This window comes from Bidens hawaiensis, unplaced genomic scaffold (genome assembly GCF_021521415.1).
Source record: "Bidens hawaiensis isolate Kalapana, Puna unplaced genomic scaffold, B.hawaiensis_p1.1 tig00014093_1, whole genome shotgun sequence".
In the NCBI taxonomy this organism is placed as follows: domain Eukaryota; kingdom Viridiplantae; phylum Streptophyta; class Magnoliopsida; order Asterales; family Asteraceae; genus Bidens; species Bidens hawaiensis.
This window is the reverse complement of record NW_027492211.1, coordinates 32,328-104,416: the sequence shown is the minus strand read 5'-3', so window position 1 is coordinate 104,416 and position 72,089 is coordinate 32,328. Positions and strand designations below refer to the sequence as shown.

The 72,089-nt window shown below is 39.5% G+C and overlaps 1 protein-coding gene and 2 pseudogenes across 2 annotated transcripts; 1 reads left to right on the top strand and 2 right to left on the bottom strand.

The window, feature by feature from the left end:
• Window positions 1-24,586: 24,586 nt before the first annotated feature.
• On the bottom strand, window positions 24,587-27,477 carry LOC143545856 (xanthotoxin 5-hydroxylase CYP82C4 pseudogene; annotated as a pseudogene).
• A 23,430-nt stretch (window positions 27,478-50,907) lies between these two features.
• LOC143545852 (uncharacterized) lies at window positions 50,908-56,250 on the top strand. The gene is made up of 7 exons (XM_077037660.1): window positions 50,908-50,996; window positions 51,478-51,547; window positions 51,678-51,737; window positions 53,211-53,325; window positions 53,414-53,529; window positions 55,726-55,850; window positions 55,932-56,250. The coding sequence occupies exons 1-7, from the start codon at window positions 50,920-50,922 to the stop codon at window positions 56,074-56,076; spliced, it is 708 nt and encodes a 235-aa protein (XP_076893775.1). The 5' UTR covers window positions 50,908-50,919; the 3' UTR covers window positions 56,077-56,250.
• Window positions 56,251-57,413: 1,163 nt separating this feature from the next.
• On the bottom strand, window positions 57,414-64,381 carry LOC143545855 (B3 domain-containing protein LOC_Os12g40080-like; annotated as a pseudogene). The gene is made up of 6 exons (XR_013137510.1): window positions 64,142-64,381; window positions 60,457-60,954; window positions 59,873-60,009; window positions 58,835-59,309; window positions 58,204-58,364; window positions 57,414-57,745 (listed from the first exon to the last, which is right to left on the bottom strand). The product of XR_013137510.1 is annotated as a B3 domain-containing protein LOC_Os12g40080-like (transcript).
• Window positions 64,382-72,089: the final 7,708 nt, after the last annotated feature.

Below are 72,089 nucleotides of genomic sequence, written 5' to 3'. Positions count from 1 at the left end.
ATGGGCAATGGAGCAAAGGTTGACGTCCAAGCCCGAGGAGATTATGTTTTAAAGCTTCCAAATGGTTTGGAGATTGTTTTGAAAAACATTTTATATTCCCCTAGTTTGACTAGGAATATTATCTCTGTTTCTGTATTAAGACAATCTGGTTATAACTTTAAGTTTGTTGATAATGGTATTTATGTTTTCATGGATAATGTCTTTTATTTTAAAGCGATGCCGTTTTATGGCATTTATGAATTAATTCATGATGACTCATACATTGATAACTCGTTGTACCAAGCTAACACCAAAAGACTCAAAATGGATTTGAGTAATACTTTTCTTTGGCATTGTCATCTTGGTCACATAAACAAGAATCGTATTCATACACTTCGAAAGAATGGTCTTTTGAAATCAAATGTTGATTCATTTGATGAATGTGAATCTTGTTTATTGGGAAAGATGACCAAAGAACCCTTTAATGGAACAAATGAAAGGGCGAAAGACTTATTAGGTATCATACACTCAGATGTATGTGGACCTTTTAGGACAATGACAAGAAATGGTGAAAGATACTTCATTACCTTTACCGACGATTATAGTCGCTATGGGTATGTGTTCTTGTTAAGACACAAAAATGAGGCCTTTGAAATGTTCAAAGTCTTCCAAAATGAAATACAAAATCAACTCAACAAAACAATCAAAGTACTACGTTCCGATAGAGGAGGTGAATACCTCAATGATGCGTTTCTAGAACATCTTAGGAGTTGTGGGATTGTCTCACAACTTACTCCACCTGGAACACCACAACATAATGGTGTGTCCGAAGGAGGAATCGAACTTTATTGGACATGGTTCGATCCATGATGGCTAGAAACTCATTACCTCTATCATTTTGGGGTTTCGCTGTGATCTCTGCTGCCCGTATTTTAAATATGGCACCAACCAAGAAAGTGGATAGGACACCTTTTGAAATATTGCATGGAAAGGCTCCAAAATTTTCATAATTAAAGGTATGGGGTTGTGAGGCTTATGTTAAGATCTACACCCCTGACAAACTTGAATGTCGATCCACTAAGTGTATATTTGTAGGATATCCCACGGATTCGATGGGATATTATTTGTACAATCCAAGCGAGCATAAAGTGTTTATAGCTCGAAAGGCTAAGTTCTTGGAAAGAAGGTTCCTTATGGAAGGAACTGATAGAACTGTAGAACTCGAAGTGGATCGAGAACTACAAGCCGATACACGTTTGGTTGACACTAGCAATCAACAAGAGGTTGTTGAGGATGATCAAATGGTTGATCAAAACACACAAAACATTCGCAAATCTGGTAGAGTTAGCACCCCACCTGAGAGATATGGATTTTTCATGGATGGATGCTACGTGGTTGATTCGGATGAACCCACCACATACCGAGATGCAATGTCGCAATCTGATTGTGACAAATGGCTAGAAGCCATGAATGTTGAGATGCAATCCATGCATGACAATCAAGTATGGGACTTGGTTGCTCCACCTCTAAATTCCAAGCTGGTTGGAAGTAAGGGGGTTTTCAAGAAGAAAACTGATATGCATGGAAACTTGGATACTTATAAAGCTAAAATTGTAGCAAAGGGTTTCACTCAAACTCAAGGGGTTGATTATGATGAAACTTTCTCGCCCGTGGCGATGCTAAAGTCTATAAGGATATTGTTTGCCATAGCCGCATATTATGACTATGAGATATGGCAAATGGATGTCAAAACTGCTTTTCTAAATGGGCATCTTAATGAAGATGTTTATATGGTTCAGCCTGAAGGTTTTGTCGATCCACAACATCCTAACAAAGTATGCAAGTTGAAGAAATCAATCTATGGATTGAAACAAGCATCCAGAAGTTGGAATCACCGTTTTGATGATGAAGTTAAGAAATTTGGATTCATCAAAAACGCTGATGAAGCTTGTGTGTATAAGAAAGCTAGTGGGAGCATCATAGCCTTTCTGGTATTATATGTCGATGACATATTACTGTTTGGAAATAACATTCTAACCTTGGAAGGTGTGAAAGCCTGGCTTGGAAGCTGTTTTTCCATAAAGGATCTTGGTGAAGCCTCCTATATTCTGGGAATAAGAATCTATAGGGATAGATCAAGGCGGTTGATAGGGTTGAATCAAAGTGCATACATTGACAAGATCTTGAAAAGGTTCAAGATGGAAAACTCTAAAAAAGGTTTGGTACCTATTCAAAGAGGAACGATGTTGAGTGCTTCTCAATGTCCAAGCTCAAAGGATAAGCAAGACAAAATGAGTGGTATCCCATATGCATCTGCTATATGATCCATCATGTATGCCATGATTTGCACTAGACCGGATGTGTCATGCGCCTTGAGCATGACAAGTCGATACCAACAAAATCCTGGAACTAGCCATTGGATGGCTGTTAAGAGCATACTGAAATACCTTAGAAGGACTAAGGATATGTTTCTAATATATGGCTCTGGTGAGGAGGAACTCGTTGTAAAGGGTTACACTGATGCGAGTTTCCAAACTGATCGAGATGATTCTCGATCACAATCGGGATACGTTTTCGTTCTCAATGGTGGTGCTGTCTCATGGAAGAGTGCAAAACAAGACGTGGTAGCTTTATCCACCACTGAATCTGAATACATCGCCGCCTCCCTGGCAGCTCAAGAAGCTGCATGGATTAGAAAGTTCATTGCCGATCTAGGAGTGGTTCGTACCATTCAGGACCCTCTAGAGATCTTTTGTGACAACGAGGGTGCGATTGCTCAAATCAAGGAACCCCGCGCACATCAAAAGACTAGGCACATTGAGCGGAGATTCAACTACATAAGGGATGAAGTTGAAAAGGGAAATATATGTATTCGCAAAGTTCACACTGATCAAAACATTGCGAACCCACTCACGAAACTCCTTGAAAGGCCGAAGCATGAGAGTCATACTTGCGCCTTACGACTTCGATATTCTAGTGATTGGATTTGATCAAAATTTGTATTTGGATATTGGAACAATTTTATTTTAACTCAATCATATGGTTTTGGTTATGGTCATGTTCTTGAGTTATGTTCCATTTTAGTATGTTTAAATCCGTGAATAATTTGAATTATTCTAAACGTCCATAGTCGTTCATATTTGTGGGAACAAATGTGAAAGTAAGACTATTATGAACTTGGATTGGTAGATATTCATGAGGTATGAATATAGCAAAGGGTTGCTGCCAAGGTTCATAGATATTTATGGGATAAATATTGGACTGACCCGCTCTCAATTTTACTGCATGGAATCCTTGGGATTTGTGATCATAAGTAAATTTGAGTAAAGGCGAACTTCATAGTATCCTCCGACCTGAGATACATATTGGGTCTTGATATTCATCTACTATTATGCTTTGACTTAGTTCCGCTGCTCTGAAATATGTCAGTACATAAGGCGAAGCTCAAGTATAGTACAAGGTGATAGTGAGAGACGTATGTAGTCAATATGGGATTTGTCCCTCTTATTCGTTGAGAGTTAAATGTCTACGGCCTGACAAGTTAAATCAACAGAGAATGATCACTCTGTGTCTCTGGATTTAACATGACATTTGTGGCAAAAGGATAAATGATAGTTTCACCTAAATCATTTTCAAGTATGGGACTTGAAAGGGATGATGTTATTGAATGGCACTTCGTCATACGTATTAGGGGTAGTAAACCGTAGTTAGGCGGTATTTGCTACTTGCATCAATCTTCTATGTATCTTGTGCAAGTGGGAGATTGTTGGACTCGGTCTGCCCAAGAGACATATTAAATTTATGTGGCTAGTACGTTATGATCCAAGTCGGGTCATACCCAATAACAAGCTAGACAAACACCGATAATATTCGTTCATATATGATGTGATCATAACAAATGAATATTAACACTTGAGTTATTTGGAAATGGGTTTCTAAATAAAATGTACTTGTGTAATAAACAAATCATATGGATGATTTATGTTTTATGAAAGAACATTACATAGTGTTATTTAAGTTGGTTAAATAACAATATGTGAATAATAATAACCAAGCATGTCTCTTAACATATAATAGGTTTTATAAGTTATAAGTTATAAGTTATAAACTTATAAAAGTATATATGTATGGATATATATATATATGTGTGTAAAGTTTTATAAAAGAAAAAGATAATAACTCTTTCAAATGTAATATTATTATATGTTTGAGTGGAGACATGCAAGGTGAGTGGAGACATGCAATGGTTATTATTGGTGGAGAGAAAGATGCCTTTAAATAAAACCAAGTCTTTCTCTTTCATTCTTTCATAACACACATAATTTCCAAGTAAACTTTTCTCTCTTCCTCTCTTGGGTATTTTCATCCAACATAAGAAAAGAAGAAGAAAATTTCAAGTGCAAATCCTAGCTAGAAGTGGTGTGTTGTTGAAGCTTGGGGTATGCTAGCTTGAGGAGCTTCCATATTCAAGTTCTTACCTTTCAATCATCATCTCTTTCACCCGGTTTTGTCATATTGAAAGGTAGTAGTAACATGCATGGACTTATAGTGACATGCATGTATCTGATAGTGTGTAATTCGTATTTGGATCCGGGTTAGGGTTTTGCATGTTTAAAAATTGGTTTTATACATATCATATTAACAAGATTTAAAACTTTTATATCCGCTGCGTTTTTGGTAAAATAGGGATTTTATCACTTTGATAATCTTGTGAAAAACCCAACAAAACATATATAAAAGAAGCAAAAACAAACAAGCATATACACTTACCAAATTGGCATCGGTTAGCTTCGACCATCTGGCGAAAGATATCCGAGTGGAAGTCCTGGAAAATCCCTATGTCACCACCAGAGAAGTTTGTGTAATTTCCACAAACACAACCAACTGGATGACACCGATCTTCAAATTTTTATCCTCTGACATTTTTCCGGATGCCAAGGATGAGACAATGAAGATATGCCACAAAGCACTGAACTATCAATTAAAAGATGAAATTTTGAATAGGCGATCTTACATAAGACCACTCCTCTGATGCACGGATCCACAAGATGCAAATTACTTGCTGAGAGAAATACATGAAGGCATTTGTGGGATTCATACAGGCCCAAGAATGGTGATAGCCAAGATTAATGAAGGATACTATTGGCCTGGTATGCACATGGATGCGGAGAAGCAGATACACATATACAACATATGCCAGCGCCATGCGCCAAACACCCTCCGGACAAAAAACATGATGATACCAGTGACATCCACGTAGCCATTTCAAAAATGGGCGATTAATATAACTGGTCCATTTCCCGAAGCGCCAGAAAGGGTCAAATTTTTATTAGTCGCCATAAATTACTTCACCAACTGGATCGAGGCAAAGCCTGTAGCCACAATTAACACCGCCAACATCAAAAAATTCATCTTGGATATCATCATCTGCCGTTCCGGGCTACCAATGAACATAGTCAGCGATAATGGAACACAATTCGGGGATCAGCGTATTAGATCTTGGCTCTTAGAGTTAAACATAAGCCAAACGATCACTTCTGTGGCACACCCACAAGATAATGGAGAAGTAGAACGCGCTAATAGCAGCATCGTTGACGACATAAAACGAAGGCTGGATGGATATAGATCGGGATGGATAGATCAAGTCGCGCACGTACTTTGGGTTATCCGCACCCAAAAGAACACATGCAACGCGGAAACACTGTTCAGCCTAACCTCCGAAACGGAAGCGATGGTTCCGGCAGAAATTGGCCTACCATTGCCAAGGGTTTTGTTACCAAGTGAGAATAATGAAACTCAAAGGTGCATGGACTTAATGCTTTTGAAAGAAAGAAGAGAGTTAGCCGCAATGCGCGAGCAAAACTATTAACGCCAACTTCAGAAGTATTATGATGAAAAGGAAATTTGTGAGTTCAACGCAGGAGATTATGTCATTCGCAACAACGAGGCATCAAGAACGCATGCGCAAGGGAAACTATCGCCAAATTGGGAAGGGCATTATCAAATAGAAATGGTTCTGGGCAAAGGCGTATATGCGCTGATTCAACTTGATGGCTCAGCAGTCCCAAGAACTTGGAACACGGCGCAGCTACGAAGGTTTTACAGGTAAATCGATTTTATTAACTTATAAAAGCAGGCCAAGGGCCATGTTCAATTAATGAAACACGATACCCTGCATTTAGCAAATTTTGGCAATATGGAAAGAAAACAAATTTATAACAGAACACAATTTAACAAAGTCACTTTCCACTAATACAAAAAAAATATTTACAAAAGTGGATACCAACATCCGCTCAATGAAGTACAAAATGCCTAGGATATAACTATCCTAGAAAAATGTACAAAAAATTTAATCCATGCAAGGAGAGGCTTCATAGTCAACAATAACTTCTAAGTTCTCCTCCGTTGGATTCTGCGGCGTTGCAACGTCATCACCAGTTGTAGAAGAGGGACCTGCCCAAAACGGCTCCAATAACTCCCTCAATATCTTCACGCCATTCTCTTCCTTGGCATATTGAGCAATGATAAAAAAGATGGGGAACGAAAGCGCGTCGTATTCAACCTTAGCAGCTAGATACTCTGCGTCCACATCGATGCCATGAAGCACATAGTCTTCAGGAGGAAGTTTGTCTCGCAAGTGCGTCACCGCCTCTTGGAACCCAGCCTTGTGCCCCAGTTGCTGCGCAGCCGTTATAAGGCGCCCAACGCTCTTGGTCATGTCATCATCTGTTATAATGCGCTGGGAAACATGAAAAAATAAGCATTAATACAAATAACGAAGAAAAACATAATACACAAAGGAAAATACATACCTTGCGGATAGCGCATATGCGCCTTCCCCAACGTTGCTTCAGCCTCTATTTCATCAATCGGCTTACGGATATGGATGTTCTCCTGCTCGTGCTTGGCAGTGGCATCCTTTGCAACAAGAGCTCGGTTGCGCGCATCAGCAAGGTCTTTGTTAGAATTCTTGCACGCAGCCTGAAACTCTTTATAGCGCTCAGCGCGCTCACGGACAGACTCTGCCAAGTCTACCTCAACCTTGGAAAACTTTCCTTCAACTGCAGCCATAGCCTGGCGGCTCTCTGCTGCTTCACGACCCGCCTTCCAAGCGGCATCCTCACCATTCTTCACAGCAAGTTCCATTTCTCTCATTGAGGCGGAAGCCTCATTCTTTTCAGCATGGAGAGCCCGGTTGTTAATAAGCTCCGCCACACTTGAAAGACTCCGGACATGATAAAAAATGGAAATAGATGCCAAACTGTCGCGGGTTAAAACTTGCGAGCAATGCATTTCCCGGGCGGGAACACATGCTCCAGAAACTCAGAACAAACAGTGGGATCTTCAAAATTGGCGCCGCGGGTAATCTTCCACTCAGGCTGAAAAGCCTGATTGGCCTCGATAGAATCGCAGGGGTTCATATCTACATTCCCCGTTACACCGCCGGCACCACCGCTGCTACCACCACTAAAACAAAAAATTTACCGCCAATAACCGCCCACTGTCAAAAGGAGGCGACCGAACATCCTCATCACCGTCAAGGACAAAAGCCTTGCTCTGCGAAGACTCCTTGGAGTTCAGGAAGTCAGCAAATGTTATGGGGCCAAATGCCCCGCCCAATGACTTCCCGAGTGGAACCTCAGGCTACTTATCCAAGGTTGCCTTCATTGGTTCAAAAATTGACGTCGAAGTCTGGGCCTCAGACGGAACAAATACCTCTGTCGTCACAGGCGCCGACGTCACTATGGTCTCGGCCTCAGACGGGCCAACCACACCCGTTGTCATCGGCAAAGTCACCGATTGAAGAATGGGCATCACCTTAGAAAAGTTGCCCACACTTGTCATCATAGGCAAGCTAATCATTGCGCTTGCCGCCAAAGAGGTGGCGGTAGATGACACTCCAACAGATTTCCCTTCCGTCGCCATAGGCGTCTTCCAAGTCTCTAAAAAAGCAATTTAGTTAAGAATGGAGATTAAAAAAGTAATGTTGAACATAATGAGTTTAAGTACCTGGAGACTTAACCAAACCACTTAGCTTCACAAATCCGTCGAGGCGGGGCTTCTTGAAGAGAGGAACTTCCTCCTCTTCCTTATCATCGTCCACCACCATGAACCCCACATGGTGTGGGACAGTAAACAACCCGGTGTTCACATCGGGACCGTACGAGGAACCATGGGATACATTGGTATCCAAAATGGTTCTAGGCTGAAATACTGAAGGCATCACAAGACCTTCAGTAACCTGGGTGCAGGCGGCTGGGAGTGAACCTGTGTCCACAACAGTTCCTGACGAATCCGGTAACTTCGCCGACGACACAACAGGCAGTCCAAACGTACGTCCGACATGATGACAACATGTTGGTACATAAATATCAGTAGTTCATAGTCTAGCGTTTGTAATCGAGTATGTAATGTAATTATGTTTAAGTTTATATTTATGTATGTAAGCGATGTTATCAACAAGTTCGCTTAGGCGAACTTGTTGAACAAGCGAAGTTGTCGACAAGTTCGCCTAGGCGAACTTGTTCAACGAGCGAAGTTACAGACAACTTCGCCTGAGGCGAAGTTGTCGTGTATTTAAGTAACCTACGGGTTTACGGTTTAAGAGTTAGTTTTTTGGTTATTCACGTGTAATTCAGTAGTTCAGTGAACGTGTCGAGAGTCTGTAATAGACGTGTTTCAAGTTATATTACATAACGTGTTCGTTTGTATCGCGTGTGATTGTTATTCGTATTCTACGCTCGTAACTACCTACGCAGGGATTCCGCACCTACGTAGATAGCGATATCCCGTGTAAGATCCGTCCGGGAACCTACAATTGGTATCAGAGCTTTGGCTCGATTGTGTGGTTCGGGATTTCACGCGGGTGTAGAAAACGTCTCGTTTGACCTATTCACGGGACGCGTTTTCGTTGATATTGTGTTATACTCACCTTTTACAGTCATATTCAAGCCGTTACACCGACCGGAATCTGCTAAATCGTCGAAAACAGATCTGAATATTTTCAGTGTTCTTCGGGCGAAGTTGTTGTTCTTCAGGCGAAGTTGCCGTCGCTGGAAGTAGGGTTTCGGCGAAGATATAAGGTTGAGCGAAGTTATCCACAACTTCGCCTACCTCATAAGTTCGCCTAAGCGAAATTATCCTCAACTTCGCTTACCTCCTAAGTTCGCTTATCTTAAGCGAAGTTATTCTCAACTTCGCCAAGTCACGCGAATTTAAGGATTTTCCAGCGAAGTTAACACTTAAGCGAAGTTATCCTTAACTTCGCCTATAGTACTGTTTGGAAGAATTTTTGTTTTTTTTTTTCGGGTTTTCGTGTTTTCGAGAAGATGTCGCCGATTAACATCTCAGAGTTAGTCAAAATGGAAGTTGAAGCGGGGTCGGCTACTAAGGCCCCAAGGTTGATGAAAGGAACAGACTTTGTAGCGTGGAAAGATAGGTTCATTCAGTATATTAAGTACCAGGATGCAAAGATGTGGGTGTGCATCCAGGATGGATATATTCCACCGACAATGGAATACGAAGGTCGGGATGTGATAAAGAAGTACAGCAAGATGGAGGAAGAAGAGAAGAAGATGTATGAGGCCGAGAGCAAGGCCCATGCTGCAATTACTATTGCTCTTCCTCAAGAGATTCTCCATACATTCCGGAAGTACACTTCTGCACGAGAGCTTTGGGATGCTCTTGAGAATAGATTCGAAGGGAACGTGGGTATTCGTGCCTCTAAGATTAAGCTGTTAAAGACCCAGTTCTCAGTCTTCAAGTATTTGAAGAACGAATCGCTCGATGATATTATCACCCGATATTATCATCTAATGACAGAGCTGAACAACTATTCTATTGCTTACAGAGAGGAGGAAATAGTTGAGAAGCTTCTCGATGCTCTCCCACCAAAGTGGGAAATGTACACTGTTCTAATGAGGGAAGACAAAGACTTTCCTAATTTTGACTTGGAGACAGCAGTAAACAAGCTCAGAACCTTTGAGCTTAATATGGTTCGTAAAGAGACACCAACGGATCAGGTTCAAGACCCTGGTATGTATGGTGCCAAAGTTAACTCAGGCTCAAGTTCAAAGTTTGAATCTGCTGCTTACTACTCCAAAGGAGAGTCAGGTTCTAACTCTTCTCTTGAAGGAAATGTGTCAGTAAACATGAACGGTGATGTTTGCTTTGTTGCTGGAGGATCAAGTGCTTTTCGAAACCTCAAGCATCCAAGAGTAGTTTCTCTCCCAGTGCTTCAAGCAATAACTACACTAAGATGCCAATGAGTGTCAAATCTGCTGAAGAGCAGTTTGCACTCTATGCATCTTTTATTGCTTCTTACGAGAACTACATACAAGGGAAGATTGTGGACCCTGCTGTTTTGGAAGAAGACTATGACCAGATCGATCCTGATGATCTGGAGGAGATGGATCTGCAGTGGCAGATGGCGATGATAGTCAGAAGGGTGAAGCGTTTCATGAAGAAGACTGGCAGAAAGTTCGTAGGTGGAAAGCCAGGATTTGATAAGTCAAGGGTGAGGTGTTACAATTGTCAACAAAATGGACACTTTGCAAAGGAGTGCACTAATGCACGTGTAGAACGTAGTCAGGGGAGGACTACACAGCAAAGTGGGAATAACAATGGGAATAATGCCATGATGTCTGATGCTGGTGAATACAACTGGAACATGTTCTCTGGAGAACTCTTTGAGCAGGCACACATGGCGAAGGTTGCAGCTGAAGAATGTATGAAAGCTGCTGAAAATGAAAAAGCTTTCATGGCTGATGACCGGAACTCTGAGGTATGTACTAAACCTATCTGTACTAAATGTGAGAACTTGTCTGAACAGCTTGCTACAATTACTGATCAGTATGTTAAGTTGGATGCCGAATTTAAAACCTTGAAAGAAGATCATCACTTCACAAAGACAAGAGAAAATAATTATAAAATAAAAATTAAAGCTTGTGAAAAAGACGTTAAAAGTTTAAAAACAAAATTAGCTGAGAAAATTGATGTGATCGATCTAAGCTACGAGGTTTTAGAAGAGAAAACCAAGTTAATCGCTGAGAAAGAAAAACAGATTGCTGATCACCAGGTAAAAGTGGTGGAACTAAATAGGAAACTGGAGCAATTCCGGAATTCCTCTGCTATTCTTGATCACCTCGTTAGTGATCAAGGTTCCTCACCTAAAAGGGGAGGAATTGGTTACCATGAGGTTCCACCACCTTATAACCATAATTATACTTTCAATCCTAGTGTTCATGAATCTGTTAATTTTGTAGCTGATCAGACAGGTCCTGCTAAGGAAACTGGTAAAGTACCGGAAGTTAGTAAAGGCGAAACAAGTTCGCCTGTCTCAAAAGTTAAAATTTCTATTTCGAGCCCAGTCTCATCTGATTCGGATAAGTCATCCGAGTCGGGTAAGACAAAAGAGAAGGAAGTATTACCCACTAGTGGAGAAAAAGTTAAATCAACTAAAAGGAGTACTCCACTCAACCCATATGTCCCACCTTATGTGAGATGTACGGTTGGTAATACTGCCTCCACATCTAAAACATCTGCTGAAAAGAAAGCTGAACATAGGTGTTGTTTTAGATGTAATCAAACAGGGCACCTTGTTGCTGATTGCCCTCTGAAGCAGCGTTTCAGAGAGGTGAGGCCCTCGAAAACTGAGACTAAGGTTTTTGGTAATCGTTTAAATGTTAAAAATGAAAACCATTCAAATTTGAGAGATAATACAGGTTTTCAAAGAAACACATCTCGTTTTTACACTACTAATAACCAAACCAAATGCTATAATTCTTTTGATTCTCTTGATTCTCTTAATGTACGTCGGTTTGGTTGGCCTCACTATCAGTCTCCAAGGAGTTATCCTGTTGGGACTCGTGGAAATTGTTCTAATGCTAACTTTGGTCAGCCAAGGTGTGTGAGTTCTGTTAAGAAGGTTAATCAACCCAAGACCAAGAGGTCTTGGGTCCCCAAATTTTAATAATCTCTTTTGTTTGTGTAGGAACAGTTGAACAGGGCTTCCAATAATCTTTGGGTTGTGGACAGCGGCTGTTCCCGGCACATGACTGGTAACAAGGATTTGTTACAAGATTTAAAACCTGTTCAAGGAGCAAGAGTCAGTTTTGCCGGTGAGAGTGGAGGCAAAATAACTGGAAGGGGTACGGTAACTAACGGGAAGATGACGTTAGAAAATGTGAACTTTGTTGAAGAACTGAAGCACAATCTGCTGAGTGTGTCGCAGATTTGTGATAAAGATTATACCGTACACTTCACGAAGACTGATGCGATTGTGTTGAAGCCTGGTTTTCAAATACCAGAGGAGTGGATAGTAATGAAGGCTCCACGTGATCGAAATACGTATATGATGGATTTAAGTTCAACTGAAATGTCAACGGAAGAATCGTGCCTTTTGACGAAAGCAAGCGAATTGGAATCTGAACTGTGGCACAGGAGAATGGGGCACATTCATCTTCGGAAGATGAACCATATTGTCAGACATGGGCTTGTGTTGGGTGTTCCCTTAAAAAGTTTCAATTTTGAAGACAAATGTCTTGCGTGCAAAAAGGGAAAGCAGCACAAGAAGTCCCATCTCACCAAGAAAGTAAACTCAATTGCCAGTACACTAGAGCTGCTTCACATGGATCTTTTCGGTCCTGTGAATGTAAGAAGTCTAGGTGGTACAACTTATTGCTTGGTGATCACTGATGACTACTCACGATACTCGTGGGTATACTTCCTGAAATCAAAGGACGAAACGGCTCAAATGGTGAAGAATCTAATTACCAAAGTTGAGAACATTATGGATAAACGAGTGAAGTTCATCAGAAGTGACAATGGTTCCGAGTTTAAAAATTTTGAAATGGAGATCTTCTGTCTGTCAAGAGGGATTGAACACTAATTCAGCGCTCCGTATACTCCGCAACAGAATGGAGTGGCTGAAAGGAAAAATAGAACTTTAATTGAAGGAGCAAGAACTATGCTGGCTGATTCGAAGCTTCCGGTGGTGTTCTGGGCCGAAGCTGTTTCTACAGCTTGCTATGTACTGAATAGAGTTTTAACGGTAAAAAGACTTAATAAAACATGCTACGAGCTTATGCATGGGAGAAAGCCCAATTTGTGTGGACTTGAAGCTTTCGGGTCCCCGTGTTCGATTTTAAAGGCACATTCAAAGTTTGGTGAAGCAGCCGCTGAAGAAATCTTGGTCGGCTATGAAGTTGGGACTCCCAACAGGCGTGTCTTTAATACAACGAACGGCAAGGTTGAGGTGGTATGCAACACCGACATTACGAGTTACAGATCGCCAAGACCGAGCATCGGACCTCCTGGGATTTTCGACTATGATAGGCTCTTCAAGTCTTTTAACATACCTGATTTGTTTTGTACAGAAGAAGAAGAACGTGTTGCTACGAAGATGATTCTAGATGAGGAGGAAAATTTGGCACATAGACAGCTATTTGATGATTGTCAACCTTCCTCATCAAATTCTATCGATTCCCCTGCTGTCTCTCCTGAAGAAGAGTTTATCAATCCATTTCACTCTCAGCCAGAAACAACCATTGACGAGCTCTCTTCTAATTTAGAAGATAATTTGCATGTCGGTGCTGTTCCGACCACGAGAATTCACATAAATCACCCTATGGAGAATGTTATAGGTGATGTGTCCTCCAGTGTACAAACCAGAAGTAGCTTGAATGAGCACACCTGTGTTTATACAAGCATTAAGGAAACGGGTATAATGAACGAATGTTTGTACTCATGCTTTATTAGCCAGATTGAACCGAAAAATTATCAAATGGCTCTTAAGGACAGCTCGTGGGTCGAGGCAATGCAAGAAGACTTGGCTCAATTTAAGAAGATGGAAGTTTGGACTTTGGTTGAAAAACCAAGGAATGTGCATGCGATAGGCACAAAATGGGTGTTTAAGTGCAAGAGAGATGAAAAGGGGATTATTATAAGAAACAAGGCGAGGCTGGTCGTTAAAGGTTTTAATCAGCAAGAGGGGATAGATTATAATGAAGTATTCGCTCCGGTGGCCAGGTTGGAAGCGATAAGATTGTTTTTGGCGTTTGCTGCTTTTAAGAAGATGAAAGTGTTTCAGTTGGACGTGAAGAGTGCGTTCCTCAATGGGAAAGTTGATGAGGTTGTGTATGTTAAGCAACCTCCGGGTTTTCCTGACCCAGACTTTCCTGTCACGTATACAAGTTGAGCAAGGCACTGTATGGATTACATCAGGCACCTCGTGCCTGGTATTCAACGTTATCGGACTACTTGCTAGAGAATGGTTTTGAAAGGGGTTTGATTGACAGCACACTGTTTGTGAAGAGTGATGGAAGTGACTTCCTGCTAGTTCAAGTCTACGTGGATGACATCATATTTGCTGCATCAAGAGTCTCCATGTGTCAGGAATTTGAGGCCGTCATGAAGAAAAGATTTGAGATGAGTGCCATGGGTGAACTAACGTTCTTTTTAGGTTTGCAGGTTGATCAAAAGAAGGATGGGATGTTCATTCATCAAACAAAATATGTTCATGATGTCCTCAAGCGCTTCAAGATGGAGGACTGTTCTCCTTTTGACACTCCAATTTGCGTCAACCACAAGTTGGGAGCTGAAATAGACGGTGACGCAGATGTGGACCCAACTCAGTATCGGGCTATAATAGGTTCTTTGATGTATTTGACTGCTTCTAGGCCTGATATAATGTTTGCTGTTTGTCTTTGTGCTCGTTTTCAGGCAAACCCAAAGGAATCTCACATGAAGGGTGTGAAGAGGATTTTGCGGTATCTCAAAGGCAAGCCGAAGCTAGGGTTGTGGTACCCGAAGGGAGGAGACGTGGAACTAGTTGCTTATACAGATTCTGATTATGGCGGGTGCAATCAGAGTCGGAAGTCGACAACAGGAGGATGTCAGTTTCTCGGTGGAAGATTAGTTTCCTGGCAGTGCAAGAAACAGACATCAGTCGCAATCTCAACGTGCGAAGCTGAATATATGGCAGCATCCAACTGCTGCTCTCAGGTTTTGTGGATTCAGCAACAATTGCGCGACTATGGTCTGAATTTTTACTCACTCCTATTTTTATTGATAACACTGCTGCCATCTTAGTAATTAACAATCCCGTGAAACATAGTAAAACTAAACATATTGACATTCGTCATCATTTCATACGGGATTGTGCTGAGAAGAAACTGATTAAGGTCGAAAAGGTCGATACGCTAGAAAATTTCGCTGATTTATTTACAAAAGCGTTTGATAAATCCAGATTTCAAAACCTAATTGAGCTGAACGGGATGATCAATCCCGAGTAACCATTTTTTTTGTGTTTATTAAAAAAAAAAAAAAAAAATGTCACTATTGCTTAAAATTAGTCGGTTACCTCAGTTTGATGGACATATCCTCGGATATGTTTTGGTCCTCGTTTCTACTTGTAGAGAATGAGGGTCGCCATTAACCAGATGACTGAAAGTGACCGGGGCGGTTATGATGTGTTTTCTTTCTGTCGCTGAAAATTAGTCGGTCATACTTAGTTAGAAGGACACATACTTGTATGTGGTCGGTCCAGTTGATCCTTTGGATCTTCAGGATTGCCGTTTACCTGAAGACTTTGACGTGATTGGGGCGATTGAAGTCAAAATTTTTTAGGGAAATGAAATTACTTTTCAAGTCTGTTACTTCGTAAGAAGTTAGTTAGCTATGTTGAACGGAAAATTGATCCAACCATGGAAAATGATAGATATACTAACTTTGTGTGCTTAACTAGTGAAGTTATTAGGCTTAAAAGGCTTTAGGACAATCATTGTATGTCATGGAAACTTTTTATGGTGCGTAAAAGTAGATGTGATACAAATTAAATTTTACTTGATTTTATGTGGAAACTCCTTAAGAGTTTTGCGTGTCTTCATGTATATCTTTCCGAATGATAGGCAGAAAAGTGATTACCCAGTCATACACGAGCCCGTAAGTGTTCTGATTCCCGTGAAGAAAGCGTTTCAAGACACTGCAGTGATATAGATTCGGGACTTGCAGTTAATTTCTACTTTGAAGTCTATGTTGTTCATAATATATATATATATATATATATATATATATATATATATATTTGAAGTTATTGTAACATATTAGTAATCATAAAATCAAGACTTCTCTATCTTAGAGTAAGAAGAAGAACGGGAACCAGAAGAAGAGTACATACAAGTTAATCAGACACTATGGGTCGAAGTCAATTCGGGGTGACTTGGGGAAAGCCAAATACGCTTTGAGGATAGATAGGAGGCATCAATATTTCTGAGTTGTTGCCCACTTAAATTTTGAGGCTTAATCGAACCTAACTCGTATCACAGAAACGATGAAAACCACTTTAAGTTATACCTGCTTACAACCTGTCTCTATATGTCATAATACAGCTAAACACGGATCTATGTGACAGTCACGTATTTAGTATGATTCCTGTTCGGATCTTTTCTAAAACGTAGCAGTCCCTACCGAGACTGAAATTTGATCCCTTATACTTTATATTTTTTTTTTAAGTTTTTGTACTTAGATAGTTTTATGATTTTTTATCTGGTTACTTAGAATTGATCATGTTATTTATTTCTTAAAGGACAATTTTTAACTTAATTGACAACTGTTAAAATCTTAAGGGTTAATTTTTGAAATTCTTAGGCGATGTTGTTGAACAGGCGAAGTTGTGAATAACTTCGCCTAGGCGAAGTTATCCGTAACTTCGCCTGTATAACAGAGCCTCTATATAAAGGATTTTAAGGGTTAAAACTGTTCATCAGAAATTCCAGCGAACTTATCCGAATTATCCGGCGAACTTATCTATTTTCCGGCGAACTTGATTCGTTTCCGATTTCGATCCTTTTTCTCAGTTTCATTCATAGATTCAAGGTGTGTGTTATCGAGTAACCGTATATCCAAAGACAGTGATGCTTTTCATAGGTCGTTTTGAACGGTTTCGTGACCTCGGTCCGGTGACCTTTCAAAACCGAGATTTGCAAACTTGTGTTACGTGTTCATGGATGATCTTTTCATCTAACCATCCGTAATATCATGTGTTAGAGTCTCCTGGATCGTCAAACTTTGCCGAATCATCGGATTCCGGCTGTTAGAATCCTAACAGTCGCCGATTCAGTTCAGGCGAAGTTAGGGTTTCGGCGAAGTTATCCGCAACTTCGCCTGACGATTAATTTCGCCTGAGGCGAAGTTATCCGCAACTTCGCCTGAGGCTTAATTTCGCCTAACCCTTATCTTCGCCTGAGGCGATGTTGTGATGAGGCGAAGTTATCACTAACTTCGCCCAGACCATTTTACTTAAAATTAATTAGACGAACTTAAAGATGAAGCGAAGTTGTTCCCAACTTCGCCTCACCTTTAACTTCGCCTATACAGGTTTGATCACAACTTCGCTCCTGGTAATGAAGCGAACTTGTGTAACACTTTAACGTTTATCTAACTTGGTTCGTTTAGTGCAGATATGGCTGCTGTGGGAGGTGCAGGAGGTGCAGGTGATGACGGTGATGATCACAGACAGTTCTTCCCAGCTCATAACCAGTTCATAACACTTGACCCAGATGCAAAGGGCGTGGAGGACTATAGGGAGATAATTACTTTTCTCCTGCGCTCAAGGATATATCATGCAATAACCACTACCCTGCCTATTTCCCTACCGAATATTGAAGACTTTTGGGAGACGGTAGAGTACGATTGCCGGGTTGAGCCCCTGGTTATGCGAGCCACCGTAAACGGTCAAGTTGTTCAGTTTTCTTCTGAACAAATACGGGTGGCGTTGCAGTTTGGTGAAGAGACGAGGGATGACCCAACGGAGTTTGTTGCACCATTCCGTGATGGGGCGTTCCTCAGGATGGGGTATTCTGGTCTCTTAGGAGACACTCAACGGAGGAAGGGATTCCTTTTAGATCAGTGGCGCTTCCTTATGCACGTCATGATCGTATGTATGTCAGGACGGAAGGCAGGCACTGATGGAATGGGTGCGACAATGCAGTCTGCTATGACTGCGTTGACTTATAATAAAAGATATTCTTTCAGCCAGATGATCTTTTACGAGATCGATAGGCAACGAAGGGCTGTGGCTCGTGAGCGGTTTACAATGTATCGACGATTCCTACAGATGATTTTCAATCATGTGGCTCCGACGCTGCCTCAACGACGCCCTATTCGATACGTGGAAAGTGTGACAAAACGTATCTTTGCACAGTGTCGCACTTCCAGCGCACGAAGCAAGCCTGAGCTGCGTCCCAGGCGTACTCCGCTCTTTGGGTACCTTATAAACCCGGAGTATGTGCCTGCGGCAGGGGACGAGTTCAGAGACCCAAGACCACAACAGGCGGCAGCACCCCAGGCTGTATCAGCTGCTGTGTCAGCGGCAGAGATTGACCTTGATGCCATGTTGGGAGGCCATGGAATGTTTGATATGGACCGAGTTGATCCTCAAGAGAATATTCAAGTCTCGGGTCCACAGGCCGACTTTGATGATGTGATGGAAGAGGCTAGAAGGATGATGGTAACGCATGAGAGAACGGTTGGTAAACAAAAGAGAATTGTTGATGACGACGACGAGGAAGATGATGAAGAAGAAGCTGTGCAGCTAGTGAGAAAGCGTTCACGAAGGGAACGGACAGGTATGGGTGTAGGAGCTGGAGAGACTTCACGGTTGGTACGTTTTGCTCCACCTGCCCTGTCTGGTATGTCCTTTGTTCCTACCTCTGTGCAGGTATCGAGTACAAGCGCTACGGTTGTTCCCGTAGTGGCTACATCGTCGACTCCAGCAATTGTGTCTCTACCACCTCAAACGCATACTCCATCGGTGGTAGTAGCACGATTTGTCGAGTCTACGGTCACCACTACTGCAGGGTTATCGGGTACGGTACCACCTGCGGTCACGCCCACTTCAGACTCCGAACGAATAGCTTCACTAGAGCGGATTGTAGCTGAGCAGTCCAAGACTATATAAAGCCTAGTGGAAGCAAATCAACTGCAGGCATCCCTCCTGGCTGAGCACGGGAAAATTATAGATGCCTTGAAGGTGTTCTTGGCATCTCAGGGGGAGATGAGCTGTAGAGGAGATGAGCTGAGGACCAAAAGAAGAGAAGACCGAGACGATGATCCCAATGCACCGAAAGGTGCAGGTGGTGAGTTGCCAAGAACTACTATAGCTCTTGGGGCTTCCACAGCTGAGGGGGAGTCTGCAGCTGGTGATGATGTGGTTGCGGTTGGTGATGATGTGGATGTGGTTGAAGATGTTGATGATATGATTGATGCGCTGAAAGAGATAGACAATATGTTAGAGGATGATGAGTTGATGAATGAAGATGATGTTCTGCCAATCGATGAGATTGAAAAGATTGGTGCAGAAATTGTGGTTGAGAATGTGATAGAAGAAGGAGAGATTGTTGAAGAAAATGTAGAGCATGAGATCCCTGTGGTTGAACAGTCGACTATATGTGAAGATGCTGCAGTTGACAACACTGAGTGGGAAGATCAGCCAAACTGGAAGGAAGACTGCGCTCAGTGGTTTGTAAAGACGAAGAAGCCAGCAGTACCAACGATGTTCAAAAAGTCATATAATATAAAGGGATATGCAGAATCAAAGAAGGGAATAATATGCTGGTTGTACGATGAAGAGTTGAAACTATTTGTGATCAAACGTTACGACGGCATTCAGTACTTCAAGAAGATGTTAAGATCCCTGAATACCTTACCGGAGTGTGAGGTGAAAGACTTAGCAAGACTGGGGCTGATAAACAGAAGCGATGATAACATGGCGAGAGTAATTGGGAAAATTGTTTGGAAGGAGGCCATTAAAGATAAAAAGTTTGAACTTCTGAAGCCTCAGAAAGGGAAGTTAGTAGAAGACAAAGATAGAGGGATGCGGGCAGACGGCAAACCATGGATGGTTATGAAGTATAAACCAGTTCGTCATTTAAAAGAAGTGCCGATGAAGGTGATGCCCAAGAACGTCTTGAAAGACTTGAAGTGGTGGTACGTGGATTGTGAAACTGCTGAAGCGGTCATGGAGGATGAAGATGAGCAAGAGATCATGAGAGTGTATGATCCTATGCACTTAGTCAATCTGTCTCAAGCTGACTTGCAGGTACTACATGCTAAGAAGATTTTCTACATTCCTGCTTGGAAAGAGGAAGCTAAGAAGTACCAGAAGTTGGTTTCTGTATGTGTTAGACAGGGAGTGCATGCATGAAGAGATGAAGAGAGAAGACGAGAGATTACAAGACACAAGCTTTGAAGATCAAGATATGAAGCTACTGCCAAGGGGGAGTCTGTTGGTACATAAATGTGAGTAGTTCATAGTCTAGCGTTTGTAATCGAGTATGTAATGTAATTATGTTTAAGTTTATGTTTATGTATGTAAGCGATGTTATCAACAAGTTCGCTTAGGCGAACTTGTTGAACAAGCGAAGTTGTCGACAAGTTCGCCTAGGCGAACTTGTTCAACGAGCGAAGTTACAGACAACTTCGCCTGAGGCGAAGTTGTCGTGTATTTAAGTAACCTACGGGTTTACGGTTTAAGAGTTAGTTTTTTGGTTATTCACGTGTAATTCAGTAGTTCAGTGAACGTGTCGAGAGTCTGTAATAGACGTGTTTCAAGTTATATTACATAACGTGTTCGTTTGTATCGCGTGTGATTGTTATTCGTATTCTACGCTCGTAACTACCTACGCAGGGATTCCGCACCTACGTAGATAGCGATATCCAGTGTAAGATCCGTCCGGGAACCTACACAACATCATCATCATCATCATCATCATCATCATCATGCTCGAGAGGCCTTTTGGAAGAACCACTCGGAGACGCAACCGCCTTCCCACCACCACCTTGTGCTGGATTCCCTCCGAATTTAGGAAGGCGCACAATACGAGACCGTTTACCTACAAAACAAGTAAACATACAAGTCAATATATCTCATAGCTTCAAGTGACAAAACGTGTACAAAGCTTACCCTCTTTTGGGTTAACGAAGCTGGGAGGAGACAGCGGCCGAGGCGGCAGTGGCTGGCTCGTAGGAAGAGGAAACACAAAGTTCGGAGCAGTCTTTGTAAGGATAAGATCCTCCCGATGACCCAACTCCAGCCGGAAGAGGATTTGCGTACCCTCGGGCGAGGGCTGCAACAGCAACAGTGGGTCCTCCACCTCTACAAAGAAAACAACGAAGGTTGTTAGAAAAAATAAGAAGATGCATAAAAAGCATAATCAATGGCTCATTACCTTGACCACCATTCTGAATGTAAGGGACCATCATCGCATCATTCCATATGCGACTCATCCCAAACAGCACCAGCGCACGCTCCGGATAGGATCGAAGAGGGGAAAGGCTGGCCTATAAAGTGGTAAACCAGTCTGACCCATAATATGGGACTGGTTTAGGTCCCGGAAGCTCCTTGACCTCCGCAAAGTGCATCACATGAGGAACCACGCGCGCAGTGACCTAGAAGAAGATACTCTTCCACTCATGCAAGCTCTTAGGTGCGTCAAGAGCGATGGATTGGGCGCCAGAACAGGTAAACAAATTATACCAGCCCTGGGAGGGGCGACACTAGTAGAAAGTCATCAACTTATCAGTCGATGGGGTAATACCCAGGCAGTGACAAGTATGCTTGAAATGGTGAAGGCGCGCCATCCCGAGAGGATGTATCTGGGTCAACTGCAACCCAAATACATCTAGAACCTCCAGCAGGAAACGGGTGATAGGCAGCTAGAAGTTGCCAAGGATGAAATATTCCCTGTATATACCAATCTTGCCGGCAGGAGCCTGCTTCACCGTCTTGTTGGGTGCAGGTAACTCTGGCTCAAACACAGGGTCAATACAGTAAACCATGACAACATCGTCGAAGTCACCATGAGACATCCGACACCCCCACAAAATCTATTGTATTATTCTTCTTGGAACTTTTCCCCTTATCAGACTGGGAAGAACCAGCCATACAGGAGAAAATAAAGAAAAAATATGAAGATCACCGGAAAAGAAGAAAATAAAAAATGGAGAAATATTTTCAAAGGAAGATGAATAGAGAAAAAAGGAGATACAACACCTCCTTTTATACCCATCGCAATTAATGATGAAGAGTAAAATCGAGACTGAGGGGACAGATGAACCAATAAAAATACGACAAGCAAAGGACAGGGGCTGAAAATGTTTTACAGCTGGGCGCATCACCAGGATTCTAGCCCACGCGCCTCACACAGACGTAAAAACTGCCTGCAGGACGTAACCGTCGTCAAACTTATCAATCAACTGCTGCTTTATCCTTACATTCATTTAATTCATCTCCCCCCCCCCCCCCAATAACACGTGTCACTTCAAATATTATCATAACTTGATGAACTTAAGTGTAGATAATGGAAAAATAGGCTCCGTTAAGGGACATTTTACAATAACCTTTTGCCAAAATCGGCTCCACTAGGGGACGGTTAACAATAACCTCCCGCCAAAATAGGCTACGCCAGGGGATGGTTAACAATAACCTCCTGCCAAAGTAGGCTCCGCCAGGGAATGGTTAACAATAACGTCCCGCCAAAATAGGATCCGCCAGGGGACGGTTAACAACAACCTCCCGTTAAAATAGGCCCCGCCAGGGGACGATTTACAACAACCTCCCGCCAACAAAAGGCTAAAGGTATAAGACAACCTACAAACAATGCCATAAAAACAATTAGTCCACAGTCCCCCTTTATTTAAAAAGGACAACAATGGACTCGGGGTAATTGTAGAGGTATGGTACTAAACTCACCAATAAACTCATGATAAATACCCCCGCCGGTTATAAGGGTCAAGCGCCATGCAAAATTCATGGAGTTAGTGCAATGAACAATATGTCCTTATAATAACAAACATTCTCTAACACCTCGGGAATGGGAGCGCCAAAGATCTCTACGAGCATGGTGCAGAAAGGAAGGATATTCATCGTAAATGACGCCCAACCAATAAGGACGAACAACACGGTCAATAGTACTGCATAGTGCGACATGTCAACATCAAATGGGCCACGACGCCCACCAACTCTCCCCTCCAACGTGCAAGTGATATGATTGGTGGAAAGCCTAACAGGGCAAAGGATATGATTGGTGGAAAGCCTGACAGGGCAGTTGGTCATATCCTCTCTCTCCCCTCCAACGACTATAAATACTAACCCATCCCCAAATGGTAAAAGATCCGGCACCTAATATTCTCAACTCTCTTATTACCTTTTACGAACACTATACTGATTCTCACGCCGGAGGGTGGTTACGAGAGGATCCCCCCCTTCCACTTCCCTCTTAACAAGTTCACGGTGTTTTGTTTTATAGGTGTACCCCTCATTTGCGTCAAGGAGGAATCTAACCCATCGTGAGAAATACTTAATCAGCACCCTTTGACTAAATAATTAGACTAAAGAGGAATTTTGTTTTTCTTCGTACATTAAAATATCTAGAATTAAATTTAAACATCTTTCCATGTTTTCCATGCCCAAACTAACACATTGGATATATAAACATACAAATTCAAGTTTATCATTGCATTTGTACTTTGAAAACCTTAAAACACATTTATACAAATAATCCTTTGATATCAATTTTAACTAACTAGACCGACCAATACACTAATTTGACACTCTTAATTTGATTTAATCACCATGTTCAACAAAAATCACTAATTTCAAGATTCATTTATGTGTCTTGATTTAAACCAATATACCAATTAGTGACGATAAAAACATTTAGGCCTAATTTGGTCAATGTTTACGTGACCAAATCTTCCATTGAGTTATATATTTAAGTTTACTGAACTTTAACAAGATATAAACATCATAGGTGATGTTAATTCTAAGCATGTTGTTGCCATACATACTATAAATTTCAATACAACAGTATTTGAGCTCAAAAACCACCAAAAATTCATATTGCTAACTTCAAAAAATTTTTTAACAGTGACTTTCTCTTTTGTTACTTCTTGAAACTTAAATTGTGGCTATAACTCTCAGTTCTTCCCTGAACCTATTTTCTTCTCGAGAACACACGATATACACATTTGTTTTGAGTTTATCTTTTCAACCATACAACTATTCACTTAATTTCCCACGATTTTAAATTTTGTTTCAAGTGTCCAAAAAGGTTGGCCACTAAATCTATTTAATTCTTACAATATACATTTCAGCCATACAACTATTATTTTTTTCTTGTTGTTTCTTCTTTCTATGGAATGGTTAAGTGTAACATTTAAAATTTCGGTGAACTACCACAACCACATTGCTAGATTCAGATAAGATCAACTTGGGAAAGCCCAATCCCCTCATATCTTACCATTCTTCCCTGGCCTCATACACTATCTGCTAGATTCTGCTTGTTAAACCATATATTAATATTATTGATTGATGATCAATGATATGGATTAACGATGATTTGAATTCATTTAGTACATTGTAAGAGATGATAAGATGGATCAAAGAACCAACATATCCGAATAAGGTTTGATGAAGATTGAGGTCTTGTCAAGTTACAACTTACAAGAATCCCTTAAATTATTTCACGGTAAACAAATTATTTTCAAGTACAAGATAAAAGGAAAAAAACAACCAAAACATCAAGCATTACATTATAACTTCTGCTCATCAACCATAGAGCTTGGATGGTAACCGCGGGTCCAAGATCACCTCCAACGGCTTCATTTTAGGAATAGTCATTCCAGGGCTTTCAGTCATGTCCACCGGGAGACCTCCCGGTGAACCCATATCAAAAGAATGAACCAAACGAGCTAATGTCAAGTGAACGGCGACCCGTCCCAAATGGCATGAGCACAAATTGTTGTCCTCTGAGGTCCACATGCTCATGGTCTAAGCCAGCCATAAACCTCTCGGGCTTAAATGCAGATGGGTCACTCCAAACCCTCTCATCCCTCTGAAGCTTCCAAATGTTGACGATCAACCGAGTCCCGGCTTTAACGTTATATCCCGCGACGGTGCAGTCTTCCGCCGCTTCCCTTGGCCCTAGAAGCGGGCCCGCTGGATACAGGCGCAAGGTTTCTTTGATTACAGCTTGAAGGAATACTAGGTTTGTGATGTCGGATTCGTCAACTTGTCGATCTTTGCCTACGATGGTGTCTAGTTCGTTTTGCAGTTTCTTTAGAGCATCGGGATGATTTAAGAGTAGTGAAATCGACCACGTTAGTGTTCCTGATGTTGTGTCACTTCCTCCTAGAATCAATGCCTATAGACAACATTTATATGAAATCATGTAAACTATATATCAACAGTTAGTTTTATCAACTCAACTAGATATGTAAACAAGCCGAATTAGGGTGGACACGGGTTATCTATCTTAACGGAGTTGAAATGTTAATCTCGAGCTAGATTATTTATATTTTATTTTTCTTATTTACTCATCTTGATATACTTAATTAGTATAAAAAACAAAACAAAAAATACTTTAACATAGCATAATTTATTAACGGAAAATCAGGTAAATAGATATCATAATAATTTTCTTTTAACTAAATATTGACTTTTGGTCCTTTAAAAATAGACATACAAAACCAAATAGTCACAAAAGCCTCACCGACTAAAATTTAGCTGCCATGAAAAAAACCTTCAAAGGTTAGAATTTACAAGTAAAAAATTTAGGTTATAATTTATATATTAAAATCTGAGCTTTAATTTATGTGAGGCAACGAGCTAGCTAACGACCGAGCCAATGAGTGAGTTTATCTTGGCTCGGGCTCAGATTGTTTAGAACCCCAGCCGAGGGCGTCTGGACTGTCTTACAAATGAGCTGATTCAGTCAAGCTTTTTACTAGCTATTTTCAAGCAAGCCTCAAAATTCTCAAACATAGCTTCAGTTTATAACAGTAACTCACAAACCCACTACACACACTGGTCAAGGACTCAAAAGAGTAGTAGTATTATTATTAACAAAAATATATAAGTTACCGAACATGTAGACTTGAAGCTAGTATCCGAATCATGCTCCATATTGGATAGTTGCCCTTCCTCTTCAAGCGACAACATCACATCGATAAAATCCTTCACATTGTCTTTATCATGTTTCAAATCCAACTTCCTCTTTTGCCTATGTTCCTCAACCCACCCACTAAGCACCAAATCCAAATCTTTAGCTGTCTTCTTCATCTCCTTCTCATACCCATGCAAATCCAGCCACCAAAGACACGGTATCGCATCCGACACAACAAATATGCCAATCAACCGAAAGAAATCACTAATCGCCTTCTGGCACCGCTCCGCCTCATCACCGTCACCTCCCGCCCCAAAATACCGCTTTCCGGCCACCATCATCACAACTATGTTCAGCATCATGTGCTCCAACCACTTATTCATCTCAACAACGAGCGGCCGCCCCGAGCTCTCCATCCACCGCCCGTACAACTCGTTTATCCCCGAATTAACCTCCAAACACCGGACGTCTTTAAACATCTCGAGCCGGCGGGTGGAGAGTAACTCAAGGGTGGCGATCTTCCTCATTTCACGCCAGAACGGGGTGTATGGGGCGAACCCGAAAACCGCATAGTTGTAACCCATGTGTTTTACGGCTGCGGTTTTCGGGCGGGACGCGAGGGCTTTGGAGATTCAGTAATAAACAACACAATGATTTCAAGTGAGTAATTCATTGTGTGGTGTGATAATCTTTGTTGTGGGTGGCAACGTATAACGCATGACATTCTATTTATATATAGGAGGAGCGTTTGGAGATTCAGTAATAAATAATATTTATTATTCTCCTTTTTTAAACATTTGGTGAGGATGATTAATAGTAATATATTCATTTAACAAACCAATTAAGTAGAAGTTGTTAAAGAAATTCAATAACTTAAAAGCATAGTTGACTAATATAATGCTGAAGGAACGAAACATGCCTTCCAAAAGTCACATTTTTCTTCGGTATAATTAGTGGGATTCCTTAGTAGATCTAATAAATAGGTGGATTTTTAGTAACCTATTCATTTACATTTTACAAGAAAGCTCCATTCTGCCACATGTCGCTATTTTGTCCACGTGGCATCAATTCTTTTATCCCATTTTATTTTCATGTAGCGTAACAAACTCATCTCACCGTCAGTTTCTTTCAAACCCTAATTTTAATTCAATTCTGTAAGTTTCTTTCAAACCCGTAACATATTCTTCTATCCCATTTTCTCATACAATTTTATATCAAGCATCAATGAGAATCATCGCAATGATTTGTGTGATTTTATATGTGAGGTGTTAATTCTCATAGTGTTTGCTGACTAATTTTTTTTTCATTGCTTTATTTGATTTTGTATTTGAGTGGATCACTTCCATAGAACACAGTGATATCTAGATGATTATCATTAACGTGTTCAACCTTGCACTCCAGATGTTTGACAAAATGCCTAAAAGATTTGATACCTTATACAAGATTCAATTGATTCTGTAAAGTAAGTCTATTATCACATCTTTGTATTAATTTTATGTTTTACAATTCAGCATTTGATGTTTTATGAAGATGAAATACCAGTCAGGAAGGACATGATTATCATCTTTACGGGTCAGCTCTTTGTTTTAAATATGTTTTTCTTTTTTAAAAAAGTGGTTCGTTTTGGCATGGGTTAAAACGGTCTCGCTTGAAGTTATTTTTTACTACATTTATTTTTTAATAATAGTTATGATGAACACTCTTGGTTACAAGATAGTGCTCGGATCTCTCAGAAACTCTACAGGTATGGTTTTTGATTTTGTTGAATTAAAATGATCTTTTGTGATTTATAATGGCAATGATTATGGTTATATTGGCGGGGCTTAGCTTAGATTAAGTGCCATGCGATGTTTGCCAAGGTTGGATGTCGCCGTTACAATGGAAGTAAGTCCATTACAATCTTTTTTACTTCTCATGTGTACCAACATAAACAATGTTTCTTAGTTTCTTTCTTCTTTGCTGATTACATCTTATTTCAATTATTGTTTAAACAATGTTGACGGTCTCTAGCATTATTCAACAAAATATGTTGGATCCATTTACTTTAAAAATTCCAGCCCTGTGTCCAACAAGTTTTATTAATCGAAAGTAATTTGCTGCTACTGATATCACATTTGGATCACATTACAAAGTTTTGAGTAAAATGTGGAGTTATGCGTAGATTTGAAAGTAAGTTTTGTGCAAAATCAGGTGGTTAAATTGATCAGGTGATGTGTTATTTTGGGTATAAAAAGGCTTAACAGTGGTTATTTTAAAAGTGAAAGGGCCTTTTGGATCAAATAATATACAAAGTATTAAGTATCAAGTTTGACTTCTATTAGTCAAACTGGCAACTGTCTGATTATTATTGATTTAAGAATAGGATCCTACAATACTTTAATTTTGTGGGTAAGTTGTGCATTTTTTTAACTCAAGTTTTTGTCAAAGTCAACGGTGGTTTATTTATTTACTTATTTTGTAGTTACCTTTTGAATACCAAATCTTGAAATGTATCATCTTGAACTGATTAACTCAACCGGTTAAGTTCAGTAATCTTTAATGTGGTGCAGCCTGCAGTAATAAGAAGAGTACAGTGAATCATCAGTTCTATATTTTTTTTTGACAAATACGACTACAAACGTTGTGTATAAGAAGAGATTTAGAGAATTGTAATTTATATATAATTTGTATGGCTACGTATTTTGTTTGAATCCATAATGTAAGTAATTTTTTTATATTATTACTATTTATTTTTATATTTTATATATTTACCACCCCGTGTGTTACATGGGTTCTAACCTAGTAAACACAATAGTAATATAATTACGTCATATTGTTATAATTAGTAAAAATGATTTTCGTTATATACAGTATTTATTATGGGTTAGGCAAACGTACCCCTTTTGTGTACTTGTCATACCCGATCTCCTAGACTTTTAGTTACTTCAATAATTTTATTTGACATATTACTACCTAATAATAGTTTTAGTCATTCCAAATCTCATTTAAAATATCAAATCAAATACTATAAAGTTATTTTTTTATATTTGTTTTTTCAGTTTCTTTCTTTTTGTGTTTATTGATCTTTATGAAAATAATAATATTTATTATCATTATAAAATGTATTTAAAAAATAATGATATAACGTCTTTATAAAAATGATCAAACGTGTATATTTATCTTATCATATGTCTCACACCCGACAAAAAGATCATTTAAATATTTTTTGATAAGTTTGAATGCATGAAATTAATGTCACATGAGAAAAGAACCAACTTTTTGATTAAATCTTAATTATGTCGTTTAATTTATTTTATTGATTAAAATAATGTGTTTCTTTTTTAAAGTAAGCTATCTCTAAAAATTATTTAAAACCTAAAAGTATTAATACATTTATAGAAAAAAAAATGTTTTTTATTTTTAATTTTAAAAAACGGTGTTTTGCATAGACAAATTATGTTATTTAGAAAAACAAAAAATATTGTAATATGCAAAAAAAAAGGAAAATTAATTTGAATAATAATTAAAAATATTTTCTTTTAGTTAATAATGATAATAAAAGATGACAAATGATAAACATAAAGGTCTAAATCGTATTAATGTAAAACTTGAGTGAGTGGGTACGTTTAGTAAAAATGAAGGAAATGGGAGTACGTTTAGCAACACCCATTTATTATTAAGGTGTAAATGAGTGACTAAGGTACTATTTGTTTTTTTAAAAGTAAAATTTTTGCAATCTGCGAACAACATTTGTAGACATATATAGAAGAAGAGGTAGACCAAACATCTGCGGTCTTAAAAAAGACTGTTTTTTTAATGTTTGTAGACTGCTAAAAATAATTGTGGGTGGTGTACGAACTGTGGTAGTGGGTGGTGGTAGTGGACGATAATAGTGGTATTGGTCGGTGGTAGTAAACTATGGTGAACGGTGGTGGTGGTAGATAATGGACAGTGGTGGTGATGGACGATGGTGGTAGATGGTAGTGGACAGTGATGGTGGCGATCGACGGTGGTGGTGGCGGATGTTGGGTGATGGCGGTGATGGATGGTGGTGGTAGACGGTGGACGGTGGTGGTGGCGGATGGTGGGTTATGGTTAGGGTTGTTGTTCGGGTCAACCCGATCGGGTTTCGGCTTAATCGGGTCGGGTTAGTCGGGTTTTTTTGAAAAAATAACTAACCCGTAACCCGACCCTATTAAGCTTCGGGTTAGTCGGGTTCGGGTTAGTCGGGTTTCAGGTTAATCGGGTCGGGTTAATCGGGTTAGTAGGGTTGACCTGAATAAAAATAACTAGTCAAATTTTCATAGCAAATTACATAAAAAAAATCCAGTAGCTACCGTTGATTTTAATATGACTCATAAACACCAAACTAAGAAAACCTTTATAATTAAAGATCTTGAAGCGAACTATTTTTTTAGAAATGGTTCTTTCTTAACTTGGGAGATTATTTTATTTAAAACCTTTGTGAAGAGGTATGTATCCGCCTCAACATCGAGCGGGGCGGGTCAACCCACAAGATATATACAAGACATTAGAAATCAAAGATTATCAAGGCACAAAGACAAAACTTATGCGCACAGCGCATATCGCATATGCTCAAGCATCACATGCTTGCACATATCACATATGCTCAAGCATCACATATGCTCGCGCGTATCACATGCTCAGGCATCATATATGCTTATGCATATCACATCGTGCGTGGCGCATAAGCGCGGCGCATATCACATACTCGCGCATCATACATGCCCACCCATATCACAGTTGCGCATGGCGCAGCTGCGCGTGGGGCATCCGCGCGTGACGTGTATTACATGCTTGTGCGTATCACATCTGCGCATGAAATATCTGCGCGTGAGAATAAAGAGAAGACCTCGCGCATCCTCAGGATGGGCGCATATCACACATGCACATAATCAACCTCGTCCTTATCCAAATCAGGATTAGGGCAACCTTGATTGTGCACGTCAGACAACCTTCCAGAAGGCATCTTTTTAAGGAATAAGGATATGCTGTTGTTGACGGCTGCTAAATGAAAGGTGGACAGCTCAGCATGACTCATGGGTTACCACGTGATTATAACCAATGAAAAAGCACCAGGTGTCTCCAAGGACACGTGGCGCAAATCGATTGGAGGAGGCCAACAAAACCCTAATTTGGTCCCAGCTCAATCAGTGGAAACCCTAGCACTATAAATACAGCATCAACTCCACAAGGAAAGATACACAAAACACAGTCACACAATCATACAGTATTCAGCTATTAAGCAATACTCTCCAGATTCCCTTACTCTCACATTATTATCTTCTCCTACATATACTTATTCTCATGCCGGAGGGTTACCCCAAAGAGGACCCCTCTGTCCCTTTCTGAGGGGTAAGTTAACGGCGTTGTTCATTTTGTAGGTGGAAGAACACAGATTCAGAAGAACCATCGGTGAAATAGTACAATCAAAACCCGAGGAAAGTAGATCTGCTACCAGTTAGGAGATCCACGTTTCTTCATTGGCGCCATCCACTGTTACAAACGGCAAACAGATCTCATCAGATCTACATAAAAAAAAATCAATCACCATGGTTTCAGGCGTTCGTAACGCTGATCAAGCTCTGGAGGATATTGAACGTGAGGGTGTCAATGCGGGACAGCAGTTTCTGAGGGTGCCGCGTGATTCTACGCGCACCACCAGTAACCGTCCCTTCATCACAACCCCTCACGGCCAGACTGAAACTCCTCCAGACGATCTCACGTTACAAAATCTTGCCGGCGCGAAAGTGAAAGGACCAATGGGTCCAGAAGAAGAAACAAATGATCCGAATGAATGGCTCATAAACGAGCAGCGGCGTCTAATGGAAAAGTACAATGAAATGGTCAAACAGAAAAAGCCAGCCGACCAAACACAAAGGCAAGCGTTTGATAAGCAGACTACAAAAAGGCCGCGCGCGCCGGAGGACGGACATTCTGTTCACACTGCACAAACTGAGTTCAGTGATGAAGAAGTGCATAGCATGAGGAAGACGCGAGATACTCATGCAGGAGGCTCACAACTCCGCGCGCCTGTGAACATGGCGCCTGGAGCCAGAGCAGATCTGGATCTACACATGCCGTACAGCCCGCCAGTGAGGGGGCAAGTGGACGTAACCACGCCGTACAGGCCGGCCATCTTAGTGAAGCACTCAAAATTTACTGAGCGCATCGCTAAGGCCCCCATCCAGCACAAGACCAAGATGCCAAGTGGTCTGGGCAAATATGATGGCACAACAGATCCAGATGACTTTTTGCAAGGTTTCTATAACACGGGAATCCTAGAGAGCTGGACGATGCCAACATGGTGTCACATGTTTGCCCGCTGCCTTACGGGCGCGGCGCGTGTCTGGTTCGAGAGCTTGCCGACTGGGTAAATTGATGGGTTCGAGGAACTATTGGAAAAGTTCCAAGCCCACTTCGTGCAGCAGCGCAGACACACGCGCGATCCTGATGACATCATGCACTGCGTGCGCAGGAATGATGAAACGATTGAGGACTACATCACTCGTTTCAATCAGGAGTCTCTGGCAATCGGGGGTATAACTGAGCAACTCCTGCGCGTGGCTTTTATACAAGGCGCGCGCAGTGATCAACTCCGTCGAGCTCTCGTAAGCAGAGATGGTATGCCCACCACTTGGGCAAAACTAATGGAAGCATCGCGAGTCTTCGCGAGAAATGAAAAACAGATTGCCCAAGATAGGGCAAGAGAAAGAGCGCATCAGGCTGAATCACCGCGCAGCAAAGAGAAGAGGGCCAAACAGAACTCTGTATGGTCCAGGTTGCAACCAACAAGTTTTTCTTCCGCAGAAAAGCAAACGCAACCAAGCTCACCCCAGCCCCAAAAAGATGTTCGTAATCGCGGGGAGGGTGACAAGAGGGAGGGCGGCAGAGATCCTAGCAGACCTCTGCCAAGAATATGGACTCCCCTCACTAAAACACCTGCACAGGTGTTAAGTACTGGGAATGTCCAATTCAAGCCCCCCAAGCAACTACACTACAAGGGACCGCAAAACAGTGGCAAATATTGTGAATTTCACAGGTCCCCGGGCCACAACACCGACGCATGCCATCATTTAAAGGATGCGATCGAGAAGGATGTAAAATCAGGCAGGCTGGCTCACTTGGTGAAAAACCCAAGAATAGAAGATGAGCAACCAGAAGGAGCCTCTGCCAGCAAGAAATACAAAAGAATCTGTGTGGCTGAGGAGGGACGACAAGGGCAGACGTCAAAAAAGAGAAGCGCGCAAATCCACGGAGATTGGCGCGAGCAGCAAGTTATCTTCCCAAGAATCAGGGGAGGCCCTTCAATCAGCAGCCCTCTCGTCATCACCACACACATTGCTCATTACGAAGTGTCAAAGGTCCTGGTGGACACTGGAAGCGAATCTGACATTATGTATGAGCAATGTTTCAGAAAGTTAGACCCGGCAGACCAAGCGCGGCTCGAGATGGTGAACGCACCAATCTGTGGTGTTTCAAATGAAATCATCCATCCCCTAGGTCAAATTCAGTTTGAACTAACTATGGGGGATGATGAGCACAAGCGAGCCGAAGTTGTCAACTTCTTGGTCTTGCCCACCACGTCATGCCACAATATGATCCTGGGTAGGGGAACGATTGCCCAATTTAATGCTATACCGTCGCCAGCGCACGGTGCATTGGGGTTCCCTACACCAACAGGCGTAACATTTGTTTACCGCGATCATTTGTGCGCAGTGACAAGTACGCCGCGGGAAGGGAGAATGAAACTTCCAATGGCGGACAATGCGCCAGAGAAGTGGATTTTAAACCCAAAATTCCCAGAGCAAACGGTCACAATTGGCGCTACCATTTCAGACGAAACGAGATTGAGAATGAAAAGGTTGCTCACAAAATACACGTCGGTCTTCGAGTGGCAACATTCCGATATGACTGGGGTCCCGCGAGACTTGGCGCAACATTCTCTTAACACGTTCAAGTCGGTGGAGCCAATTGCTCAGAAAAAGAGAATCATGGGGGATGAAAAGGCGAAGGCCATGAATGAGCAAGTTGAGGACCTGTTGCGCGCAAACATCATCCGCCCGATCCGATACCAGACGTGGGTAGCCAATCCTGTGATGGTAAAGAAAAGCAACGGGTCATGGAGGATGTGTATTGACTTCAAGGACCTCAACAAAGCATGTCCGAAAGACTGTTACCCCCTACCAAACTTCGACGCAAAGGTGGATTCCGTGGCGCCATTCAAGCTCAAATGTTTCCTGGATGCCTACAAAGGCTATCACCAGATTCAAATGGCGCCACAAGACGAAGACAAGACTGCCTTCAGAACCGACAAGGGTGTTTTTTGTTACACAAAAATGCCCTTTGGTTTAAAGAATGCGGGCGCCACTTATCAGAGACTTATGGATTCGGTTTTCAGTGAACAAATCGGAAGAAATCTAGAAGTCTACGTTGATGATTTGGTGATCAAGAGCAGGGAGGAGAGACAAATGCTCAAAGACATCGAGGAAACTCTTCAGCGCTTAACGGAAGTCAACATGAAGCTCAACCCGAGCAAATGTACTTTCGGCGCGGAAGAGGGGAAATTTCTTGGTGTAATGGTCACTAAGGATGGTTTCAAGGTGAACCCTGAAAAGGTGGAAGCCATCCTTGACATGCCTTCACCATCCACCATGAAAGAGGTTCAGAAGCTGAATGGTAGATTGGTGTCAATCAACAGGTTCCTAGCGAACCACGCCAGCAAATCCACTCCATTCGTTAACACTTTGAGGAACTGCTTGAAGAAGAGCCAATTCAAGTGGACGCCTGAGGCTGAGCAAGCTTTCAGTGAGATAAAAGAATGTCTCATAAAGCTGCCCGCGCTCACAGCTCCACTTCCTGGCGAGACCCTTACATTGTACTTGTCAGCTGGAGACCGCGCCATCGGCGCAGTATTATTGGTGGATCGCAAGGGGATCCAAACGCCAATATACTATGTGAGTCGGGTCCTGACAGACCCTGAGACGCGCTATTCCATCATGGAAAAGTTAGTTTTGTCACTAACACACGCGTCGCGCAAGCTTCATAGATACTTCAATGGTCATCCTATTGAAGTTCTGACAGGTTACAATATCCAGCAAGTCTTGCGACGCCCCGCGCTCTCCGGAAGGCTGACAAAGTGGGCGCTGGAATTAGGTGAACACACGATCACCTATAAGCCCCGTCCAGCAATAAAGGGTCAAGTTTTAGCGGATTTCATCACGGAAATCCCAGAGGGAAAGATTGAAGAAGCTCAGCGCGAGGTAGACCCTCCGCGAGCAAATGATGAAGAAGATGTTTGGAGGCTATTCACTGATGGAGCCTCCAACAGCGAAGGGTCCGGCGCAGGCCTCAAACTGGTGGACCCTGATAATCATGAATATACTTATGCTATTAGGTTGGACTTCAAGAGTACCAACAATGAGGCTGAGTATGAAGCCCTGCTGGCTGGTCTGCGCATTGCGCGCAAGTTTGGAGTTAAAAGGCTAGAGGCCCATGTTGATTCTTACTTGGTAGCTGCACAGGTCAATGGCTTTTATGATGCCAAGGAGAACACCATGCCTCTATATCTAGAGCAGGCAAAAAAGCTCGTTGAGCAGTTTGACTTCTTCAAAATCATACACATCCCGCGCAGCGAAAACAAGTCCGCTAACGCGCTGAGTAAGATGGCATCAACTAATTTTGATCACTTTGGCAAAGATGTCAGGGTGGAAGTGATGAGCAACCCGTCAGTGCAAACGCAATCTGTCCTTGTAATTCATACAACCCCTTCATCCTGGATAACTCCAATAATGGAATTCCTGAAGGAGGGGAAGTTACCGGACGATCGCGCACAGGCGAGAAAGATAAGACACAAGGCGCAGAACTATGAACTACTTGATGGTACATTATATCGACGCTCTTATCTTGGACCGCTCATGAAATGCCTGGATGCTGAAGAAGCAAGCTATGTGATTAGGGAGATTCACGAAGGAATCTGCGGAATACACGCTGGCCCGCGCATGGTGGTTGCCAAGGCAATGAGCTCAGGCTACTATTGGCCAGGCATGTACTTGGATGCGCTAAAAGAAATCCAAAAATGCAAGGCATGTCAGAGCTACGCGCCAAACACCACGCGGCCAAAGAACAACTTGATTCCAGTGACCTCCGCATGGCCTTTCCACAAATGGGCCATTGATATTGTGGGGCCCCTGCCGCAAGCGCAAGGGCGAGTGAAATTTTTGGTAGTGGCGGTAGACTATTTCACAAAATGGGTTGAGGCCAAGCCACTAGCAAAAATCACAGCTGAGGCAATGAAGCAATTTATCTGGAGCCACATCATTTGCCGTTTTGGCCTTCCTATGGAAATTGTGAGCGACAATGGCAAACAATTCACTGACAGGAAGATATCCAGCTGGCTCAAAGAATTGCACATCAACCAAATCTTCACTTCGGTCTACCACCCTCAGGGGAATGGCCAAGTGGAGCGCGCGAATCAAAGTTTGTTAAATGGGCTGAAGAAAAGGTTGGAGGGAGAATCCCATTCTTGGGTCGAAGAGTTACCTAATGTCCTGTGGGCGCACAGGACATTAAGCAAAACTAGCAATGGCGAATCCCCGTTCAGCCTAACCTATGGGACAGAGGCTATGATCCCAGCAGAAATTGGATGCCCATCCCATAGGGTACTCATGATGAGCAAGACTGATAACGAGCGCGAAAGAAGATTGGACCTCAACTTGCTTGAAGGGCGCAGAGAAGCGGCTATCATCAATGAAGCCAAATACAAGAAAAAGCTGGAAAAATATTATAATCAGCGCGTTAAAGAATGCCACTTCAAGAAAAATGATTTTGTCCTTCGAAAAAATGAAGCTAGCCGCGCAATACCCCCAGGAAAAATGTCCCCCAATTGGGAAGGACCTTATCAAATCTCAGAAGAATTGGGGAAAGGCGCGTACACTTTAAAAGATTTGAATGGAAAAAAGATACCGCGCGCGTGGAACGCAGCACAGCTTAGAAAATGCTTCATGTAAAAATTCAAATATGTAATCAAGGATTTTAAGCCATCATGAATGATGATTCGCGCTATCTTTCAATATTTGTTCTATTACCTTTGCATACATGTTTCACACTTCCTTTATTAATTTGGAGCAATATGACAACACTATATTGACTTCAAAACAAAATAAAACAAAGTAAAACATACATGTGCGAGCCTTAGCTCAAACACGTTAACGAGTCTTAACTCTAAAAACGTCAGGGCCTTAGCCCAAAACAAAGAGCCTTAGCTCAAAACACTCACAAACATCCATCTTACATCCCGCGCAGCCTGATCATAAAAATCCCTAAACACAACTAAGGCAAAGTACATGCCAAATCATAGTTGTTAAAGTCTCAGGTCAAGGTCGCGCGCGGAATCATAGTGGATATCTGAGTAACACATGCTGACATGTAATGGCTAAAACTCATAATTCCATATAAAAAACGCGCGACTACGACGAGCAAAAAAGGAATAGTGAAAAGTCATCGCGCGTGTCAGCATAAACAAGATACTGCGAAACCACTTACAAAATAGGACTATGGTTAAGTAAATAATTTCCTTACAACCTTGTTCTTATTTTAATGTGCAAGCATATCTTATGTCTATACAAGCAAACATGAAGAGATGAATGGAAATGCGCAAGATGTGAAAAAGGGAAAACAAATTTCATTCCTTAGCATTGAAATTTACAAGTGTGATGAGTTACAAATTACAAGTATAACAAAAAACAAAAAAAAATTTAGAAAGATGAAGGGCTTCTCAAGTCTCCACGTCGACGTCAGCCACTTCATCACCCTCATCATCTCCCGCAGCATCTGGCGCGGCCCGCTCCTCATCTCCAAACTGACCATAGTCAAGTTCTTCCTCCTCAATGGAGTCTTCTATCACCACGGTGTCAGGAGCAGATTCTTTCGCCGCGCCAGAGCCGCTGGCAGGGGCAACATCCCCCGCGCCACCATCATCGCCACCAGCCCCCTCGCATTCATCGAGCAACTTCTTTAGCGCGCCGAGGTCAGGCTGGTCAGCAAGCGCAGCTATCTGCAAATCATTAGAAAAGTATTGAGTACAAAACACTTAGAAAATTAATCAAGAAAAACTCACTAAGGTCAAGGTACCTGCACAAGGATGGGCATGGGAGTATTCATATACTTCTCCCCCACCGCGGCCATGTCCGCGCAGGCCGCGTCGCTCTTGTAAGGGTACTCGGATGGGTTCTTCTTCAACATGCCATATTCATAGCCATCCGTAAACCCTTCAGCTCGACCCACCAAGCGCGCGGCAGCATTGCAGTCCATCACAAGGGCCTGAAACTCGCCAGAATATTTCATCGCCAAAGCGCAACGAGTCATGCCCTGTGACACCAGCCATTGGCGATCCTGCGCGAGGCCAGCAACAGACGTCTCGAGGGCAGGAACCTGGGAGTTTAATAACTCAACAGTTTCCTTGGTCTTTTTTAGCTCCTCTTTATCAGACGCTGCTGCCGCCAAAATTTTTTCCTTCTCCGCCTGCGAAGCATCAAGTGCTTCCTGGCTAGACGCTGCCGTCGCCAAGGCCTCATCTCTATCGGCCTGCGCGGCCGCCAAATACTTCTTCAGGCGCGCAACCTCAATCTCCAGTGATGATTTCTCAGTGATATTCTGGACGATAGCTTGGTCACGCGCCTCCGCCTCCAATTCCAAGTCACGCACTCTCCGCGCGTACTTGGCAACTTCGGCCTCCGCCACCTGCTGCTTCTCCCGCGCAGATTGGAGCTCATGCCCGCGCTTAATAAAGGCGGTGTTGGCACTTGCTCGGTTTTCGCTGAGCTCCGCCTGGAGTTTCTCAGCTCGTGCGCGAGCGTCAGAAAGGTTCCAGGCAGCAACCTTAGCCTCTTGCTGGGCTTCCACAAGGGCATCGCGTACTTTAATATAATCACGATGAAGCTCTTGGGAGGCAGCAAAGAAAGCCGACCCAGCGAAAATGTGATCGTTGAGCAAGTCAGTGCGGGTGCGCCCCTCCTGATACCTCCTTTCAGTAGGAGGCACGGCATGAGCCCAGAAGTCCTCGCATACACCCATGGATTGGAAGGAGCTGTCTTCGTTAATATTCCATCTCGGGCGGTAAACGTGGTCACCTTCCTGCAAAACACAAGAAATGTTCTAAGTCATAAAAACATACTTATATGGAAGTACGCGCAGCGGAGCAACAAATTAAAACATACCTGCGGGGATGAAGCAGAAAAGTCAGCGCCAGCCCCACCAGAAGTCTGCGCTGCGAAGTCTTGTGGCATCGCAGGGCTGGCACGGACTCCGAAGGAGTCTTCAGCTTGAGCTCCCTCATCCTCCTCATCTTCTTCAATCGGCCTCTTCTCCTGCGACCTGGAGGGCTCCACACCAGTCTCGCGGAGAGGGCTGCGCGTAGGAGAAGGCGAGGGAGGTCTCGACGCCGCCAGTTCGGCGCGCAATACTGTTTCCTGCTCCTTTGTAATCCCAATAAGGGGAGACTCAGCACTAGCAGGAGCAGGAGCAGAACCAGCGGCGCCGGCAACGGCGCCAGGAGTGTCACCAGCAGCTTGTACGCCAGCTACAACTCCTATGAACAAATCAACAACAAAAAAGGGTTTATGATTTGATCAAAAACAAAAAATTCAGAAGACAATGGCGCAAAACATACCTTGGCGCAATTCTGTTCGCGCGGCGAACATCGCCATAAAGTTCATTCTACCCTTTTCTGAGGGTAGAACAGGGGACTTCGAAGCAGCCCCCGGCGCAGCCTCAGCACCTTGTTGCGCCTGCGGCTGATCTGCTACCGTCGCCGGTCCTGCAAACATTCAAATGCGAAAAGATTTTATAATAATTCAATCAGAATCGCCCTCATTGAACCATTATGGGTAAGCAAAGTATACCTTTCGCAGGCGCGACACTGCTTCTCTCTTTAGCCGCGCGAAGGGAGGAGGTCACGCCACCATACCTCAAGTGGACAGGAGGTCTGCCCACTTTCACAGGCAGGGAAGCTAAAGAAACCTTGGTGGTAAACACCTGGGTTTCCTCAGGTCCCTTCGTTTGAGCATGGGGATGAGCGACAGGGGTGTCATCTTTCTTCTGTCTCTTACTGCCCCCTGCGCCAGATTTCCCCTTAGCTTTGCGCTTTAGTAGGGGCGCCTCCTCTTCCTCCTCCTCCTCTTCCGCGAGCTCCAGCTCGTAGTTTTCGAGCGCATCTGCAAATACAAGCAACAGAACTGTTAATAAACTTTGGTATTCTAAAGGAATAAGCATAAGTGCGAAGGCTTACCAGGCGCGTCGCTATCAAAGTCAAATTCCAGATCCACAGGGATGAACATGTCATCGAAGCGATCTGGGAAGCCCACCTCCCCAGCGCCCAGCGGGACGGAGCCACCCTCCACTTGATCGTCGTATGCGGCGTGGAAAAACTCCTTGGTTACTGCGCAAAAACAAGACAAATAATATCAGCAAAGGCAAATTTTATTAGCGCGGAAATAAAGCAATGTGATAACTTACGCAAGCCGTCCACTTGGATGACAGGCTCCGCCGCGCTGTCGGCCCACAGCTTACTCATGCCGACCCCCACCAGCGCCTCCTCGCGAATTTTCTTGGCGGGGGATGGTTCGGCGGTCAGTTTCTTAACCCAGGCGCCGGTTGGGTTCTTAATAACATCCGCATCCGCGGGAGCAGAATCGATCGCGCGCATCGTCATGCGGATGGGGATTACACCAGCCCTGATGTAGAAGAACCTCTCAGACCAGTCATGAAGGCTCTTGAATGACACGGTGCTGCACTTAACCTTCTGACTGCGAGGAATAAAGGAGATCCAAGAATCTTGGATCTTGGGCTTGTAAAAAAATTGAAAGCGCCGAGGGGTGGGCTCCTCGCGCTGTGATTTGCACATGAACTCGAAATGAGTCATGCGCACAAGTCCAAACGGATGGACTTGGGATATATGAATCCCGAAAAACCGTAACACCGCGCCTACAAACCTTGTCATCGGAAGACGAAGGTTGCAGTGGGTGAAAAAATGGGTGTACAGTGAAATATAGCCGGGAGGCGGGTCCGCCGCCGTTTGCCCGGCCACAGGCAACATGCAGCCAAACACAGGGAGAAAACCCTGTGACGAGATGAGGCTATCGAGATCGGCCTGCCTCAGTTTGCAGGGGATTTCATTCCACCTTTTCGTGGCCTTGGTCCTCCCTACTTCCTCCGATGTGGTCTCAACAACCCTCTTCCCCTTGCCCTTTTGCTTCAATGTCGACATCACCACAGATTTCACACGGCGTCTTCGAGAGGCAATAGAGGTGATTGAGGGGTTAGAGGAGTCTGAGCTATCAGACATATAATAACAACAGCAACAGATAACAGGGTATCTGGAAGCAATAACCAGAAAATCGGAAAGATAGAAGCTTTGGAGTACACAACAATGAAGATGAAGATAAAAATTTTTTTCCTAAGGGCCTGCTTTTATAGGCCCAGGAGAGAGAAAATTGGCAACTGATCGGATTTCACGCGCCCCCACTCGCAGGTGTAAGCCAACGCGGGCGCGGCACGTGTCCCTAACACTGTTGAGGGGACATAAAAACGTAACGGAACTGCCACGGAGCAGAGACGCGCCCCCACTCGCAGGTGCAAACCAATGCGAGCGTGACACGTGTTCCAGACAGCTGTGCGAGGGGACATGAAAGGCAACTGTAGCACCTCGAGCCCACGAAACGTCTGACACGTTTCCGGCGCACGTCACCACCAACCAACCACGTGTTTGGACCCTTCGTTTCAACCAAATGGATAGAACTTCGCGCAACGATGGAAACAACCAAGAAAACGACAAAACCCCATTAAAAAGACCAAATCAGTAAGTCTAATATCTATCTTACCGCGCTAGCGCGAGATAAGACACACATTAGACTGGGGGGGCTTGAAGAGGTATGTACCCGCCTCAACATCGAGCGGGGCGGGTCAACCCACAAGATATATACAAGACATTAGAAATCAAAGATTATCAAGGCACAAAGCCAAAACTTATGCGCACAGCGCATATCGCATATGCTCAAGCATCACATGCTTGCACATATCACATATGCTCAAGCATCACATATGCTCGCGCGTATCACATGCTCACGCATCATATATGCTTATGCATATCACATCGTGCGTGGCGCATAAGCGCGGCGCATATCACATACTCGCGCATCATACATGCCCACCCATATCACAGTTGCGCATGGCGCAGCTGCGCGTGGGGCATCCGCGCGTGACGTCTATTACATGCTTGTGCGTATCACATCTGCGCATGAAATATCTGCGCGTGAGAATAAAGAGAAGACCTCTCGCATCCTCAGGATGGGCGCATATCACACATGCACATAATCAACCTCGTCCTTATCCAAATCAGGATTAGGGCAACCTTGATTGTGCACGTCAGACAACCTTCCAGAAGGCATCTTTTTAAGGAATAAGGATATGCTGTTGTTGACGGCTGCTAAATGAAAGGTGGACAGCTCAGTATGACTCATGGGTTACCACGTGATTATAACCAATGAAAAAGCACCAGGTGTCTCCAAGGACACGTGGCGCAAATCGATTGGAGGAGGCCAACAAAACCCTAATTTGGTCCCAGCTCAATCAGTGGAAACCCTAGCACTATAAATACAGCATCAACTCCACAAGGAAAGATACACAAAACACAGTCACACAATCATACAGTATTCAGCTATTAAGCAATACTCTCCAGATTCCCTTACTCTCACATTATTATCTTCTCCTACATATACTTATTCTCATGCCGGAGGGTTACCCCAAAGAGGACCCCTCTGTCCCTTTCTGAGGGGTAAGTTAACGGCGTTGTTCATTTTGTAGGTGGAAGAACACAGATCCAGAAGAACCATCGGTGAAATAGTACAATCAAAACCCGAGGAAAGTAGATCTGCTACCAGTGAGTAGATCCACGTTTCTTCACTTTGTAAGAATTATTAAATATTTTGATTAAATGTTTTCTCCGTATTTTTTTTCCTTCCGAATTGATCAAGCTAAGTTTGTTTATTATCTTTCCATTAAAAATTCTGAATCTTGTCCTCTAACCAGTGATGAGAACGTTGCCTGCAGCCCTTGATGAACTAAGAAACTTAAACAAACTTGTAATATTTTACATTATAGCATAAAGAGGATTCCGGTTGTCATATACTATTAGTTTAAAATTTGTAAAAAAAATGTAAAAAATCTTAGTCGGGTTATTCGGGCTAACCCGAATAAGGTTATATTTTAAAATAAACCCGAAACCCGACCCTAATAATGATTCGGGTTAACCGACTAACCCGAATAAGATTTTTTAACCCGATTAACCCGACCCTAATAAGCTTATTCGGGTTCGAGTCGGGTCGGGTTATTCGGGTTCGGGTATTTTGGACACCCCTAGTTATGGTGGTGGTGGCAGACGGTGGGTGGTGGTGGTGATGGTGGTGGATAATGGGTGGTGGGTTGTGATGGTGGTGGACGGAGGTGGTGGGTGGCGGCGGCGTATAGTGGTGGTCACGGCGGTGGACGGTGGTGGTGGTGGTGGCGGACAGTGGATGGTGGTGGTGTTGTACAGTAAGTGTTTTTAAGTGGTGGTGTTTCACCATCTATAGACTTTAGAAGATCTTAAAAGTGAATAGGTCAAGTCTGCACCAAGAAGAGTTCGCGCAGACTTTTTTTAATGAAACGTCTTAAAAAAAACAAACATTCTGTAGATGATAATGTCTACACGACGCAAATAAAAGAGTCAACGCATGCCTTTTTTAGAAAAACAAACATCTTTATGGTGATGCATTCACCGTAGAAACGAAGACCAAGCTCTAATCTAAATTGAATTTCACTTAGGTCATACGCAATGGTATGACCAATGGGTATTATGCGAGCCGATTAAACCCCTACACCATCCACTTAGGAGTTATAGGGGCGTGGAAAGGCATGAACATTTCTACAATAATATCATATATGACTTGAAATGGTCATGATTGAAGGGCATTAAAGGTAATTATCCATTACATTGTTTTTTTTTTGTTAAAGAGTTATGATGATGTGATGGAAAATGCGCTTTACAAGATATTAGCCATTACGCATGGCCTTAATACATAAGCTCGAGCCTAAATTTCGTAAACCGACTTCTATTAAGTTGGCTCGCTTATTTTAGTTATAGAAACATATCTTAAATCTTAAATATATATATATATATATATATACGAAACCTTTAAAATCTCTTTGGTTACTCTCTATATTCTCTCAAGCCACCAGATTACTTTAATTGTAAACGAAGACTTCTCATGCATTTTACCCGAATTCACGGGTATTGGTCTCACCAAACCCAGGTAGCCCATAAACTGGTTATAACATCTCACTAAATTAAAAATTGATCTCATAAAATATTTGATATGAAAATCTTATAAAATAGGGATATATTAAAAATTAATATATAATTTTTTTTAAAAAGATATTTTAAGAAACAATTTTATAGTAAAAAGGTTAAGCGGGTTATGGGTCTCACCAAACCCATATAACTCTTAAACCGGGTTATAATATTTCATTTATTTATGAAATCCTTTTATCATCAAATGCTAAGTATATTATTAACTTTCTTACAATAAATAAAATAAAAATAAAAATAAAAAAACATATAAATATTATAAACGAATAATGTAAAACAACTATGTAATACGGGGGGATAAAAGCTAGTATTTTATATAATAAATATATAATAACTTTGTAATAGTTATATTTCTACATGTAATTTTCTAATAATCATATTTTTACATAAAGCTTTTATAAAAATAAATAGTACATTATTACATTATCACATATAAACTTTATATTACTTTATATAATAGTGACCAAGTTTGAAAGTTGTTTAAATTAGGTCGCTGATAAAAAACTTTTGTTTCAATCAGATCATTTAAGTTTTATTTTTGCTCTAATCTAAGATATTTTATCTAAATAGCAGGTAATCTAGTTTTATTTATTTAGTTTTTAATGTTTTGACTTTGCATAATAACTTTTAAAGTTCGCGAAAATTAGTAAAAATTGTGAAATATAATTTTAAAAATTCTGAAAATTTACAAAAAAAAGTTCAAAAAATTGCGTAAATTAAAAAAAAATACAAAAAAGTTCAATTTTTTATAAAAAAATTGCCAAAAAGGATTGTAACTTTTCAATTTTTTGTTAAATAATTGGTATTATTTATAAAGGTTGTAATATTTATAAAGAAAATGGTGTTTTTTGCAATTTTTTTTATAAAAAACTGAACATTTTTGCAATTTTTTTTAAATTTTCGCAATTTTTGAACTTTTTTTGTAAATTTCGAAATTTTTAAAATTATATTTCGCAATTTTTACTAATTTTCACAACCTTTAAAAGTTATTATGCAAAGTCAAAACATTAAAAAATAAATAAATAAACCTAGATTACCTGCTATTCAGATAAAATATCTAGGATTTGAACAAAAATGAAACTTTAATGACCTGATTGAAACACAGTTTTTATCAGTGACCTGATTGGAATAACTTTCAACTTGGTTACTATTATAAGGAGTAATCCCTATCACATGTAGTCATAATAATATAATCTAGACTGACTCATCTTACTGCTCCCACTGCCTCATTGTTTTCCCATACCTCTACCTTTTGTGACTAATATATTACTTGATGATTCACCTGAACTTCTGCGTCTTGAATCTTCTTCAAAAATCAAATCACGAATCCCATCAAAAGTAATTCTTGTAGATGAACTACAAACCGCTATCACTGTTTGCGACCAACTATTGGGCGCAGGGTAAACCACCGCCTCTCAGGTCCCCCAACTGATTCTACCATAGAGGCCAACGATAGACAATAACTCCCTCCCCTCCCAAACACAGCTTACAACTTTCATCGTACTGTGCTCTCCAAAGAGCAACTCTTCTCAAAATGTTCAAAAAGTGCTGAGTTGGAATCCTAATCAAATTCTAACTAAGGATTCTTGTGGTTTCGAAGGATCCAGCTACAGGAGAACCAGGAACGGAGAGCTTTCCCCCCTTTTAAGATAATAACAACATGCCTTGAACTTCATCATCAAACTTAATGCCGACTTACACTAAGCAGGATAGGTTCGAACTAACATTATTGATATGCGTTGTAACTGATCCACCGTCTTTCATTCTTGTTGTCACTAGCTCTCGAATAAGATAGACCTTATTCGTTGCCGCAGAATTCTCATACATGTTGGATAATGCCTCCATCATACCACACGTTGTGGTTTCTTTCATGATGTTAAACGCCACATCTTCTGACAACAACAAAGTAATACAAGTTCAAGATTTATTTAAACGATTTCTTCTGTTTCGACAACTGTTCTTCAAAATAGGATCCGATTGGCTTGTTCTTTGCTTAATAGGATCTTGATCTTGCAGCGTTGTCGACTAGACTTGTCTTGATCAACACAAAACAAGAACTGAACATTTGTGTTTATCCTTGATCAATTGATTATAGCAATAAAAAGACAATACTACCTTTTTATTATTCTTCCTCAAACAAATAGAAAATAGTAAAAAGCTTACTCTTCTTTTATTCCTTCTCGAAGGAGCCAAGCAAAAATAAAACAAAACCTACCCCCTTGTCTTGAACGGTGCAAAACCCAAGCAACATAACAATTGCTTATGTTGATTCTTATAATTAATGAGAACCACCAACGAATCAATATACCTTTTCTTTTTATTATGTAAACGTGGAGGTAGCACATATTCTTCCAATCGAACAACTAGAGTAATGGCCGGCTGCCAAAACAAAACCTTAGCTCGATCCAACTCTCCTCTCGCGATTGTGTTCCCCCGTGTGTAATGAACCTAAGCTCTTGATATCAGTTGTTAGGATTAAACACGCACACGAGCTGAACAAATCACACGAAAACAACAAACAAACACGATGATTTAACATGGTTCGGTCTAAACTAACCTACGTCCACGGGTAGCAACTAGGTATTCTTTATTGAGTGACAATGATTACAACTACAAAAATATAATGTATAGAGATACAACTAGGGTCTCTATCTTATTAAAGAAGAAATCTAAACAGGGCCAGGCTTTGGTCTGGCCACCCTACACCCGTCTGCCCATTGGATTTCAAATAATATGCCGGGCCACACAAGGCCTACGAACCCAACAGAGGGTAGGTGTCAGAATTTCAAAGGGGTCGATCGAGATTTTAGCACACACACACACATATATATATATATTAAAAAAAATTCACATTGATCGGCCGACACCTACACCTTACGCAAGTGTTTCAAACCGAACCAAATTATTATTTTGTTTAATAAAACCCGGAATCCAGTCTAAAAATATGATTTTGAGTTTCCTTTCCTTAAGTCGACTCGAACTGGTTGTAAGTAAACAACTAACTTATTTGAGCTGCACTTGTTGCAAGTAGAGATGGCCAAAAAAACCGGTTGGGGAACCGGTTTACCGGTTTAAACCGGAAACCGGTTTTTACGAAAACCGGTTTTTTAAAAACCGGTTTGACCGGTTTACAAACCGCCGGTTCGTCTTTCGGTTACAAGTTCTAGATCCAAAACCGGTTAACGAACCGGTTAATGGAAAAACCGGTTTTTTTTATTAACCGGTTATGGAAAAACCGGTTAACCGGTTTTTGACCGTTGTGGAAAAACCGGTTAACCGTTTCTCCATAACCGGTTAACCGGTTAAAAACCGGTTTTTGAACGTTGTATAACGGCTATATGCCCGTTTTTTTTGTTTTTGGACCGTTTTTTTTTTACCATTTTACCCCCACAAACATCTATATATAGTTTAGGTTGGGTATTGGTTAGATCACACTCGATTATACAACTCCAAACGCTCTAAACGTTTATTTCATACGCGATTATTTTGTTATCTCACGCTCAATTATACCACATTACCACTCCATACGCTCTTATTTCGTAGTCGTTTATTTCATACTCGAGTATACCACTCTTATTTCGTAGTCGATTATCATGGCCTCCCAAAGTGCTGCTTCATCCGTCAACCCCACGAAACGAAACCATAATGTTTGGCAACATTTTGACCTATGCGAAATGTCTAACGGTAGCCAAAAAGCTCGATGCAAACATTGTTTGAAGTTTTATGGCAAAGATGCAAACTCCACTTTAAAAGCGCATGTACAAAGGCCCTTTTGCAAGACCTTGAAGGACGAATCGGGAAGTAGTTCGCAGCCGGAGATGACGAATCAAGGAGCGGTGTTTACGTACGACGTTGAAGCGGTACGTCAACAGTTTTCAAACTTTGTGATTCAACAAACACTTCCTTTCAACCACTTCGACAACCCTCAATTAACGGAGATGATGCAAAACTATGTTCAACCACGCTACCAAAACGTAAGTCGTTCGACCCTTAGAAGAGATTGTCTTAAAGCATGGAAAAACGTTAAATCCGAACTAATTTCATACTTTTCAAACTTACAAACTGGTGTAAACTTAACAACGGATGTGTGGTCGGTACCTCATGGTTCGCCCGACTCATACATTTGTGTGACGGCTCATTGGGTTGACCCCGAGTCGTGGCAAATGATGAAACGAACCGTTGCGTTTCAATTGTTTGATTACCCGCACACGGGTAGAAATATTTTTCAAATCTTGGATAAAGTCATTCGACAATACAAGATTGAACATAAAATCTTTTCAATTTCGTTTGATAACGCGTCCAACAATACGGCCGCGGTTGGCCATTTAAAATTAAAGTATAAACCTATTTGTGATGGAGCGTTTTTTCATAGCCGATGCATTGCACATATTATCAACTTGGCCGTGCAAGATGGGTTAAACGTGATCGAAACGCAAAGAAACAATTTTAAAAGAATGTTACGAGATGTTTTTAGCAACAATAAAACATTTTCAAGATACAAAAAATTTTGTGTAGAAGCTAATTGTCAATGGTTGGGGCCAAATTGGGATTGTCCAACAAGATGGAACTCGACTTGTAATATGTTTGAGAAAGCCATCCAACAAAAAGAATCATTAATTGCGTTTCATCAAATTTTGTCAAGTAGGGGTAAATGTGCACCGTACGATCCTAGAAACTGGTTATTGATTGAGATCGTTACGGAGGTCCTTCAAATTTTTAAATCTTGCACAACTAGTTTATCCGGGGTTTACTATCCAACAAGCCCCATTGCTTTACCAAAAATTGCTGTCATGTGCACAAAGTTGAGTGAACTTCATTGTAGGGGTGCACCTTATTTTGATATGGGTGTAAAAATGAAAGAAAAATTTAGAAAATATTTTCAAGAACTACCCGCTGTTTTGACATGTGCTGCTGCGTTAAACCCTTGCATCAATGTTGGTGGTGTTGAAGCTTTAATAGAAAAAATTTGTGATGAGCTAGGGTTAAACGACGATCAAAACCCCTATTATAGCCAAACTTTAAAGAATGCTTTCAACACCACCTTGTCAAACATGTATGATGTCTACCTTACAAAATACGGGTCGTCTTCCCAAATTCATGACTCGTTAAGAGCTGTTGCCCAATCCCAATCCCAAACCAACCTTGAAATGGGGATGTACTACATGATTTGGGAAGACGCCGGTAAACGTCAAAAGGTAAACACCCCAAGCAGTGAACTTGGAAGGTATGGTGGTACCAACTTTGTGAAACACATGACTCCGGATGAATTTAGAAGTCTTGATTTGCTGGCTTGGTGGAGAGGTAAGGAGGACGAGTTTCCGATCCTCGCCGCCATGGCCAAAGATTTACTAACGGTCCAAGCTTCCACGGTAGCTTCGGAGTCTGCTTTTTCTGTTTCTGGCAGGGTTATATCGATTAGGAGGACTCGACTCACTGCACCAGCTATAGAGATGTCGATTTGCTACAAGGATTACTTGGACTCTTTAGATAGGGCACAACATCAACGCTCACTCGAGGGGGAAATGGAGTATGAAGCGGGCTTGTATGAAGACGAGGTCAATGAAGGACACACTCAACCAATGACCGATGAAGAAGCCGCGTACGACGATTACCTAAGAAATAGCTCGGGGTCGGGTAGCGAAGAAAATTAGTTAAAGAAACAGCAAACATGGAGGCAAATCATGAGTAAGAAACAGCAAGTTGTTCATGTAATCGTGTCTAAGCATTCTTTTTCCTAATATGTGCTCTTATTTACTTGTTGATTTGGATTTTTCTAATTTAGTTAAAGAAACAGCAAACATGGAGGCAAATCATGAACAAACTGCGATTGGGAACAACAGGAGCATCTGCTAGTTCACGATTTAATGTTTGTATTTTTGAGTTAAATCATGAACAACAGTTCTTGGCAGAGATTTCTTCAGTGTTAATGATTTAATGTTTGTATTTTTGAGTTACGAATATGCGATAACGATTTAATGTTTGTATTTTTAATGTAAAAACTATAAATGAAAGTTATGTGTTTTTAATCTTTGGTTTGTTGAAAACACATTCACCAACACACACTCATACTCATCTTCCAAGCAAAGAACCCTAACAACGAAAGCAAAGAATGGCTTCGGTCAGTCCGTTTTGCCTTGTAGTTACCGGTTTGTTTATACTGTGAAAAAATAATGGTCTTCATTAAGTACAAAATATAAAAAACAAATATTCGTATTTGAAACCGCGAAATTTAAAAAAAAAAAAAAAGCCGGTTAACAAAAAAACCGGTTTATTAACCGTTTCTAACCGGTTTCTAAACCGGTCCTAACCGGTTAGACCGGTTAGGGTTTTGACAGAAAAAAACCGGTTATTAACCGAACCGGTTTTTTTCCGGGCCAAAAAAAACCGGTTTGTGCACCTCTAGTTGCAAGTAGAGGTGCACAAATCATTAACCTCTGGTAGTCTAGTTGCAAGGTTGGTATGATCCTTACAAAAGACGTCAATGTTTGGGCCTAAATACAGCCCAATGAAACTGTGATCAACCTCACCACTGGTACTAGAGTGAGTCCATCAATTCAACAGCACCTGGATCTAGATAGGCAGGCGACGGAGAAGATGACGATGTTTCACTTCTTAAACTGTGCAATCTTAACGTTCGGACCTCACGCCGTTTACTATTCCGCTACTCCTCTGTTAGTCTCCCTTTGCTTTTACATCAATTTTACCTAATTAGTTGAACCAACTGTGATTATATTAAGTTTTCGGAGGAGATATTGTTAATAATCTGACCTAATTTTTTCTTTTTAAGTTGGTGTTCGTTGGAATTTTATACATCAGTTGAACAACTGTCATTGCTTCCATCCGTATATTAAGTTTCTGTTCGGATATCGAATTTGTGTTTAAATGTTGCAGCTATGCCTGTAGCATCATCTGCCGATAGATATAGATGAGATTTATTCATTTTAAGTTTGTGTTTGCAGGAGATTCTTTATTATATTAACTGTACAAGTTTTGAATCCTTGTTACTTGTTATGAGATTTTGTTAATTAGTTAAACTAGTTTTGTTACGTTCAACATCAAATTTGTGCTAATTGTTGTAGCTGTAACATTTCCTGATGAGATTGATTCATTTTAAGTTTGTGTTCTTAAATGTTGTTTATGGTATAACTGCAGATCTGAGTATGATACACTTGGCACCTCTGTCAAAACTGCTGTTGTTTATCTTGTGACAGCATTGGTGAAGGTATGATTTGTTGTGTTTTATTTCATTAGATTGTTAAATTACTCTGAATTTATCATCACAACTTATATTAAGTGTCTGCTATATTTCTCTGTACACTGATTTATGTAATTTGTGTTGACTATTTGGGCAGCTGGTTTGCTTAGCTACATTTCTGAAGGTGTCTGAATGTGATATATTCGATCCATCTCAGGTAATAACATTATTTACCTTTAGTGTTATTTTAGTTATTTAGTAACGGTGTTAAGTCTGTCACTGTGTTAGTTAAATTCAGCAGGTACCAAACAGTTATTTCACTTATTATCAGCTAGTGTTCATTAATCTTCCAACATGTATTAAGTAATTTTATTGAATAAACAAAAAAATAAAAAAAAATTCAAGGACGCTTTTGTCTTTCTGAGACACAGTTTAATCTTTGCTACTGTTATAATATTAAAGTTGACCGATGCATTGGTTTTATGGTGCCAATTATGTATGTTTGTTTTTATGTGTGACCATCGTTTACATAACATTTCTTAAGGAGTTAAGTGCCATTTTAGTACTTGTGGTTTACTCAATTACGCAACTTAGGTACCGTTTTTGAATTTTATGCAAATGGCTACTTCACGTTTCCAAAACTTGCCATTTTAGTACCTTTTTCTAACCCCGTCTATTTTTATCCGTTAAGTCAGGGGTAAACTGGTAATATCCTTAACTTACTAGATATTAATAAGTTATAAAAACTTAAAGGACTAACTTTTTAAATAATAGTTTTAGATACAAATAAAGTTGGAGGACCTTTTTGCAAAAGTTATTAAAACTTAAATAAGTCTACTGTGATGTTGTCTTCCCGACCAAGTTTGAACGCCACTCAAATTTTCCGGCGAGCTTTTAAACGCAACAACAGAGATACACTTCAAACTGTTATCACCGTCGGCCACCATCCAATACCACCGTCTTCAAGGCAACACGGAAAGCAACCGGCTAACACAGAAAGCAATCGACAACTTGATTCCACAACTTTTACATCCTATTTAGATTCGTGGCGGAACCCTAGAGTTGCAGGTTTCCGTGACGGGGGGTTCTTGCCGGAGCCGTTGAAATAGCTTGTAATTTGTCGTTTGGAAGTTGTTTTAAACAATCCACAATTCAGCAATACTTGTGAAGATCGATTGCTGAATGCTCGATTGTTCAACTTGATGAGAGATGTATTGAGTCGGTGGTGGGTGGGTCCGATAAACGGTTCAGGTTGTGGGTGGCGGTTAAGTGGACAGAGGGTGAAGTGAGGACTTTGGAATAGGTAGTTGGACTAAGGTTTTGAGTTGGGCTTTTCGACGGACAGAGGGTGGCGGGTTGGGTGGAGATGAATCTCGCCGGAGTGAATTTTATTTTTTTAAACCTTTTATAACTTGTATAAAAGGGAAATAGTTTAAAAGAAAACATGAAATAAATAAAACAATGTAAATTACCAGTATACCCCTGACTTAACGGATAAAAATAGACGGAGTTAGAAAAAGGTACTAAAATGGCAAGTTTTGGAAACATGAAGTAGCCATTTGCATAAAATTCAAAAACGGCACCTAAGTTGCATAATTGAGTAAACCACAGGTATTAAAATGGCACTTAACTCTTTCTTAAGTTTAAACACGTTCTTTCTGTTATTTTCATTTTCTTTCTTTATGATTAGGAATTGTTGAAAGCTTTGATTGGTTTTATAGACGTTGCGGGGCTTTACTTTGCCCTGACTCAATTAACTCACAGAAACATCTCTCAAAATCATAAATTCCAGGCAGTTGGACTTGGTGAGTGACTAATAACTTATAAACTCTTTTTATTTCTTTTGAAAACTGATTTTATTTTTCATAATTATTAATTAGTACATACCTGCAGGGTGGGCGTTCGCTGATTCTGTTTTGCATAGGTTAGCACCTCTTTGGGTGGGTGCTAGAGGACTTGAATTTACTTGGGATTATGTTCTACAAGGCCTTGAAGCAAATGCAAATCTGGTATGTTGAGTTTTATTTTTTTTTATTTATTTTTTTTTTCTAAATTTAAGCTAGATTCAATTGATGTTGGGATAAATAAGTTTTAAAGTTCAAATATGGCAAGGGTACAAGTTTTGGCCGAAACTTGGTTCAGTTATAGTGTACACACATTGTACTAAACCACTTCCAAACATTAACAAATCTCACAAAAAGTTAGTTACATCATATAATGCCATATATATAATGAAGATTGTATTACACTGCTTTGTTAAGCCAAAATTTGACTTTTGGTCCCCCTTTTGAGAAATTACGTATTTAGTCCCAAATTTTTGCTCACTTGTCATGGTTTTAGATGTCTATCTTTGGTGTTAAGTTTTCTTAGTCCCAAAATCAGCCTCTTGATGAGTTAAATGGCTTTAATCACCTTTTGATCATCTTCCAGATAGATTTTGAGGTCGAAACATATATGCAGGACACAGTTATGTAAGAAAGGACACACAATCGATCACAATTTGCAGCATCTATTTGATTTAGAAAGCTTACCCGTTTTCCAAATCAAAATTATCCAGCAACTCAAAAAGTTCTAATAATTGAATATTATGTGTCTATGCTATATAAGCGTCATTAGTTTAAGAATTTATACGTGGAATTTATAACCTACTAATCTTCTGAATTGGAAAGGAAGAGGGTGATGTAATCGATTATAGATGTTAGATATACTTTCGCCTTGATTCTGACATTGTGGGAGTTATGGTTCCGTTTTGTTGGAGATTAATTGGATTTAATAATCTTGGAATATACTCTGTTCTTGAATCGTAAACACGGAAACGAAACTTGACGTCGCCGGTACTGTTTTTGAACGAAGGGAACTTGGAAGTGGGTTTTCTATTATAATATTATATCGCCATGATATAATTGAACTCTTGGAAGAATCTGACGAACTTCTTTGTTATCTTTAAACTCGTAGAATTACAAACTAAATAATAGACCTTATATAGGCTAAACAAAACCTGTCATGCTAAAACTAGGAAACCAAATGTAAAAATAAAGATAAACATAAAATTAAATAAACTTTAAATAAAAGATAAATTTGTTTTGATCTCCACCTTATTCTCCCCTTGAGATCGACCTAGCCACCCCTCGGTTTTATCTTTTAACGAATCGGGATTAAATATATCACGTTTTGCCTATATTTAGAAACCTTTGCCAACACATTATAACATGTATAATTGCTATGTCATGATGTGAAGTACTGAAGTGGAATATTCCCAAAATAATATATCTAGGAGACTGGGATTCTACAGTGTTATTATTTATTACATTTACTAGATTCTCATTAAATCGTATTAGTTTTCAACTTCAAATAGCAAATGCAATAAAGATGCATTCAAGCTCCCCTTGGAATTTAGAAATGAGAGAAATTTGTTGGTTTTTTCTAAGATTTAATAAATTCATTTCACACTGTTATTGCATGGTTATTGGTGGGATTTTTACTTGGTATGATTGTTGTTGTACACTGTTATTGCATGCCGGACATATGTTAGTTTACGCGGGAATATGCTATATGAAATGGAAGTTAAAATTTGGATTTGAAGATGCTTAAATTGGATTTTAAATAAAATAAATATTATGAAATGGAAGTTAAAATTTGGATTTGAAGATGCTTAAATTGGATTTTAAATAAAATAAAACTCTCAAATGTAATATTAAGTTTCTACACTTTTCATTTTAGAACAATTTATTTCCCTAACGGACTACTAAAAACTCGGGACACACACACGCATAATATTTGCGTGTGTGGGTGTGTGTATAATGTTATAGTACCACGTCTACAGCATACCAAAAAGTGTGAATAATGTACTTTCGACACTTTTTACCAAAAAAGATCCTCATAATGTGTGTACTTATAGATAAGAGGGTTGTTCAATGCATAATTACTAAAAGAAAAAGGTGACGCTTGCGGGAACTGCATTAAAACTTGTATCTTTTTCTTCAACTACCATACATAAACCACCGGCTATGTAGCCACTTAACCAACTCGTTTTCTAACTCTATCATATCTTTTAAGCACTACATACGAGTTCATTATGTGGCTTTGTTGGTTCTGTTCATAAAATATAGTAATATTGCATTATGTGATTCTCACGGTTTTCCATTAGATATATTAATTTATGTATATGAGCTCAGTCATAGACTTTGTGGTTATGGTGAATCCAGATGTTGAGTCTATCACTTGCTGCATTGGGGTCCTTGATGTGGCTAAGGAAAAACAAGCCCAAAACATTGATTCCAATCATCTATGCGTGTGCTGGTTTTGTGGCAACTATGCCTTCTATCACAAGGTAATAAATATATGCTTATTTATTTATTTATTAGTTATATAGTGAAATAATGTTTATTTATTTATTTATTTATTATTGAAGCTATCTGAGGTGGGGATTAGGATGGCATCTGCCAGAAGTTGTAGGGTTTCAACTGTTCACCTCCTTGATTATGGCATTAGTCAGCTGGCAACTCTTCTCTGCTTGTCAGAAACCATCTGCTTACGTCATTCAGAATAAAGCTTAAGAGGGGTTGCTTTGTTTATGGACTATTTTTGTTGAAACTGACAATTATTTCACAAACTGAAATTGCTAGTTTTTGTTTTTGAACTTCTCTTATCGTATAATAATTCTGGCCTGAGCCGCTAACTATGGTTTTGGTAGTGGATGTTGGCTGGACTGGTTAGTTTTTGCGCACTAAGATTTCCATTTTTTTTCCCCGAAATTGTTTGTATCAAAAACTTTAAAATTGATAGACAGTATAAAGCAATGCATAGCGCTACATGTGTAGCTGCAACAATGAAAAAGTATAATTGAAGATGAGTAACAACCTATTCCAAGGCTGTCGGTCAGTTTGTTAAACTGGAACATATTTCAAGACCATGGTTTGGATGCTTTTTGAAGGATGTTTACAAATTAGCATAACCAATGGTTCACTTTGTTATAGAACAATGTAATAAGTTCTTGCCTTTATAGCTAATGAAATATACCACCAACAATGTAAGATAAGTTATTGCGTGTATTCTCTTACCTACTCTTTACCAATAGTGTTGTTAATTGTGGGGTTTTTAGCAGATATGGTTAACAAGTCTTCTCTCAAGTGTCTACTTTTTTCTTTTATTACCTTTTTTAAATAAAAGGCAATGAAATTTGATGTAATTTCACATAAACTTGCATAAGCACACTGCCATAAAAACAGCTATTCTTGAATTTTTTAGCAGTAGAAGAGTAAACGATAAAACAAAAGAACATGATACAATTTATGTACAAAATTAGGAGGTTGTCACTTGTTACATAAATCATAAGACTCTTTTAAGGCAGAATACAGACCAATTTTCCCTGTCTTTCTAGATTTTACCCCTCTTATTCTACATTATAAGCAGCCTTCCTTAAACAGAAACCTAACCTGCAACTGTGCAACATGTACAAATAATTAAAACATAACCAATAAAAATAGAGTTAATGACACATATAGTACATGTGGTTCAGCAAAATTGGTATTTTTCAGTTTTTTAACACGTTTGAATTCTAACACAAACTTCCACAAACAATTTGTTAAATTTGCGTAAAATGACTATTTTATCCTTCCGACAAACCATAATCACAATTTGTATAACTAACTCTAAGAAAGAGTCATCCCACGTCGTGACAAGTAATTTAGACAACTAGCCCGTGCAGTTTGTCAAAAGCGTAAAACGGTCGTTTGATAACTTTATCATAATGTTTGACAAAAGTTGGTGTTAGACCCAAAGATGTTACAAAATGATAACTACAGATCTCAAAACATGCAAATTTTTGAAGACAGCCTATTTATGTAAAAAACTCTGAAAAAAATAAACTTATTAATAGAAGGATCATAAAAGAAATAACACTCACTACAATATGATTCATCATGACACAGTGGCTGCTAATTCACCAGACCCTCCGTTTCCTTTTGAGCCTATACTTGTTTTCCCGACATTAGTTATGTGCACACGCATTTCACATCTCCCGACAAGTTCAAATATACAGATATCTCCAATTTGTATACCGTTATCCCGAACAAACGCCATCCAACCGCCACACAACGTATGCAATGTTTGTACTTTAACAGTCGGGACCGAATTAACCGTCCAACATTCTCCTTGTAAGTTGCGAAGGGTTATTGCAGTTCGACAGTTAGGAAGGTGTTCCATAGAGAATTGAATGGGGACTTTCTGTTTTTTCGAATATTAATAAAAGGGTGTTATAGAATGCTATTGTTTACACGATGGGTCCCTGTGGTTTACATGAATTACGCTCTAATACTTTGTTTCTAAAAGTTACGGGTTTAAGTAAGTGGTTTTCACAAAAGTAAAACCATGGATGGGATTATTTATTTCTGAAACGTAGAATGACTAAAATACCCTTAAGATTAAAAAATAAATATAATAATAAAAATATTAAATCTTTTGGGTCCCAGCGACTTTTTATTTAATACAAATATATTCTTATAGTAAAGGGTATTTTAGTCATTTCACACCTAAATGTGTTACATTTTTTAAAATCACTGGACTAAAGGTGTAGCTTTTGAAAATAATGTATCAAATCCGTAATTCATGTAAGCCACAAAGACCAGCTGTGTAATTCGTTCTTATTGTATAATATTTCTATCTGTGTTAAAGATTAAACTCACCAGAGTGTAGTATTTTATGTTGAAATTTTTCATGACTGTAACAAAATAAGGAAAGCTAGAAATAAAAGATTCAGCAGCAATTTTTTCCTCAGGTCCCGATTTCATGGATGTGCACCCTGTCATCGAAGAACCTCTTTTTTCTTGCAAGAATCTTGATTTTCCTATTTATATTTCAAGTTAAAAGAAACAAAAAACATTTTTAATTTCCCATGCATCGTGCTGATGTGACATTCAGATTACCACAACGGTTGACTTTCTTATATATACTTCAAAACTTGCATGACATCCTATTTCCCCGACCAGAAATTAATAAAAACAATTAATTTCATAGTTCCCATTTCATTAATGTAACGTCGTAACGTATAATATGACCATCATAGCCTTCTTTTTATTTTTCAAACTCTCATATCCTAATGCAATTTTCAAGATAAGAGTATAATTGTCATAAGTTTAAAACCTGGTTTGTTTGATGGGGTATATGAAATTATCACTGTATTTAGGTAAATCAATTTCTCATAAGAAAATGGTCAAAGCAGATTAACAACAAAATGCCATCAAAATCGGTCGGTCTGCCAATATAAATATGAATGAATATATGAAACAAGATAACGAATAAGAATTGCATGCATACCTGATATCCGATTACTAGTTCTCAGATGGGAGTCAACAGACCCTTTGGCTGCAATACCAAGTTTGACTCTTTCAGTGGAGAAAGCAACCTTTTGACCTTCAATCAAAGCTGAAATCTGAGTTTTAAGCGGTTTTCTTCTGACTTTTTTAGTCAACCTTCCCGAAACTCTTGTAGTAGCACCATTTGCTGGCCCGTTAAGATCACCACCATGTTCAGATTCTTCAGGTTCTTGTCTAACTCTAATAATATTCACACGCATTTCACAGTTTCCCACTAGTTCAAATATGCATATATCACTCACATTAATACTATTACCACGAACAAAAGCCAACCACCCGCCACAAAAAGTATGTGAAGTTTGTACGCGTGTGGCCGGAATTGAATTAACGGTCCAAGATTCTCCTTTTAAATTGTGTAACACAATTTTCACTTTACAATTTGGAAGGTATGCCATTGCAAACTGATATGGAACATTCTGCATAATATATAGCAATTTGTTATCTAAAGTTGGGAAAATTGCATAAGGATTAAAAAGTAACAAACTTTGGTCTAGCTGATTCTTTTTTTTTTTCCCTGGGTACCCATTTTTGTTTTCACCCATTTAAGGGTAACAAATTTATTAAAAAAATAATAAAGGCCTCCAACAACCAAAGATTTTGATTTCAGATAATCTGACCCAGTTGACCGGTCAAACAAAGACATGTCGGAAACTTCAACCATGTTTGCTTTTTCTGGCAAATTGCACAAGAAAAGTAATAAAATTTGGTCTAATTTTGCTGTGGCAGGTAGCTTTGACCATGTTGACTTTTCTAATGCGGTGACTTAAAACTCGTTAAATCAAACCCCCAAAAAAAAACATTTTGAAAGTTTGAGCCTGTCTGTGAGTCCAAATAAAGGGTGCTACTCAAAAAATAAATGATAAATCACATCAAATTCCACCACCTTTTCCACACTATTAGTCCTCCAAAATTGAGTGTAAAAAAATAGAAAGACCAAATTGAAAAAAATTAAAATTTTTGGGATATAAGAAATGCCCACCAAAGTATATGAACCGCTTATGCTGAATCTTTTCATAACTTGAGTAAAGTGAGGAAAACTTGAAGTAAACGATCGAGCTATCTTATCTGCTTCAGAAGCTGATAACCGGCCTAACTCCTCATCACTAGGGCTCACTTCTGCAATGAACAATCATAACAATTATGTATAATATAAAACCAAAAGTCCAAAATATCCACTAATAATAGGGCTGTTAAACAGGTCGTGTTTGAGGGCTGAACCCGAAAATCTGGTTATACAAATATTTGCAGGTTGGCACGAACACAACATGTTTAAAATTCTGAATTGACAACTATTTTTATTTTCTTAAAACAATTATAATATGCCAACTTGTTTGTAAACTTTTAAATTTCGCATTAAAAATACCCAAATAGATTTAAGTCATTGCATAAACACAATTGAAGAAAATAAAAAAACAGGTTAAACGGGTCAACCCGCAAACCCTCCGTGTTGACACAAGCACGGCCTGTAACTGACGAATTTCGTGTAGGTTCTTCTGATGTCAAAAATTCACACCCTTAACTAGAAAGACGAACAACAACAACAACAATAATAATAAGTTTTACCTGATATAGGCATAGCATTAGTGATGGGAGTGTTTAAGCCACTGCTACTAAGAAGATCTACATTATTCAAAAAATCTGGAACTTCACATTGCCCAGGTAATCCTGATTGCATTTCACCTATGTTATCAACTTCATGGGGCTGCGATCTCGGTTTCTTTGGCACAAAGTCAACCATATTGGTCAAGAAAGACGCATACTCGCGGTCCCTCTTTTTACCAAAATCTTGATGACATTCAGCAGAAAATGCGGTTTCTTTCTCACAACCACTATGATCAAATATTTGTACGGTAAAATGCAAATTGCCATCGTATTTAAAAACCAGAGCACCCCATTTTCTAAAAGATGATCTCTCGCAAAAGCCGGCCATCCATCTCGTACGAACAAACCATCGATTTCGTGTGCGAGGTCAGCGTGCCAGGAGTTTCCACTGGGTCCCACGAGGTAAACAGGTCCAGCTGTTTTCCCTTGCAAATGCTTGTCAAAATTAGAAGGTATTTGCTGTATGATGCAGATAAAAAATTTTAATCAGCTAATTTTGTTACAAAAGTAAACTACTGGTAGGGTTGTAAAGGAACAGAAGATTGAGTGAATTGATATCCTTAATGACGAGAAGAGTAAGTAGTTACGTAAAGTAAAGCAGTTGAGTTAGAAATCTGGAAATAACACAAGACAATGAATGAATGCATTACCAGTTGCTGCTGATGTAAGAATGTAATGATGTTAGGGTTGAAAGCGTTAATAATAAAATGAGGTCTTGCATTCATGGTTCAACTGCAAAACCCTACCAATTACTTTGATTGATTCAGATGTTGAATCGAATATATATATATATATATATATGTTGTATTCTTCTCAAAATTAATTTCAATTTCAATTTCAATCTAAATACAAGAGAGAGAGTGCACCCTAAGCTCAAGGATTAGACACCGGGCTAAAAGGTTGGGCCCACCAATGTAAATCATGATGTAAAACTTAATTCTCAAAATCTAAATATAATCTAAATCTAAACTCTTTACCACTATGGACAGCTGTCATCTTAATAATCTAAACCCAGATTTTTATTTTCTCGTCCATAACTTATTTAGGGTTTTTTCTGTTCCACAGGTGATTAATATCAAGAAGATTAACCTTTTTCACAATTAGAGCTCATAAATCACAATTAATATTACGAAGGTTCCTATTCCACGGCTCCTGATTTGATGCATCTGGATAATCCAAGGCTGCTATCCAGAATATGGATTCAATTTTCAATTCTGGATCAATTCACAATAGGCTCCAGATCGATTCAATTCAATCGATGTACACCCACCCATCATCTTAGAATTCACAATATGGAAGGTATGTTATTTAAGTTGAAATTTTATATATTAGGTTGTATTTCTATATTATAACGTAATTACAAGCCCAACAATACTTAAATTTAGTGACATTTGGTTTCAAATTTTGTAATTTTCTATAGTGATTGTCTGAGGTCCAAATTCAAGGGTGTTGGTGGTGGACAAAAATAAGTAACAAAGATGGAAAGTGACCCACAATTTTTTTTTCACTTTTTGGTTCTAAAGATGTTACATTTTGTAGTTGTTTGTGCTTTGTTTTCAAAGTGAAAATGTTTGATAAGTTTTAGTGTTATTGAAGAACAATGTTGAGGGTGCTAACTTGCTAATACTTGCAATTCTTTGCTTCAAGAACTTCAGGTGCTCGCTTTTCAGTTAAATGAATTTTACCTACTTCCATTTAATAAGTTGTGTTTTTGAAATTCTGTTAAGTGTTCTTTTGATTTTTTTTAAATGGGTTCATCATAAAAATGGTTTACAAAGTGTCTTCATGGCTTAGTAACAGAATCTTGGATTCAGTATGTGATGTTTTTGTTTTTCAAAATAAAGAACTACAGGTGCTCACTTTCAGCTTAATTCTTTATATCTTATATAGTTCGATCGGGGTGTATATTAATTGTATTATATAATTGCTTTGAGAATTTACGTCAACTGTGACAATGTGTAGGAAAGGGATCGTGGAGTCAAAAGACAAATCAACCGTCATTAAGTGGTTTCGAGAAAAGATTTGACATGAACGATGGATCAAAGAAGAATAACAAAGAAGACTCCATTTAAATTGATGGATAGGTTCAATCAATTCTTTTTTCCCTCAAAACAAATAGGTATTTTTTTACATTTGTTACATTTTGAATATGTTAATGAACGCGCTCATTTTACAACTGTTAAATGCATCTTACATCAATTTCTTTAGTTGCATTCATCTTACATACGTCTTACATTTTGATTCAGAGAAACTGTCACTCATGGCAAGAACAATGCGTATTCTATCAAGAGATTTCTGTATTCTTTTTGTTAGGTTATGTAACTTTCAAAGTGTAATGAATAAAAAATTTTACTTGTTATGGTGAGTTTTACTAATTACTCACGTCTCACAATGATTACTAGTTACACACGTCTTACATATTTAACAATTATATAATTACATATTTATTACAATAGTTACATATGTTACGCTTTTTTTTTAAGTTACAGAATTCACTTATTGTGCCTTACATTTTCTTGAAGTATAAAATTTCTTGAAATTGTGGAATAAAGTACATTATATCAATAAGATTTTCTGTATTTTTTTTGTTAGGTTTATGTAATTTCCATCTTCCCTTTCCCTTGTCCTTATCAGCCCCTTCTTTTAACTTTTGTTACTAGTAGATCATTTCCCTTGACCGTTTATCTGTTTAGATTTCGGTTGGCTAGTAACATGCACCCCATAATCATCAACATCAAAGTCTGACATAGAACCAATACAAACTGCCCTTACCCTTATGTGATCATCTTGTTTAATTTTGATTAACCTTCTACTTTCAACTGCATGCTTTCTGATCAGCTTCATAGCCTCTTATTTTCTTCAAACTATTTAGCCAAGATAAAAGTTAGCTAGGTTTTCATTCGATTTTCTTATACTGTGTAAAACGTGTTTCTTTGTGCTTGTCTTATTCTCATCTGATTCTGACCCACTCAGAAACTTGTCATTGTCTATTACAGCCTCACCCAAATCTAGTAGCTGGCCATTTACTAAATCAACCCCATCTTACATAGTGGCAGACCCAAGATTTTTTTACCAATGGGGTCCCAAATTTTTCGTTTTACAAAATTTTCGGGTCGGTCGTTATTCGGGTTGGGTCGAGACGAGGAACATAATAAAACACAGAAATATGGTGTCATTGGAAACGAGTAAGTAGAAAGAATCTAGATAGAACATAGACTTTTAATTCATTTTTATTCATACCCGGAAAACAATATGGTCTTACATACAAGACCAAAACATGAAAAACTAAATCTAACACAAATAAATGATTAATTATAATATACATACACAAGATAAATAATAAAAGAATATGCAAAACTCATGTTGCCATTATATATGTTGCATGGTGATAATGGCTATATGGGAGAAACTAACGAAAAACATAAATACCCTAACTAAATAACTAATATTGATTTGATATAAAAAATAACAAAACAGAGTATTGTGAGACTTGAACATGCAACCTCTCAAAGGAAAAACAAGGAACTTTCCACTACACCAATTCAGTCTTAATATTATGGGTTCCAAGTATTAATTTTTATGGGGTCCTTACAAAATTTAATATACCGTCTCTAAGTATTTTTAAAAAATATTGGTGTCCGGGGACCTCGATGGACCTATGTGGGTCCGCCCATGCTTCTACATATGTATCAACATTTATCCTATTATCAATCATGTCCACTTTAGGGTCTGTCATGTTATTCTCCTCATCCACAACATAATCAATAACACCATCATCTTCACTTCCACCACCCCCCTCATTCTCAATCCCATCCACTTGATCACCAATGTCTATATCCTCTTTATCATTCCCAACCCCACTAGAGTGAACAATATCTATATCCATTTTATCCAAACCAAACCACTAAAATGATCAACATCTATATCCTCTTTATCATGCCTTATGTATAAGAATTTCGACACTAAAATATCTCCAAATAAGCATAATTTCGACAAATATATTAGAATAAATAACCATTAGTGTTTATAGTTTCAATCTCTAGGTAAATATAGCCCTAAGGAATAAAACGAGCTGATACACGAAGAAAAATAGAGATAAACGGTAAAAACAGACTCAACACACCCCATGGTGAATCAAGGCATGGCCATGTCTAGAGCTTACAAAGTAAAGACAAAATTCTGGAAGACAAAACATGGCCATGTTAACCAAAACACACCCATGTTATCAAGAATAAGAGGAAACGACAAAATAGAAGGTTCTGAAGCTCTACATGGTCATGCTTTCCAAAAACACGCCCATACTTCCGGTACAAGAAAAAATGACAAATTTTGGACTGTTGTGAACTCACCACACCCTACCTTTCTTAAGACGACCGTGCTTTCCCTTGTTGTACGACCTGACAGGGAGCATTAAATGCAGTAGGACAAAATTGTCACCGTGGTTGTGCTTTGCTAAGCACGACCGTGTTTTTAGCCACCCAATCAACTTTCAATACACATTAAAACCTCATTTACTCTACTTCAACCACCTCTTTTCACCACCATTAATAAGGGAATTATACCATCCATCCAACCCTTGAAGATTAAGGATAGTAAGCTCTTGTAAGAAGTCATTAGCATCAAAGATTAGTCATCCAAATTGGTTAGATTGTTTCAATTAGATCATGTTTGTATCTATTACTTTTATGATTAAAATTATGTTTATTATTGGCTAAACTTTCATAGTATCATCTTGGTTTAAAATGATTCTTAATATAATTTTAATAATGATAGTTAAACAGGTGATCGGTTTTTAATAAGTAATGGTTATGTTGCAATTATCACTTGATAAGGAACGCTATAATACTCTTAATAGATACCCCAAGGGCCAAGCTTGACGATAATCCGAGAAATTACTAGTCTTGTGAAGCCTTGGCGAACCTTAAAATAGACACCAAGTTTCGATGTTGATGATAAGCCGATGAATTGCCACTCTTGTAAGGGCTTGGTTGATAAATGAAGTAAACTTTAAAAGAGCCGCCAAGTTCCAAGCCTGATGATAAGCCGAGGAATTTCCATTCTTGTAAGGGCTTGGCTGGGGAATAACGTAAATCCTAATATTGACATGGACCAAGTGGAGTATTAGTAACTATCAGCAATGTTTGTGAAAACAGATTGTTGATATTCATCCACTAAAATCGATTAATTGCTTCTTAAGTGAGTGTGCAACATAACCTATTTTAAACAACTCTTGGGTGGTTATTACATGAGTTATATTATTGTTCAAGAGTTGTGCGGGTGAATACTTAATAATTCAAGGTTAATCCTTTACAACTTAACTAATCTTAATTGGTATTTTAAGTATGATACAAATGTTATTTTTACTAAAATATTAAGGGCAATTCACTTAGTAATTTAAGGGATTGTCTCATCTTTAAAGTAAGTTATCTTATAAATATTTATTATAAACCACTTGCTTACATAAAATGATGTTTTAGTGGAGGTCATGAAGTTACGCATATATCTTTCTTTAATTATCTTAGAATAACATTGTAACATCCTAGGCAAATCCCACATCGGCCGTGGACAAGAGAGATCATTGGTTCATAAGTAAATGTCTTGTCTCTTCAATCACCAATGCATTTTGGGCTTACTGGTAGTGGACGAGAGGAGAGCTCCACAGTTAAGCATGCTCAGCTGGAAGTAGTAGCAGGATGTGTGACCTCCTGGGAAGTCTCCACTTGGGCAACCAAAAACAAATTCGTGAGCTCTTCGTGGGCAAGGCAGACAATATTGGTGGTGCGAGGGGACGGATGTTAGAAGTGGTATCAAAGCCACTCTTGTGCCGTTCGGGATGGTGGGGGCAAACCTCATCAGAGACGGTGAGTCCCCAGGGGTGTCGTGAGGTACACTTTAGGCAAATCCCACATCCTGTATGGGATGGTGGGGCAAATCTCATCGAGGATGATGAGTCCAAAGGGGGGGGGGGGGGTGTTTGTAACATCCTAGGCAAATCCCACATCGTCCGTGGAAAAGAGAGATCCTTGGTTCATAAGTAAATGTCCTGCCTCTTCAATTACCAATGCGTTTTGGGCTTAATGGTAGTGGACGGGAGGAGAGCTCCACAATTAAGCATGCTCAGATGGAAGTAGTAGCATGATGGGTGACCTCCTGGGAAGTCTCCACCTAGGCAACCAAAAACACAAAGTCTTGAGCTCTTTGTGGGCAAAGCGGACAATATTGATGGTGCAAGGGGTCGGTAACAAACATGACTTAGGAATAATGTGTTATTCCCAGATTTAATCACCATAGCATGCTCATATAACATGTTTACTAACTAATTAAGAGGAGTTTGAACCAAGATGATACACTTTTATCCTTGATCTTCTATCTAAAAATATAAAAACCCAAAAATATTGTCTTTTATTTATGTTTTTATATTTCTCACTAAAACTTACTTATCAAACATAAACCACTATGATGTTTACCTACGGTTAAAATAAATGCAACAATTTAGTAGTAAAAATCAAAAAGTGTGTCCGTGGATCGATACTTGGTTCTTAACTATACTTTACTATATATACGATAGGTACACTTGCATATTGTGTGTGGTTTAGTTAAGATAATAATCATTTTTATAAATTTAAAACTAGACATTATGTGAACAAAACCTTTGAAAAACTTAACAATTTTTTCAGTAAAAAAACCTACTGCATCCACATTGCATCAATGCCCAAACCCACTAAAGTGACCAACATCTATATCTCATTGTTAGCCCCACTAGATTTCTCAACATCATGTGCAGCCCTAGCCCCACTTGATTTCCCAACATCTACATTTTACTTTTAATGCACAATAGCAAATGGTCCAGGTTCATCAATCTCTTCAATAATGATGGACTTAGACTTGCTTGGTGAGGTAAAAAGTTCCTTTATGTTTTTATCCCATGAGTGGTATAAACATGGAAGAGCTTATGCTCTTCCATATGTGTAGCTAGGTTCAAACAATCTTGGTTACTACTTAGGTTTTCAAGACCATTGTCTAAGTTCTTTTCAGGTTGTAAGAACTGGTAATACATTGGCATAGTCCCATTGTAGCCTAACATATACATCATCAGATCAATCTCATGAACTGAAAACTTGCCTATGTCTATCAAGTCCTCAAACGTTATCTTACCTCCCACATAGGTACGGTCTGGAGGTGTTGTTACCTACTATTGGATTTGAGATTAACCTGTTTTTGTGTGAAATCAACTTTTATACATGAAAGTGTAAAAGATGAGTGTGTTGATATAAGATTAAGAACAATAATAGATCTATGGAGATAACAAAGAAAATCTAAAGGAATTACAATTTATTATCACATATTCATTCACCTCCATGGATTTTGTATCCATGGAGTACTGTTACATCATGAAGATGGGTGCAAAACACACACCTTCCCTTGAAGTAGCTGACATCTATTTATAGTACAAGACCCAAAACTCTAACTTCTATTAAACAACCGATACAAAACAACTGAAAAATAATAGAACAACACTTTGTATTTTCCTTCAGTTGTAGCTGGGTCTTGAGTCTTCAATCTTCATGGTCTTGTTAATAGTGGCTTGTTGCAATGGTATTGTTAAAAACATTATACTTTTGTAAAAAAATTATAATCATTTTCATATTTCCATATCTCTGCTGAAATTGGTGAAACTTAATTTCCAATAATCTCCCCTCTATTTGGTAAGATGAAAAATGCATTTAGCAACGCAATGATGTACGATGGAACAAGGAGATGAGGTTCCCTCTATTGCAACATGTCTTTATTAGAAGGTTAGTTTTCCACTTTTTCCGTCTCAAAGAAATCTTCTGTCACACCCCGACCAAAGGCGGCTGAACATGCCGGGGGGTAACATATTGATTGGACAGTAGCTCAAAAGACACTTAAAAGCGACAATAAATATTTAATTTCATTAACATTAAACACGTACACAAATTCAATAATTATAACAATTACATCATATTTTGTATGTTGAATAATATCCTAAGGTCAAACTATTGTCTTCCAACTTGAATAATATCAACTACTTGTACCTGTAACATGTATGAAAATAGAGTTTTTCAACACGAATGTTGGTGAGAATACATAAGTTTTAGTTATATAAATATATATATATATAAATCACAATTCATACGTAAATGATGAGTATTACAATTCTTATGAAAATGTAAACAACTAAACAGATGTGGACCCGTTCTTATTGATACGAAATCAAAGTACTTGGAAAAATGTATGATCATACTAGATGAGGATAGATGAGGATGAGATACCAACCACCAAACATAAAATAAACAATTAAGCACATAGAATATTATCATAGAGCATGCAATAATCACACATAAACATATATTGAATTATGTTATGAATAGATAAATAAATAAAAATGAGTAATTTAAATAGGATATACATCCCACCCCCAAAATTTAAAAGATGAAAAAAGGGGGATATGTAAACTCACCTTGGAGGTAAGGGAGATGTTAACAAGGAGAGGTTAAAGCAAACAAGTAGGTAATTCCACGGAGAGTCTCAACAATAACTCCTAATTAAAGTTATAATTAAATAAACAATCTAACGACACAAATGAACAAGAAAAAGACATGATGGGTTCATAACGGTATTTGGGATCAATAAGGCATTAAATATATTATACGTTACTTATATAAGAGTTGAATTAAAAGCGTAAATGATATAAATATTTACACAAGTTACTTATCTATTTTTGGAGAATAATTTGTTAAATAGATGTATCATATAATTATTTATATACATATCAAACAAAAACTCATTTTGTAAGTTTTAGCGACGAGAGGTATGCTTAGACGAGTAAAACTGTTTCTAGTTTATTTATAAATTTATTTATTTATAAAGTTAGGTTAAGTCGGAAACTATATTGATTTTATAATTATATATATGTGTGGATATGAGTGTATATATATACATATATATATATATCTTTACATACAAAAAGTTCTAGATGAATAATTATTATATAGATTTGTTGGTGTCCAGATCGTTTAAACGACTAAAGAAAAATTAATTTTAAAAATAATAAAAACAATAGTTTAAATAAAGAAGAAAAAAAAGAAATAAAAAAAGGCTACCCAAGGACTCAAACCTGGGTCTTTGGGTGGCTGGGTTTTTATAGGGGTGCCCTAACCAACTGAGCTAGTGGCTCACTTGATTAAAGTATGAAACAATAATATATTTAAACAAACATTGAAGCCGATCCCAAATCTATACGAACCCTAAATCGCTAAATCCAATTTGAAAATCAATTGCACTCTGTCAATTAAAATTGATAGAGGGCTTTGATTACTCTCCTAATTCCGAACCAGAAGCACCAATTAATTACCATAATCGAGTTCGTATTGATGAGGAACGACACCTAGTGTTTTACGGTTGTATAGGAGAATAAAAATCAATGTTGCGCTACTTCTGAGTTACATTTGGTTTAGGGTTTGAGTCAGGAATGTAGTAACAAATATGTGTGACGAGTTAATCTAATTATAGGCACGTATTTATAGCATTACAAGGTCTAGGTCAGCCGCGAACGATTTTAAGGAGAATTGGATGTCAATTGTTGTCAAAACGTTAATGTTTACTAAAATTAGAGTGTCAACAGACGCGTTTATGATTGTATAATGATTTAGCATAATCAAAATCGTGATTTAATTACGGATAAAGAAGAAGGTGGGGGGGGGTGATAGTGGGAAAAGGAGAAATGAGGGAAAAGGGTTTGGGTAATTTGCAAATAGGTCCTTGGACTTTATGGTTGGCTGCACAAGATGGTATAATTTAGGTTCACAAACCAAACACTTGTGAATATAATAATATATGAGTTTGAAACCAAGATTACAAAATCGATGAGATGAGGTAAGGGTACCATGAGAATGTGGTGAGTTTGGAGGGTTTGGGTAGTCATGTATTAAAATATCGAAATAAAATTTGTACATGTGACTCCTATTAGATAACCATGTACAACACATGTTCATAGTCCCAAATTTCCAAAAATTTTGTAGGAAATCGGTCATAGGTAGTTTATGATACAAATACGGTACTATAGAGATAAGTATGCACATCACCATGCACATAGTCCCGGTAACTAACCTGTCATAGACCACTTTAATAAATTATGTAACAATAAATAGTGCAATAAACGATAAGATCGGAATAAATGGGAGATTGAAAACCATTATAAATAACCATAATTCTTCATTCATAACAAAACTGGAGATTTAATGAAGTCAATACATTAGATTAAAGGAAAAGAACTAAATAAAAGAAACGTCTTTTGCGTAGCATGTCTTCATAAAGGGTTAGGCTTAGACTTTGGAATCGTTGATGTACCACACATGTCCTTGAGCACCTTGAGGTTTGGTTAACCTGAGGTTGGTTGATTGGTTGACTTGGATTGGTTGAATGGGTTGGGCTTGATTTCCTTGGATGGGTTGAGCTTGGATTGGTTGAAGTTGATTTACCTGCGCTTGGTAGGCTTGATATTGAGTGGTTTGAGTTAGGTAGGATTGAATTTGGTTCATGTGTGAGAGTCTTGGGCATGCATTGTGATAATGGCTAGGGTCTCCACAATTGTAACAATCTCTAATAGTTGGGGGTGCTTGAGTAAACGGTTGAGCATAAGGTAAAGTTTTGGGTTGGGTAAGAGGTGAGGTAAATGGTTGCATCATGAGCTCGTTGCGTTCACGGCATGTGGTAAAGAGGTGACCAAATCGATCGCAATAGGTGCACTGACTACACTTGAGGTTAGGCGAATGGTGAAATTTACACGTATCACATAATGGGTGGGGCCCTGTATAGGGCTTCTTGGTGGGCTGGTTTGCGATTGAGCCAAGGCATAATTTTGGAATTGGACTTTCTTTTATTGTTGCGGTAATGGGGAGAGTTGCTGTTGTGCTTGAAGGATTTGGGCTTAGAAGACTCGGGTTTAGAAGATTCGGGCTTGGGTTCTTTGGTGGGCTCGGATGCAGGCTTATCATTGGGCTTTTTGGAATTTTTCCGCGTCAAGGTCCCGGCCTTAACGTGGTTTTCGGTGAGGGTACTGGCTAAGGTGATGTTATCATGGAGGGTTTGAGGGTCACTACTTAGGACAGAATCTCGGATTAGCCTAGGCAAACCCGAGATGTACTTGACGATTGAACGTTCAAGGTGGTTGACCATGTGGGGGATGAGAAGGCTCAGTTCATGGAAACGATCGTTGTAGATGGTGTCATTACCACTTTCTTGTTTTAAATTCCAAAACTCTTCTTCCAACTTCCGAAGCTCATGTTTCGGGCAAAACTTCTTGAGCATGAGTTTCTTGAGCTCATCCCATGGCAAGGCCATGAAAACCTCAGCTCCAAGCATGCGCTTCTCACCGTTCCACCAATTGAGGGCATTCTTCTTGAGTACGCTACAGGCGTAAGTGGTTTTCTTATCCTCGGGACATACATAGTGGAAGAACACGCTCTCCATTTCTTCGAACCATTGGAGGAGAATAGTAGCACCGTCGATACTGAAGTATTCAGGCGGGTTAGCACCCTTGAATTGCTTGATGGAAGAAGCAATTGGGTTTG

Coding starts and splice junctions, on each gene's coding strand:
- LOC143545852 (XM_077037660.1), top strand. CDS start 50,920: ATGACGATGTTTCACTTCTTAAACTGTGCAATCTTAACGTTCGGACCT. Junction 53,326..53,413: donor ATTCCAGGCAGTTGGACTTG/GTGAGTGACTAA, acceptor ACATACCTGCAG/GGTGGGCGTTCGCTGATTCT. Junction 55,851..55,931: donor ACTATGCCTTCTATCACAAG/GTAATAAATATA, acceptor TTATTATTGAAG/CTATCTGAGGTGGGGATTAG.